At 39.8% G+C, this 72,089-nt stretch overlaps 1 protein-coding gene and 1 non-coding gene across 2 annotated transcripts; one reads left to right on the top strand and one right to left on the bottom strand.

Annotated features, from left to right (window-relative positions):
• Nucleotides 1-14,278: 14,278 nt before the first annotated feature.
• Nucleotides 14,279-58,208, bottom strand: NCEH1 (neutral cholesterol ester hydrolase 1). Its single transcript, XM_069472927.1, has 5 exons — nucleotides 58,056-58,208; nucleotides 27,920-28,148; nucleotides 25,631-25,700; nucleotides 15,919-16,090; nucleotides 14,279-14,896 (listed from the first exon to the last, which is right to left on the bottom strand). The coding sequence occupies exons 1-5, from the start codon at nucleotides 58,191-58,193 to the stop codon at nucleotides 14,279-14,281; spliced, it is 1,227 nt and encodes a 408-aa protein (XP_069329028.1). The 5' UTR covers nucleotides 58,194-58,208.
• Nucleotides 53,108-53,211, top strand: LOC138388853 (U6 spliceosomal RNA). The gene has a single exon (XR_011234331.1). It is a non-coding gene; the product is annotated as a U6 spliceosomal RNA (small nuclear RNA).
• Nucleotides 58,209-72,089: the final 13,881 nt, after the last annotated feature.

The raw sequence follows: 72,089 nt of genomic DNA, 5'->3' as shown, positions 1-72,089 counted from the left end.
GTTTCAATAGGACTTCCCCTACAGCCCAAAGCAATCAATGCAGCTCTTAAAGTTAGAGGTTGGGATCAGAAAACTCTCCTCTTCTGGGGTAGAGTGATGTGATGAAGGATCATGGACTTTGGAGTTAAATTGGTCTGTGTCCAATTCCTCCATCTTAGCCACTTTCTAGCTATGTTGTGATGGTTAATTTTATGTGTCAACCTGACTGGGCCATGCAGTGCCCAGATATTTGGTTAAACATTATTTTATGTGTGCCTGTGAGGATATTTTTGTATGAGATTAACATTTGAATCTGTAGACTGAGTAAAACAGATTGTCCACCCAAATGCAGGGGGAACCCATTCAGTCTGTTGAAGTCCTGAATAAAACAAAAGATGAGGAACGGAAAGTTCACTCTCCCGGCTACTTGACTGCCTTTGAGGTGGGGCATCGGTCTTTTCCTGTCTTCAGACTCAGACTCAGACTGAAACTTACACCATCAGCTCTTTTGGTTTTCAGTCCTTCAGACTCGGACTAAAACTATACCATTGGCTCTCCTGGGTCTCCAGCCTGCCAACTTCAGATCTTGAGACTTCTCAGCCTTCATAATTATGTCAGCCAATTCCTTATAATAAATCTTTTTGTTATACTAATATATATATTTTATGTGTGTGTGTGTGTATATATACACACACTATTGGTTCTGTTTTCTCTGAAGAACTGAGACTAAAACATATGTGATCTTGGGTAAGTTCATTAACCTCTCAATTTGCTGATTCACAGATCACAAAATATTGCAGATTGCTAGAGAAAATATTTGTGATGTGCTTGTCACATATGTAAGTATTCAATATATCAAATCTATTATTGTTAGTGTTTCCATCAGGATTTATATAGCATTGTTCCAAAAAATAATTATTTTGCTCTTAGTATTTTAGGTCACACACAAAAAAAGTTTGTAAATAGAAGATGCATCAGAGTAGCTTAAATGTAATGTTTTAAAGGTACATTCAGTGTTCTTTCAAAATCACTGAAGTGTATCTACAATTCTAAATAAAAGTCTTGAAAAATTATACCAAACTGTGATATGAATACTTTGTATGCTCCATGTTCTATATTATGTGCTTTGATTTTGAGACATCCTGAATCTTCACTAGGTTTCTGGTGTACCAAACTTGGTATGCTAAGCCAAGGGGGAAATAGGGCACATCTCTTCATTGATGGACAACAAAATGTTCCCTCTTGTTTACAATATTCTTTCCTGATTAGGTCATGCCAATTTGGAGACTGAAAAAAGCATAGCGTTGGAACTACTCAGAGGGCATTTTAATTTGGCTACATAGAACTTCATGTGCTGTTTGGGGGCACAAAATTATTATGGTCCCAGTGAAAAGAACAAATGCTGACCATGAAGGCCAATAGAACATCATTTGTCACATTATCCTGGTATCCAGCTCCCTCTCAGCAAAGCTGGAACAAATAATCCAGTCTTGATTATAACTGACCTGGCTATGGACTCAACCCTAGCAGTGAATCCTGGAGGTAGCAGTCACTGAACCCGTGTAGGCAACAGGGCCAGACCTAAGTGAAGTTGGGAAGCAGTGAATGTTGCCTATTGGTGACTTCATCTCTTGTTTTTATCCTATTTTTCTCCTTTCCAGGCCAACTTTTATTATATACATCCATCCTTCCTTTTCTGTGTCCTCTCAAAATACTCTATTTTTGTGACAGTTAAAGCTGATTTATATTTTATTTTACTCTTCCAGGTGTATTGGCTTTTAAACAAAGGTAGCAGTTATAGAGCAATGCTTGACATAGACACGTATATCCTACGACTTGGGTTACAGTCCCATCTCTACTAGTCATTGGTCAGTCCTTAACTTTTCTGAGTTTCAGTTATTTACCTGTAAAATCAGGACAATAAAAATGACTTCCCAAGTTGCAGTGAGGATTAAATAATAACAACTGTAAAAAAATGCTTTGGTAGGACTTCCATTTGCTGGTCTGGTACATAAGGTGCTTAGAAGTCACCACTCCACCCTAGCAACAAGTAAAAAAGCTGAACCAACTTAAAAATCACCAGCTCCTCTTAGATCCGTAAGAGAAGTAAAGTTACAGGGCAAATCATGGCCCCTAAAATTAGAGAGACCAACAGACAAATACAGAGAATCATAACTTACCAGATAGAAGCCCATGAGTAGCAACCTCCATGAGAACCAGAGCCAATACGGAAACCTGAACTATAATTGATGAATTTCTGTGAACCTAAAACTGCTCTAAAAAATTGTCTCGTTTTTAAAAATGCTTTGGTAAACCATTGATTATGATAAGCACGTCTAGTTATTTTCATAATTAGATCAATATCATTAACTTTCCCACTCCCCACCATCTTCGTAAACTCCTTGAGGGCATGGACTGTGCCTTGCTTACTACTGGATCCCCAGAGACTGGTGCTGTGTCAGGCATTTAATAGTGATGCAACAACGCTGATTAAATAAATACATAAACATATGAATGCCAGACCATGGGAGAAGCAAGCATTTTTGAGATACAGTGTTTTGCTGATTGTATCATCTTTGTGTCCCTTGTCTGCCTGGACAGTCCTCATTAGCCAAAGAAGAAACACAGTTATCTTTCCTGATTGATCAGTAAACGGACAGTTTATGTCAAGTCTTCATCTCTATAAATGTTGGAATTATAGCTCATTTGCTGCCCTTCATAAATCAAAATTGGTGCTCATGGGTAGGCAGGAAAGATTATTTGATCCTAAAACTCATGCATAAAAGAAGAGGCTAGTAGTATACTTTTAGTTATTGTGCTTAAGAATTTGAGCTAGGATAATCACTGGACAGAGATGTTGTAATAGAGCTATACCTATTATTTCTGCTAAGTGCTATCCTAAATTAAACATCACTTCTATTATTTTTTAAAGTGTTATTAGTTCAGATACCATAAAGAGCTAAAATTTGCCTGTGTGAAATGGGCACGAACAACATCTACCTTCCCTCATTATGCGTTTGGGCTATAATCCCACAAGACGCAATTCTGAACACCATAATCTTGAAAAATCAAAATCCCCAAAATATAATATAATTCTGGAAAACATAATTTTAAAAACTTCTTTAAAAATATTTATTTACCTTTTTAAAAGGGGATTTATTTGAAAAATATGAAAACACAACAGAACACTTTGTATGCCATTGTACAAAATAAAATAGGCAATAATAACATACATATTTTTGTAAGCATAAACAGGTACACTAAGGATGGTCATATGGGTATAACACTTATGAGCAGGTGAACCGCATGCATAAAGAAGTAGTTTAGGCCGGGCGCGGTGGCTCACGCCTGTAATCCTAGCACTCTGGGAGGCCGAGGTGGGCGGATCCTTTGAGCTCAGGAGTTCGAGACCAGCCTGAGCAAGAGCAAGACCCCATCTCTACTAAAAATAGAAAGAAATTATATGGACAGCTAAAAATATATATAGAAAAAATTAGCCGGGCATGGTGGTGCATGCCTGTAGTCCCAACTACTCGGGAGGCTGAGACAGGAGGATCGCTTGAGCTCAGGAGTTTGAGGTTGCTGTGAGCTAGGCTGACGCCACGGCACTCACTCTAGCCTGGGCAACAAAGTGAGACTCTGTCTCAAAAAAAAAAAAAAAAAAAAAGAAGTAGTTTATATAACTGGGGTCATCTGAAATACCATGATGGACAACCTGTCTTTTGACAACATCAATCAAAACCAGCCATGGGTCACCACCGCATGTGCAGTCGCCCGAAGAGCTGAGATCTCAAGATATTTTTTCTTTCACAAATGCAGATGTACACAAAGGACATCTCAATTACTGAGAAAGTTTCAACATTTTTACACATGCCTGCAGTTCTTACACACAGAGTCAACATTGTGATAATGCACTTTCATGGAGTCAAATTTGCAAAGATCCATAAAATGAGTTAGAATTCTCTAAAAGTCTTTGCACAATTTATATCCAGTATTGGAAATGATGTGAAGATGCAATACATAGCATAGCAAATTATAAAAAATAATGATGGCAATTTAAAATACTGGGGAAAAAATAAAAGGAGAAAAAGTCTAAAAAACTAAAAAAAAAAAAATTCAACAATGAAAAAGAGTATTACAGGGATAGATTATGAGCAATTGCACAGAAGATAGTCCATAAAAGCTGGCCGATTTTCATAATCATTAACTATATTTTGAAGTCTTGCATCACAATGAATAGCTGCTTTTTTTCTTTTAGAGCATGGCTCTCCTTGGAGAATACCTTCACATTCATTTTCTACATGGCACTGCTCTTTTTGAAATTCTTCTATGATTTGATATATATGCGCATGAACATTTCCTATTAAATTTTCTTATCTTCTGTGCCATGCTTCTCTGTCATTTTGGAGGCATGAAAATCCGTTCCACAGGCACTCATATACAGACCACAGATTTGGTGGAAACAACACGGTGATGGAACAGCAACACCGTGGCATAAGTGTCTGCTTATCCTACTGGGCACAAACTTATTTTCAAGCCAGTCAGTAACATCACTGGCTTCTTCAGGCAAATGTGGCTTTAATTCATTAAAAGCTCTTGAAATTTCATCAGCTGGAAGGAATGCCAATGCAGACAACTGACATATTTTTAAACCGAAGTTTTTGCCATTGCTGTATCTTGTGGCTAATTCACTAATCTGAATTTTCTGCCAAATTCATAGGGCTGAATAATATTAACAGTAAAAGTGGGGCTATTCACAACAGATTCTACAAATATTATAATAAAAAGATAGTAAAAATATTATGGGCCAGGCACAGTGGCTCACGCCTGTAATCCTCTGGGAGGCTGAGGTGGGAGGATTGCTTGAGGTCAGGAGTTTGAGACCAGCCTGAGCAAGAGCAAGACCCTGTCTCTACCAAAAATGGAAAAAATTATCTCAGTGTGGTGGCACACGCCTGTAGTCCCAGCTACTTGGGAGGCTGAGGCAGGAGGATTGCTAGAGCCCAGGAGTTTGAGGTTGCTGTGAGCTAAGATGATGCCAGTGCACCGTAGCCTGAGCTACCAGACTCTGTCTGAAAAAAAAATTATTGATGAGCAGCGTAGTGGTTCACACCTTTAATCCAAGCACTTTGGGAGGCCAAGGCTGGAGGATCACTTGAGGCCAGGAGTTTGAGACCAGCCTGGGCAACACAGTGAGACCTCTACCTCCATCCCTACAAAATAATTTAAAAAGTAGCTGGGCATGGTGTTGCAGACCTGTAGTCATAGCAACTTGGGAGGCTGAGATGGAGTCGAGCCCTGGAGTTTAAGGCTGCAGTGAGTTATGACCGCACCACTGCACTGCAGCCTGGGCAACAGAATGAGTCCCTATTTTGGAGGCGGGGGGGTGGAATGGGGGGAAGAAAGAAAGTGAAAAAGAAAAAGAAAGAAAATGGATGTGAACCCCAAGCTCATTCCCAGCCCATCCCCACCCGTGACCAGCCATGTCTCAGATGCGTGGCAGCCCCTCCGTCTCCCCCCCTGCATACCTGCTCTCTCTGTGTCTGCAGAAGTAAAGCCCGGAAAGGAGTCGCAGATCCCACTCCACTAACCCCACTGCTGTTCTGATGCTTCTCTCCCGGGCAGCAAGTACCTATTGAGCACCATTGTATACAGGTTATGGTAGGTAGAATTCTGAGACAGAGGAAGGCTCTGTCTCTTAAAAAAAAAATTATTAAGGACTCCCCCATCCCCTACCCCTGCCAACAGGTCTTGTTAAGTGGACTTCATTAATTGATGTTTACCGTACTGAATAAGAAGTAAAACTGAGGAATTTGAAACAATTACTAATTTATTTAATTACATGTTAAGTTCTCTTTTATGAAGAAAAAAAAAACCCTGAATTTTCCAAAATACAAATGAGTGAGAAGTGTGGCATTGTATTACATTTTAATGAATGTCTTTCACGTCTAGCTTAACGGGAGACAGAGGGAGTCTCATACCTGCTTCTACATTCCATCTGTTGCAGCGTCACGTCTGTAGCTGCTAGAAGATTCCTCTGTACACTCATGAAAGAAAAAGTGACAAAGGCAAATAACATCATAGTATTATGAAAATAGTTTTGATGCAGACATTTTGATTTTGGGGGCCACCAGACCACACTTGGAGAACCGCAGAAGTAGGCAGGGACAAGGTCACAGAGGAAGACCTGGGCTTATAATGTTAAGTGGCCTGAACCTTGCCAGTAGACTGAAGGACTTTAAGCCGAGAAGTATGTGGTCACGTTTGAGTTTTAAGTCATCATTTTTGCAGCTATGGAGTGGATTAATTTGAGAGACGTGAGATTGAGGGAGAGAAGAAAACTTTTTTTTTTTTTTTTTTTTTTGAGACAGAGTCTCACTCTGTTGCCCAGGCTAGAGTGAGTGCCGTGGCATCAGCCTAGCTCACAGCAACCTCAAACTCCTGAGCTCAAGCAATCCTCCTGTCTCAGCCTCCCGAGTAGCTGGGACTACAGGCATGCACCACCATGCCTGGCTAATTTTTTCTATATATATTTTTAGCTGTCCATATAATTTCTTTCTATTTTTAGTAGAGATGGGGTCTCGCTCTTGCTCAGGCTGGTCTCGAACTCCTGAGCTCAAAGGATCCGCCCACCTCGGCCTCCCAGAGTGCTAGGATTACAGGCGTGAGCCACCGCGCCCGGCCAAGAGAAGAAAACTTGTTAGAGTTTATTGCAATTGTCTGGGCAAGAAGTGATGAGGGACTCCACTAGAGCCGTGTGTCCAGGGGTGGAAAGAAGGTAATGGATTTGGGAAATATTCAGGAAGTAAAATTGATTGGACTTGGTGATTGAAAGTTGGAGGACTGGAGGAAATAAAGAAAACTGTCATAATTCTAGCTTGGGTAACTGAAGAGAAGACGGTACAATCAAATGACATGGGGGCAATATAAGGCAATGCCAGTACAGGGGGAGAAGGTAACACAGTTAGCTTGAGGCTTGCTGCCCTGCTGGGTCTAAGGATAGCCCAGGAAACATGGCCGGAGGGAGAGTGAAGTATGAGTCTGAATCTTGAGCAGGGGCAGATTTATCACGAAACTCGAGCTTAGGGCCCTTCATGTGCATGGGCCCCTTTCAAGGAACTGCAAGGGCCCCACCCCCAGTTGCACAAGATTATTTTTTCTTTTAAATACACAAAGGTGGAAACAGTTTTTAACTGCAGTTGGTTAGTATCACTGTCTTTTCATTTCTCCTTTTCCATTATGCTTCCCCATGTTAGATGGTTTGGAGTGGCCACAGGCATTTTCGGGTCTCATAAGGGAACATTGAGCTGGTGATACATTTAGCTTGGGTTTAGTGGGATATATTTATGTGATTTGCAGCTGCTTCAGTTAAGTTATGGCTGGTTCAATACCCCATGCCATTCTCTGCTAAAGTGCAGAGCCAGATATATTGTAATATGAACTTATTCTATGGCCCACAGCAAAAGATCGAAGACAGCAGAGGAAAAACAAGGTTAGAAATGCATGGGGCCAGAAGTAATCTGTGGAAAATTCTCCCAATCATCACACATATAAAAACTGTAAAAAGAGGATTTTCTTCTTATCAATGACTGGTCAAAATGAAAGTTCCCTTCTGGCAAGAATTGTGGTGCATTAAACATGGCTATAAATTCTTTGTCACTTCTTCCATTAAACAGTGTTGTCTATTTCCCCTCCCCTTAAATCTGGGCTGGTCCTGTGATTTGCTTTGACCAATAGAATATGGTGGAAGTGATGTGGGGTAACTTCAAATCTGTATCTTAGGAATGTAAGGCTTTCCACTTTTGCACACTCAGAATTCTCTATCTCGGAATCCAGATGCCACGCTTTGAGAATCCCAATTCAGGAGGAAAAGCCACTTAAGGAAAAAGAAAAGCACTCAACCAACAGCCAGCACAACTGCCAGCCATGTGGTTTGTCACTGTGGATGTTCTAGCCCAGTGGAACTCTGATGCTTGGAGCCTCAATCCACACTGTGTTTAGCAGATGGTCCACTAAGCTAAGCTCAGTCAACCAGAATCCTGAGACAACAAATGGCTATCGTTTTAAATTACAAGTTTCAGGGCTTCATGGGGACAAAAGTGGCTATGGTATTTAAATTAAAAAAAAAAAAAAAAAGGATTTTTTAAATAAAATAAATAAATTACCAGTTTCATAATAATTTGTTACTCAGTGATAGAAAACCAAACAATATTGCGGCAAGTGTAATTTTAAACTCTTCCTTGGTCTATGTGAGATGTAGGGGGTGTGTGTATGTGTGTGTGTGACACACACTTTTGTTTTTTTTTAAAAGATGAGATCTTGTTCTGTCACTCAGGCTGGAGTGCAATGGTGTGATCATAGCTCACTGCAAACTGCAACTCCTAGGCTCGACGGATCACTCTACCTCAGCCTCTTAAGTAGCTGGGACTACAGAGTGCACCATCAGATCTGGCTAATTTTTTAAAATTTTTTGTAGAGATGGGGGGGTCTTGCTGTTTCCCAGGTTGGTCTTGAACTCCTAGCCTCAAGTGATCCTCCTGCCTTGACCTTCTAAAGTGCTGGGAATACAGGTGTGAGCCACCATGCATGGCTTAAATGAGGATTTATAAAGGCTCTGGGCATGCAAAAATATTGTTTGATGAAGTATAAACTGGAAGACTATGCTGAGAAGGTAAACAATAGTCACATGATTTCATGGTATTAATACTAAGGTTAGCTGAACAGAATAATTGAGTTTAAAAAAAATAGCAGTGAAGATACCAAAGTGATTATAAATCAGCACTATCTAGAGGGAAATTTGGCAACGTGTATCACAGGCCATAAAGATGTTCAGCCTCCTTGACTCAACAATTCCACTACTAGGAACTTATCCTAAGAAAACAATCAAAGTTTTGCAAAGAGATTTCTGGATAAAATGTTCATTCTATCAATGTTTATAAAATAAAATTTGGAAATAACCTAAGAATCCAGTAATAGGAAACCATCAGGTTGAAACACATAAAATTGATGACATTTGACTAGTTTAATCTACAAAAATCTTATGTAGTTCAACCTATATATTAAACTTTAAAATTTTCTTTTATAATGGAAATTGCATGAAATAGAATTTTGTGATGTTTATGATACTTGTCAAATCTTTAGACTATAGACAACTCTGGATCACAAGAAAAGGAGAACGGAAATAAAGGACAGAAGAGGACTTATTTCCTGGACAAGACAGATTTGACTAGGCTAGAGAGATGGAGACTAGAGAGGTAGATGCTTTAGCAAGTCCTTGACAGAGACAATAATGAATTGGATTAAGGACACAAATTGAGGTGCTGACTTTGTGCAGAAGGAGGGAAACTTGATTCTATGGGAGCAGTGGAAACAAAGTAAGCAGGGGAGATGTCGCTTAGCTTAGGAAACCATTTACCTTAAAGTAGAATACTAAAAATAACTTTAACCTGTGGCCAAGCAAAATAAATATTTATTATTTCTTGATTTCGTGAATTTGACTGGAATAAAGAACATCCGTTTCTCTATTAAAAAAATAATGAAAACAAGGCCGGGCGCGGTGGCTCACGCCTGTAATCCTAGCACTCTGGGAGGCCGAGGCGGGTGGATCGCTCAAGGTCAGGAGTTCGAGACCAGCCTGAGCAAGAGCGAGACCCCGTCTCTACTAAAAATAGAAAGAAATTATATGGACAACTAAAATATATATATACAAAAAATTAGCCGGGCATGGTGGCGCATGCCTATAGTCCCAGCTACTCGGGAGGCTGAGGCAGTAGGATCGCTTAAGCCCAGGAGTTTGAGGTTGCTGTGAGCTAGGCTAACGCCACGGCACTCACTCTAGCCCGGGCAACAGAGCGAGACTCTGTCTAAAAAAAAAAAAAAAAAAAATAATGAAAACAGAAAGAAGGGAAAACAACATCATAAAAGTGATAGAATTGCTTTGGTTAAAATTTCTCAAACTCTAAAAGTGACTTTTGCAGAATACTTGTGAAATATGTTATACAGGTCACTCTTTTAGGGCAGTTTGCAATGGTTTATTCAACATAGCAAAAATTTAATATATGTTGAGAAAAATTTGGAACAGACTTAAGTTGTGAAAGAAAAAATCCTCATTCATTCAAAAGCACTTTTTCCTTTAAAATTTGGTAGTTAAAAACAGGGCTTAGATTACTTTCAATTGTTTAACATTGCTTGGAAATATTTACTTTTTTGTCATAAGTAACTACTTATATTTGACATAAACTTACTTCTAAAAGAAACATGGAAACTAATACCCTAATTCTTATAAGTTTAATTTTTCTTGGTGAGGATTTATTCAAAAGCATCTTTTGAAAGTCCACTATGTGCTGTTAGTGCTGAGGACGAAGGAATGGACAAGACAAAGTCCTGGCCCTCATGGAGGTTACACTGAAGCATGGGGAAAACAGAAAACAAGCACATCATTAAATAAATGCAATTTCAGACAGAGAAATGAGAAAACAGCAGTAATAAACAGACAGGTGGAGAGGGTCTGGGGCTAGGGTGAAGAGTGGTGCCCAGGAGGGCTGGGTGCTAACGTGGGGAGACTGTCTGGCTGAGAAGACGGACTTCTCTGGGGAGGGGGCATTTAGTCTGAAACGTCAACAGTGAGCCAGCCATGAGAAAATCTTGGGGAGGAGCCATCCAAACAGAAGACACGTGCAAATGATATCACCAGCTTCTTACACTCTCTAATGACACAAGATGCCGTCCTGAGTGACAGGGCTGAGCCATCCATGAATGCCTATTAGAAGTCATCTTTACATTTTCAATCTTTGGGAGCTGGGGAATCGCATACCGATATCAATATCTTCTAGATGTTTAAATATGGCGGTTCATTAGAAAATATGAGATGCTGTTACAAAAAAAAGCACAGGAGATAAAAAGAGAATGAAAATCACAAGAAAAACAATATTAAAACATAGAGTTTACATTTAAAATGCCCCAAAGGAGAATTGTTGGAACTGTTAGCAGATCCTACCAGCCAAATATAGCCACACACCAAGAGGTTTTGCTACAGAAGATGAACCATTTAGAACCAATATAAACAATTCATTCTAGAAAAAAGCATACTAAATGCAAGTGTGAAATTATTAGATTGTTTGTAATCACAGAGAACTTACCTTCAGTGATACTGATACTTCTTTGGCTGAAATGGTTCAGTATTATAATAATCCTTTCCTAATGTGTATTGAAAATCCTAAAATAGGTCCCGGGCCTGCCTGGCTTTTATGAATGTTCTAGCCAGTCTGAGCAGGTTTCCTTGGACAGGGCAGCACTCACTGTATCCACACGAGAAACGAATACCATCAAGGAGGTTCCCGAGCCCTGCTCAGTGATGGAAAGACAGCTCGAGTGTTCCAGGGGGAAGAAGATTTGGGTAGACTTGTGGCTAGGGATCTGGGAAACACAGAAAAATGCACAACACTGTCTCAAATGAAAACCAGAGCATGAGACAAGGAGAAATGAAAGAGACACATTCCCAGATGGAGCCATTTTACTTCCAAACATGATTCAAAACAGATACATATTTTCCTATCTCCACAGTGGATTTTCATTTTATAAAATAGATTTGCTACTAAAATCCTTCATAAAATCTGCCTTCCCCTTTGCAGTGGGAAATAAGCTAAGTCAAATGTTAAAAGGTCATGCATCAAATATTATATCCACCAAGATAATTATACAATAGTTTTAAGTTCTTAACAAATGCATGATAAAACTTTAAGATTTACACTTCACTATATCTTGCAGCACTTTGAGGTTTTTCTTCATATATTAATGTTCATATTTCACAGACAATATTACAAAAAAGATTACCAACTTTTTCATAAAAGAGAAAGACAAAACAAAGCCATAATACTAAAAACAGATCAATCTGCAAAGCATAGACATTTTTTATAAGAATAAAAGCTAAAAGAACAATGAAGCTCAAATATTTTATCAGAAACAGTAGTTGACCCCCTTTTTCCTTCACTCCCTTTTCATCTGAGAGAGACTTTTAGAGGTCTGGAATCATTTGTTATCTGTAATTACTACAGGATTTGGCTCGCAATTCTGAGGAAAAAAACGTCATTTTAAGGAAGCCCGTGCATTACATTTTCTCTTTCTTAGAGGTAGATGACCTCAAAATAAGATCCAAACATTCTTCAAATGGTGTCAAAAAAGAATAGTATTATATGAGGAGGGTAGCTATCATAGAGTAAGAGAACGAAAATCCCAGTTTTTTAGAAAAAAAAATCTTTGTTGATATAAGTGTCTGTGTATAAGGAATTACGGCCTACCAAAAAAACCACCGTAAAAGAAAAGGCCAATATAATTTGCCAATCTGACAAAATATTTGGAATTTATAGCTGGAAGAGACCTCAAGGATCAAGTAATTCAGCTCTCTGACTATAGAGGAAAGGGAGAAGAGGCCCAGAGATGGTGAGTGACTTGTATAAGAACATAAGCAAGTTCACTTGAATGCTTATTTTTGTATACACACGGGCATACACACATACATACACAGTTGCATTTACTTCTGTTTTGTATATGAAATGCTACTGGCTCATACAAATAAATGAAAACTCAGTATGCAAAATTTCATTGCCAGAAGTGGGAAATATCCATTCTTCACAGGAGTGAAAAGGTGCTAATTTCTTTCCACGGTGCACTGTATCATTACTCAGCTGTACTGCTGCTCACTGCAGCGGCTAAAAGTAACTGGGGCAGAGGAAGGGTGGCAGGGAGGAGGGCAGAGGAATGCAAATCAGAATCGGAGCTTCTTGCTATGCCAAAGACGTTCCCACTGGCAGTGAAGACTTTACATGAAGTTAAGCTTGCACTGTTAGAATGTCTAGACCTGGATGGAAGGAGAAAATGAAGGATGCAGGTGCCAGGTGTCAGCGTATGCCCTTTACAGAGAAGAATATGAGCTTGTGTTCCTCTGACCATAAAGAGCAGAGATGAGCAGTACATGTCTTGTCTAAGCTATTGAACTACAAACTTAGATGACTTTACTAGGTGCAGTCATAGTTTCTAATTTTAATTTACATTTGTATATAAACATCAAAATATTTAAGACTAATGTGTAGTAGTATTAATACCTATTTTATCTCTTTCCATAAAATTACATGTAGATATAACTCTAAGCAGTTTTTTAAACCCTAAAATAGTTTTTAAAATACCATTATTTTAAATAGTTATTATGGACAGCTTTCTGAAAAAATCCTAAGACGAGCTACATATATCATTAAATAACTTAAAAAGAATAAACAATACAGTATACCAAAATAGCTCCAGTTTAAAGCCATATAAGTGAAAGAGTTGTTTTCAAGCATAGACTAGACCTTCTAAAGGCATTTTTCACACTTTTAAATGAACAGTAAATGTATTTTCTGACTATGCCAAATATATACACACTGCTCTTGGTAATTTATGTCAGAAGTAGTTTTATGAGAAACAATAGGTTGTTTCGTTTGTCTGTTTTTACTTTTTCTGTAAGGGAAAATTTATTCTAAATCTAAATTAATTTGCTCCCAAAAGATCTACTCAAGGAAATGGCATAAGTAAACACAACAAAAACTTACAAATGTATAGCTATCCAGTGTATGCAACTTTATGTTTTCTAGTAATAGTGGTAGAAAGTAACTTTCAAGTATCATTACTACAGCTGGACTTATGGATAACTATATCTCATAAAATTAACACTCTAGAGCAAAAAAGTCTGTTGGGAAACTCGACCTTGTTAGAAAGCCTTTGCCAAAATTCCCATGGGAAACCAAACCATCTACTCACAGAGGGCACTTGGTCCCTGGCACTGACCTGAAAGTGCACATACCGAACATTGTTCCGAACCTGAAATAAGCTCTAGCAAGTGGAAGAAGAGCCCATATTTTCTTAACTCACTAAAGGTCATTATATCACCCACAGCTGGAAGAATTTCTTCTGAAAGAGCATCTAGATGAAGGCAGGACCAAAGCCATTTGCAGCTCCTAGCCCTGCTTTCTGTAGCTGTAGGGATTAGTAATAGTTGATCAAAATAACATGAACAGACAGACTGGCCCACTATGGAACCAAAGTCAGATGTTTTTGTACTTAAATTAGTCCAATTCATTTTAAAATATTAGATTACCATAAAGTCTGCAGGGAATAGAGATTCCATAACTCACAAATAATGGGGGTGGGGGTTTGGGGGTCGTGGGTGTAGGAGGAAGGATCAGTCAACGAAAAAGTGCATGTTTTTCCAAAGCAGGTATAGGAGGTGAAGAGGGGCTCACTGGAGCCTTCCAGAAGTTTTATTCCCTTACAGGTTTTGATCCAGCCACTTGATGTAACTATTCCTAGTCCGAATTCCCACTGAGAACTTGGTGGGCCAGCTGGTGAAAATTATGCATCCATGAAAGCCATCCTCAAAGTGATCCAGGGTCACCTCCACACCTGCACTCTCTAAACGCTTGGCATACATGATCCCGTCGTCTCTCAGGACGTCATGCTCACACGTCAGAATGTAGGTCTTTGGGAGGTGCCGCAGCACTTCCTGGTCCGCTATGAGTGGGGCAGAGCGGACATCCAGCAACTGAGGGATCTCCTGGACAATCCTGGCATTGCCCGTGGTCTGCACAACAGGACTGTAGTCCTTTGTGATGGATGCAGGCAAGAGGGACGTCCAGTTTAGACGAGCCCTGAGGGCAGTGGCCTCTTTCACATCCAGTGACGTGTGATTGTTAACTATCATTGCCTGCACAAAGTCGTGGTTGCCTTTGAAGTAGTCCAGCCAATACTTTACCATGACATAGCGGGGCAGGATTGGTATGTTCACATTTTGCTGATAAGAGGGTGTGTTAAAATCTAAAGCTTGAAGAACTGGATAAATTAAAGCTTGCAGTTTGAGCTTATTTCTTAGGTTGACATCTTGAATCAACTGGAGAAGGGGAAGCAAACACATTATTTCATTTTGCATAGCTCCTTTACAAAAACCATATCCTATAAAGTATCTTAACGTGTTACTTTGAATCTGTCAAAGGTGTAAGTGTTAAGTTTATACCAGGCATGGTATTAAGCATGATAGTTTAAAAAATAAATAATTCCCATGACCACCACCCCCATCAAGCTGCTGGCTGCTTACTAAGACAGGTATGATGTTTGCAACTCATAGCTTTGAGCAGACCCTTCAAGGGTACATAATCTCTTAGGTTTTTAAATTCCCATTAATATTTCACTGGTATCTATCTTTTCGCACTTAGCACACCTGGGTGTTATGTAAATTTTTACTCTCTCACCAAACATAAAGACTAAATGCTCATCAGTGGGGATACCCTGAGATCCTACTAAATGCTATTCTTAGGTTATTTAATCTACAAGAGGAAGAAAACGTTGTGTTTACTTTGAGTTTACACAGCTGCCAAAAAATTTGGGTGCTATTAGAGATAGACACAATTTTCAAAGAACTTAAATAGGTAAAGCTCAGATTAACTTATGATATAAAAATTTAAATGGCTGATCCATTTAATTTTTACTTTTATATTAAAAAAATTTGGGGAAACACTTTTTAAGTTTTTAATTAGGCTCAAAGTTCTGAGGAAAGAATCTTAGGAATTGGAATATAAGCAAAAATACTCCTTTTTGCAAGTCAAACATGGAAAAGGAGGAGATATGTAATTTCCATGCATATCCTGGAGAACCAAGGGATGTTAGCACTTCTCTAACACTGAATATAATCAGGGCTTTTATAAGGACTCATAGACGACACTTCCTTCAATGACCCATCTTCCTAATTCTAAAGGATCTCTGAGAGCTCTGCAAGGGCAAGCGTATGAATAACTTGGCCATCTAGCGACCAGCTCACCTGACTGTGCCTTTGCCACATGCAGTGGAGAATGTGTGAGTCTGCTCGACCCGACCATGTGCCCTCCCGCCACCAGCACCTCAGGGCAGCAGTGGTACCTGTTGTCCAAGGGCAGCAGCCAAATTTCCACCAGCACTGTCACCAGAAATGCAAATTCTGCCTGGGTCCACCATATACTTCTGTAAGACTTCTGGCTGCAGGAAATGCTTTGTGGCACGTACAACATCGTGAATTTGCTCAGGAAAATAAACCTTTGGAACCAGTCTGTAGCTATAAAGACAAAAGTTGTATTCATGTAAGGGCTCTACCAAGCTTTTATGGGATATTGAAAGTATAAAGGGAAACTGTTCCTTTTAAAGCCAGAAATAAATAAATAAGAAATTAAGATAATTACAAAGCTAAACCATTTATTTTCTTGCAAATCAAATACTTAGTTTAAAATGTAATGATTTTGTATTAGCAATGGTTTTTTTTTTTTGTTACTGTCAGCCACCAAACAAAACAAAACATACCACTACCGACAACTCAAAACAGAACTTCAAAGTAAAAGGCAGGTATTGATTATAAAGATATGAATAGAACTATAATAGATTTTAGAATTTTATTTCTGTAAGTCAGCGTCCCATTCACAGAGCCTCTGGGTTAGAAAGTGAGTCAGCACCGTTAACCACCTTGGTGGTCTCATGTTTAATGTGAGTCCATAGAGTATTCCTCATAATTTACTTGATAAATTTAATAAAATTGTACTCCACTGAAGAGGTCCATGCCAGCCTGACATTAAACCCAGGCAATGCATTCACTCCCCAGAAGATTAGAACTAAAAGGCCAGTTTTAATCAACAAAAAGAAAACTAAGTTTGCCAGGCAGCCTAGTGCACACCCTCTAGGATATTTCTGGGGCCCCTCCTACCACCCCATTTTGCAAGATCAGAGTCTTTTGGGATCCTGCTCTGTACACCTAGTAGAATTCATATTCTCTTAAGGGTCCTAGAGAACCCTGGTTTTGTCAAATGCCGCATGCATGATATTATCTTACATATTTACATGGGCAGTCTTGGTTTGGAATGCCCTCTCAGTCTGCACTCTCCTCTTTTGCTTATTAATTCTCAGTCATTCTTTAAACCTTACCTGGATGCTTTGGTCTCCTCTAAGAAGCCTTCCCGGACTGTATCTCCACTTGCTTCTGGGATTGGGTTGACTACCATCCCTTGATATTTCTATGTGCTGGTGTACGTCACTGTTCTTGTTGCCTCATATTAAAATTATTTCTTTATATATTTCCTCTAATGATCGTGTTCTCTAATATGAGGAACTGTGTTTTATTCATTGTTGTGTTTCTAGTACCTACCAATGTTCTGGGCATGGAATCATCCTTCCAATAAACCTTTTTTATTCACATGCCTTCATTTTGCAAATGAAGAAACTGAGGCATAGAAAAGTTACTTCACTTGTAAAATAAGCAAACACAGACCAAAATGAGGTAGGGTAGAAACTAATTATCTGATTAAAATATAATAACAGCCATTTAAGACTCAGGTCTTTTGATTTCTATCTTATAATTAACATTTTTATTTTTAGAAACTAATTTTTCTAAGCTACTCTATATAATGCCATTTATTTTCCCCCATCTAAAATACAGCTAGCTAATCAAACATCTTGACATTCAGTGCAGATACAATCAAATGGACAAATACCTATGAAATACTTTGATAAGTAGTGAATGTAGATCTGTTTATTCAGGAATTATTATGGTTTGAAAATAAATGCAACAATAAATTCCCTTATGGTTGCCTTATAGCAGATAAAATAAACTTTCTAATTTCTTTATTATTTTTCTATTTGTGATGACCAATTAAGTCATCCAAAATGTTTTTTTCCAGTTGATTTTTCACTGTCTTAAAGCTGCTGCTATATGGGTAGGATTCCATTTATTATGGGCAAAAGAAGCTGGAGTATGCCGTTTTGTCCACTAGATGGCGTCATCTCCCATGATTCTATTTACCTCCCAGTTTTTTGGAGGAGGTCTCAATTTTTTATCTTCAATATTACCAAGCTGAATTTTTAATTTTAACAAAAACAAACATACTTTATGACTCAAGTTGTGAAAACAAAGCCTATTTTCTATACCACATATCATGATAAACTGTTTTTCTTGTTGCCCAGATGGTGGGAACATATTCTGCTAGTATACATATATCAATTACATTGAGTTTTCAGATGCTATTTCAGAAAAGGTCTCAGTGACTTTGGATCAGGGAAATAAGCAATCTAAAAGAATATACTACTGCTCAATCTTGTCAATTAATAACGGGCTCAGATAACAGAGTAAATATGCTTAAAAACAGATTATGATTTAAGAGTCTTCCTGACACCCTTAATAATGCATATCCTAATCCCTCCCCTTATCTATGTTCAAACTGGAAACATTCTTTAATTTCACTCAATAAAAAGGGACACTATTTCTGTAGACTGGAGAGTATACTGAAACTAGATATTTCTTAGGTCACCTGGTGCAAGATGAACCTTCAAAGTAGCTTGAAATTCACCTGAGAAACAAAATTTGATAATATCTTCATAGACACATAAAACCAAGAGTCAGGAGGAAATTCGTGGGTGGCACAGGCAAAGAAAGCATACATAAACGTATCTGCTATCTGCAGCTTGTGTTCAAAGCTGTGTCCCTGCAAAGTGCTGAAAGAGGGTTCTGACATTTTCTTTTAAAGATTGCATATCTTGAATTAAATAAAGCACCTGATAGATAAATACTATTCATATTATGTTATATTTATTATATAGATTTGCCCCACTCACTGCAGGGAGAGATGACTCTGCAATGCCAGCTTTCGCACAACATGTACCTCCTACTAGAAGAACAAAATTTGGTGTAAACTCAGGCATGGGGTTTAATCGATTGAAAAAATGTGTAGTATATAAAGAAGATAATATTCCTGCTAAGCGAGGCACCTCGCCAAGTGTTCTACAGGTGTGTTTCGCTCAAATCTCCACCTATGGATTTAAGGATGAGAATGTGAGGCTCAAAGAGGATGTGCAACTTGTCTACAACAGCTAGTAAGCGAAGATCTGGGCTCTAAACTCACAACTGACTTTGAAACCTATGCCCCTCTCTCTTTTAAATATATTCTCATTCTTTAAAATCCACAGCCATATATACACACACACACATATATATTCTCATTACCTCATCAAAGCAGTAAATTCTCAAAGCTGTAGATTTTTAACATCCCAGAAACTCTCTAATGATTTCAATAGTTTTGCAATATTCTCAAAACAAACCGATTTGCACAGTGCCTGGCCTATGGTACATCTTTAGTTACATACTTTTCTTCTTTCCAAACAAAAGTTTAAAGATTTACCTATGCATTAGCTCAGGGGTTCTCAACTCTATCTACCTTACACACATATATAATTTTGGCAGTTTTTCTTTAAAAAAAAAAAAAAAACAGGTTTGAGCCCCTCTACACAATATTCCAATTCAATTGGTCTGGGGTAGGCCCAGCATCTACATTCAAAGCAAATTTCCCCAAGTAATTCTAAACATGGCCAGGGTTCAGAAGTATTATGGAGTCCATTCACATCCTCACTTTTCTCGGAATACCTTGCCCCTTTTCCCATTCCCAGGGCATTGGTCCCTCTCTCTAGCCCCTGAGCCCTTGCCCCATGGCGTCCTCATCAAATGTTCTCATCCTTTATTTCAAATGTCACTTCTTCCATTAAATCTCTGAGTCTCCGGCCAAAAGTAACTTAACTTCCTTGGAGCCTTCAAAGTCTCTCTGATAATATGTCATAACATAGACATCTCAACTTTCTCTACAAGTGGATGGGAAGTCATAATTATGTACCAAAGTGTTATGAGGTCCCCAACCTGAAATAAGCAGCACCATTTCTGATGATCTACTTACTTCATTGCCGACTTAGTAACAGGGACCGCGGAGACAGAGCAGTGCTCAGAAAGACTGACAAATTGCTCCTTAAGTCAAAGGCAGACACTATATCAAGCTGTGAGTTGAGGGGAAATACGAGTTGTTCCAAGCATGTGGAAGCCGAAGCCCTGAATGACACTACTGTTCTTAGAGGGTTGAAATGGGCATTCTCCCTCAGAATAACCTACCCTGGAGACCATGTGTACAATCTCCTGCTGTGGAAAAGGACACTGAGTTCCCTTCATGTAGTGCCAGCTAGGTGAAAGGTACATGTGATACTCTGGAATGAAATTATATTCCTATTAGATTCAGCAGGAGAGAGAAGAGTCACTCCTTTTTTCAGGTGTTTTTTTTTTTTTTTTACCTTTCCCCATCTCCCAAGAAAAGCTCAATAGATTTATCTTGGGAATATAAAAAGGCTAATACTACCCCATCTTAGAAAACCCATATCTTTAGTAAGGGATATCTAAAACAAATCAATAATTAAATCCATATTGTGCTCTCTATTTGAGGGAGACAACTCCAGAGGAAGAACCTATTTATTCTATTCTATTTAAAAAAAAAGATATAATAAAATTGCACTTGAGTAGAAAGATTGTGAATGGACTATTAATTCTTTTTTCAGGCTTAAAACGTGATTTGTGCATAAAATTTGAGGAAGGGTCTTTCTTTCTGTTTCTACTTTCAAAATTGGCCCCTTGAGATAGCTTTGACCACCAATCACTCAGCAAGGGAAAGCAGAGATTAGTAAAGGCTTGGCTGATGGGACTAGAATAATGTCCCAAAGATCCTACAGATGTCAGATGCTTCGCCAAAATCCTAGGAGTAGAGTGATCGAGCCTAGACTTGAGATCTATTTAAACACTGTGAAGTTCCAATGATCTGCTCACAACTTAAGGCTTAGGAGACACATGTATGTAAACAGCAGGGAGGTCCACAGGCTCTCCTTGTTTATCGAAACTGCCTCCGCCCATTCAGAGGCAAACCTCTCCTTTAACCTCAAGAGTAAACAGAGAGCCGGCATGCTCCCCCAGGTGGCCACGGCAGCCAAGCAGGCTCGGTGGCAGGCACATCCTTTCTCCCTGGGCGTGGTTTCAAAAGCTAAAAATAACACTACTAGATTCAGGTTTGAGTGGGAGGAAGTTTCTCAGCTCACTGCGGTTTGGGGTCATAGGTGTTCTGTAGTTGCAACATAGTCCTTTTCTAAAGCTCCAGTTTCCACCGCCGCCACCCCCAAAATTCTTAAAGACTTAAACCACAAAAGAGAAGATGGTGGTTTTTTTTTTAATGTTAGTAGAAAACAGAGCCAAGGTGCCATCAATTAAATACGTCTAAAAGGAGAGATTCACTAACAATAGTGAAGGGAAAAAAACACTTACTTTTTAAAAAGCAACAATGTTTTCTCTCTGTAGTAGGAAAGTATCTATGTGACTCTACTTAGGTTTGCTAAGGTCAGTCAGCCTGGACTGAGTAAAAGGCAAGTTTTGAGCAAGTCTTTCCTTTTTTGGGAGGGGAACTCCTGAGGAATTTAGTCTGCCCACCTTCCAGGGGTGCCCAATGCGGGTGTGGAGCAAGGATTTCTCCACTCGCTCCTGACCCTAAGGAAGAGCAGGACAAGGAGCAGAGGGAAGGTCAGAGCTAGCTCACTGTCACTAAGTCTTTTTCAGACTATCTTAAGTGTACAAACAGTTATGGAGATATGTGTCCTACCGTGCCTCCTGAAAGCTCTGTGATTTTGTCAGCTTGCACTCTTCTAATTTTAAGGATAAACAAAACAAGCATGAAAGTCCCATCGCTCATAACTCTGTGAGCAGCAAACCAAGATCAGTACTCAGCGTCTCTTCTGTCCACACCCGCAGTGTTCTTTACAGCTCTGTGAAGTTTTAAGTTCTCTACACACGATGCCACCTACCATTTGTTGGAATGGGAATAGGTCTAAAGGCATCCATATAAAATGGAGAGTTTATGAGTGTAGTAAAGATTTAACTAAAAGCAAAACACAATTTGAATCCATTTTCCACACCCCCAAAAGCAAGATAAATCCCTTGTAGAGTAACATTCAACATACTTACTTTATTATTATCTTGTATTTTATCTTTTTTAAAAAGATAATTAAATCTTCCTTATAACTTTTGTCTTAGGGTTCTGGTATTGTGTTTCATTATACATACTAGAGATAAAAAGGTGCTGTGTTATAGCTAAACTGCATTGAAGTTTATGAATATATGATAAAGTTTGTGAATATAAAATAAGACCTTCCCAGGTTATATAAATCTGTGTATCTTAGAAATGATATTATAAGATCAACTTTTTCATTTGTTTACCAATACTCATTGCGAGATTAATACAAAAAAACAGCATAGTGCTGTAGAAGCTACTAAATAGTAGGCATGGTTTTTACCTATTTTTTGTAACTCAAGGCTTTTACCTCCCTCGGTTACTCGGTCTGTCCTTATACCCTTGAGCCAGCACCAGTGACGTGACTCGAGGAGTCTCCACCCCTGGTCTCATATCCTATGAGATGACTCCATCACCAGCGCTGTCCCCAATCCTTGTCCATCATCTTCCCCAATGCCACAACCCACATGAAGAGAAGCCAAGACACCACTGCCCACTCCCGTGAGCCTCAAGGATAAGGAACAGCTGGCTGCAGACAGCCTCTCTGCTAGAAGGTGGAATTCCAGGAGAAGCAAGAGTCCACCATCCTCCTGAAGCCCCTCAGGCTCAGCGCCTTTACTTCTGCTCTCCTCAGTCACCCCCGGACTTTCTATCCCATCTGTCTTCTCTCGCATTTCATTCCCATAATGCTCTCTGCCCCCTCCCTTCCCTCCTACGCCCTCTCAGTACACAACTTTGGACTTCCATGGCCAACTCACTCTGTCTAACTAGGTTCTGCTCATCTTCAGGGGCTTGGTCCAAACATCACTTTCTTTAAGATGCCTTTTCTGTCCCTTTAAACTAGGAAAGGTCTTGCCTATTAGATGCTTCCATTACTACTTCCCTTCTATTTCACATCACTTCTCACACTTAATATGACTTGTTCAAGGTTTGCTTTCTCATCTAGACGGTAAACTCGATAAGGGCAGGAATTAAATCTGTCACCAGAATTTAACATAGTAATTGGTATACAATAGAAATTCAATTAATATTTATGGAATAAAAGAAAGAGGAAAGAGCCAGTGAGAAGAATTATGTTCCCAAGTTTGATCTCTGAACATACTTTCCAAGAGAAACAACAAGATCATGTGATGTTAGCTATGCCTTAACTAGAGCATAGGCTCTCTGTGGGCTGGCCCAGATCCTAACAAGGACTATCATCTCATTATTTCTGCAAAAAAAAAAAGTGCTGAGTTCCAAACACACATTTGTAAGTTGACCTTCTCGTTCTATAGACTAAAGCACTAACCCCCCAGACTTGTCTTGTGCTTTTGAACATCAGAAGTCCTTTGATATCAGTTGTTTAAACTGATTCTCATGACAACTCTCTGAAGTCATTATCCCTACTCAACATATATTTTCTTAGAATGCACACTCTAAGCCTTGTACTAGGTGCTGGACACACAAAGGAAGGAAAGAAGACATGATCCTGTTCCCCGAATTTTTTTTTTTTAAAGAGACAAGGTCTCACTATGTTGCTCAGGCTAGTCTCGAACTTCTAGGCTCACACAATCTTCTCACCTTAGCCTCCCAAATAGCTGGGACTACAGCCACATGCCACCACACCTGGCCCTTTTCCCAGTAGCTCAAAACACACACGAAGGATTCTGAACCCCTTTTGACATGAGTTTAAGTGGCTTGCCCGAGCTCACCATTATGAGTCATGGTCCTTGATGGCTGCTCTGTGATGTCTCCCATCTGGATGCCACACTGTGCAGATTAGGCACAGTGGAAAGAGAAGATGAAAGCAGTCCCTTCTATATTTTAGTTCTTTTTAAAAAAATCTCCTTAAAAACATCTTATCCATTCTTTTGTGGCTTATGATAAGCCTAGACTCAAAAGAACCTGTTTTACTTGAGACAGATGTTGATAGGCAGAGAAGGGATGTAGGAACAGCTCCGGGGCATGTTGCCAATTGCTAATACTGAAGCCCTGGAGGGTAAGTCCTGTGTGGTGAATAAAGAATCCGAGTGAAGTAAGCCCAGCTTCCATCCTTTACTCAGGCCTGCAATAAGCTAGGGCTACATGGGAAACCACCCCTGTGCTCCTGAAGCTTGTCCCTCAATACCCAGCTGGAGGGCCTTGCCCCATGATGGGGCTTCACTGCTTAAGCAGCGCCTGGTTTCCTGTGGCCAGCTGCCACGATCATTTCCTTGAAGGTTCCTGTATTACCAAACTGCACTGAGAGGCCTTGAGTGATCTGGGAGGCCCAGCGGAGAGTCTGGAAAGGCCTGGGAGCTGTCCAGAGCTGTCTGGAGCCAAATCTGCTAAGGCGGCCACAGCACCACTCTGTGTGATCCTAGGGTTTTTGTCTGCAAGGTCAGAACAGCCCTTCCAAGAGAAGGCAGAAGAAAGGATTCTTTTAGATCTCAGACCTGGAGTGGGAGCAAGGAGGAGGTAAGCCATCAACAGGCAAGCAGGTGACAGAGAGGCAGGGGAAAGGGATAACTGAGTGAGCTTGGGGCATGAAAAGTGGTTGATGGCATTGCCCTGTCACTCAGCATCTCAGCTTCCTTCAATATTGGCTTGATAATGGGTCAAAAAGGTATCGGCACCTCGGGAGCTATCTGATCTGGGTTCAATGCCCCTAGCCCATCCATGTGACTAGCTAGCTATTTGGCCTCATGCAAATTATTTAGCTTCTTGGGTCTCAGTTTCCTCGTTTGTGAAAAAGATATCAAAATATTATCTTGGACACTATATTGAGAATTAAATAAGATGCTTCATTCATTCATTTCATAAATATTTACTGAATACCCATGATATGCCAGGGATGTTTCCAGGCACTAATGATTCAGCAATGAATAAAACAGACAAAAATCCTTAAAATTATTGCCTTTATGAAATTCAGGTTGTCTATTTCCACTTACTACAATAAATACATAATAAGTTAATTTTCTTGCTGAGCTTCATGGGAAAAAAACCCACATAATAAGTTAAATATATGGTCTGTAAGACATTGATGATAGCTTTGGAGAGAAATAAAGCAAAGGAAGGTGGGCTACAATTTTACATGGGCTTGTCAAGGAAGGCCTGGCTGAGAGGATGGTATCTAAACAAAGACCTAAAGGAGGACAGACACATATGCAAAAGCTCTTGCACAATGCATGGAACATCATGTTTTTTGTATTGTTACTATCACTATAATTGTTATAAATATTATCCATATACTTCTTAGTTGCCCAGAAAAGTGGCTTACGTGGAACTGGTTGAGATAACTCAAACTATTAATATTACTACTACTACTACTAACTATGCCTTTAAGATTTATTGAACACTTACTTCTATTCCCAGGGTCCAAGTTGTAGAATCTGACTTTAAGAGAATAACGTTTCCAACTATTGGCTGTAAGAGAGATTCTCTTAAGATCCTGATTGCTTTTTAGATTAAAAAAGTTAGTATCAGGCTTTTATGTTCCAGGTAACTGATTGTACATTTTTCTAGTTTTTCAGTTAATTCCTTTTCCAGGAACTTTCAAAACTAAAAATAAAAAAGGTAATTCAAAGCGTTATAAAGCTAGTTCAAGAAAGTTTTTTACATCAGAAATCACTTCTTTCTGATTATGTGGACTGTGACCTTGGGCAAATCACTTCACCACCCTGGACCTTTATTTTAACTTTACTTTATCACTGGCAAAATTAAGTAACTAGACTGTTGTCTAGAATCCTTTCTTAATAAAATAAGATTTTCCATGACTAGCATTAATTACTTACTCAATGGAGACAATGACAGCGTTCAATTCCTCAGCCATTGCTGTACACAGCTCATCATAATACCTGATTTCTGAAAGAGACAAAGAACAATCATTACAAAACAGGTCATTAATCCCGACCAGTCTTAAACTCTTCTAAGTGTGGATTGTTTTTAGACTTGGAGTTAAGTTATTAATAATAAAAACATAATAAAAATCAAAAGTTAACAAGTATCCTTTTTTTTTTTTTTTGTTTTGAGACAAGAGTCTGGCTCTGTTGCCCAGGCTAGAGTGCAGTGGTATCATCATAGCTCACTGTAGCCTCAAACTCCTGGGCTCAAACGATCTTCCTGCCTCAGCCTCCCGAGTAGCTGGGACTACAGGCATGCGCCACCATGCCCATATTTTTTCGATATATATTTTTAGTTGTCCAGATAATTTCTTTCTATTTTTTTAGTAAAGATGGGGTCTCACTCTTGCTCAGGCTGGTCTTGAACTCCTGAGCTCAAACGATCCACCCGCCTCGGCCTCCCAGAGTGCTAGGATTACAGGCGTGAGCCACGGTGCCCAGCCGAGTATCTTAATGGAATTAATGTATGAATGCAAAAATTAAATCTGGTTTCTGATAAAATGCAATTATAAATAAAAGGAAACATATATTAGATTTTGAATATGTCTTTAACTAATTAAACATTTATTTCATAATGGACTATATGAAATGCACAAATTAATTCTGATTTTGTAGCTCTTCAAATGTATATAACTTTCAAAAAAACCATACCAAGTAAGCAGTTTCATAAAATTTTGCTCTTTCAATGTCCTCATTTGCTATAATTCAGGAAAGTCACCAATTTGAAGAATATGATGTTCTCTTTAAACCAACACATAAGAAACTAGAATTTTAGGGAGTCTTTAGCACTTCTTAGAAAGAGGATCCAAAAGTCTGCAGTGACAGAAGCAATTTTAGTATGTAAGAATTTAATCTCTTACTTGTCCTTTCAATAAATTGATATCTACACTGTGGCAACAGAGAGCCAATGTTTCGTTATTTATAGGCTTTCCAAGGTAATCTTAGAACCAAAGGTTTAAGAACTACGTAAGCACCTGCATACCTCCACCAGCCCAAGCTCTTCCTCTGGTAAGAGTGATCAGTCAAAATTATGCAGAAAAGGGCAGGTTGCCTCTTGTAACCCATACCATTCCTGACATCTACGCTTCCTGTCTTCCAGGGCAATCTCACCTGGCAAGTGTCCAATGCTAAAGATTCAGTCTTTTCTAAGTCAGAAACTCTGTCCTATTTGTTTTCGTATCCCTATCCTCCGGCACACAGTAGAGTGACCAACGGTCCAGGCTGGCCCACAACTGTTTGAGCTTTGCACTGAAGTCCTACATCCCAGGAAACTTACATACTCAGTGAACATCTGTTGAAAACGTGAAAAATCACCGAATAAAAGAATAAACAATGGATGTGGAGTTAAATGGGATTACTAGAAAAAGTTATACTTTTGACCTTTGCTGCATTAGAAAAGTCATATAATAATAAAATAAACAAAGAAATTGCCATTACTTTTAAACTTAGGGGATGCCAAAAGCTCGGGGCTAAAGATGAGGAAGTATCCATAGTTCCATGATCATTATAGGCAGAGATAAGGTCCCAACATCCTCTTTGGTTGGTTTTCCCCTGAGCTGTTCTACTTGGCTGCCTGCCATTTTGAATGTGTTCTACTCATGAAAGTTGTCCAACTCTAAAGAAAATATTCTTGAACTTTGCAAGACTGTTTCCTTTTAATAGTTGCATACCTTTTATATCTTAATCTTTGTTTTCATAAGCAGATAAAATGTTGAGTTAACACATATATTTAGAAAATACCTGTTCTGTTTCATAGAAATATGTCTTCAAAGCACAAATGGGCAAAAGAGCTATACATAAAACTCCCTCACCTTGTTTTGGTGTAGAAAGCTATCATCAGCACTTCACAATAAGTTAGTCTATGATTTAGATCACAGAAAATATTTTCATCAGCTTGTTCATTTTCTCAGGAGGAAAAAAACAGCCTCCCTTAATTAACAAACAAACCAACAAGCAAAAACCTTTACTTGGGTAACCATATAATTTACCATCCAAACCAGAGCCCTTTTGAGAGTGAAAAGGGGACACTATTTATAATTATGCTGGGACAACAAAGGTAATTGGGACTGTCCAGGGGAACTGAGTCACATGGTCCCCCTCTCCCTCCCTACTAAGAAAGCCAAACCCAATCACACATCTCCCCCAGGGCCAACCACAATGCCAAAAATCTGAAGGACATACTTGCACTTGCCAAGGCCCAGCCTCCTCCGTGGATATAAACAACACTGCGTTTCAGTGGCTCTTCTGGCTTTGGCGAGCCTTCAAACACTCTGACTTCCACACCATCAAAGTCAGTGTCGGTCACCTTCACTTGGGCAGACGACCATGTGCTTTTTTTGGCAAAAGAAACAATCATAAAATTCAGTGCAAGCAGGTGATGGCTCAGTCCCAGGTACTGTATCAGGTTACTCTGCAGGATAAGAGATGGAATAAGGAAGAAGAGCACGTGTCAACTTTGTCATTACCAGAGCTACACTCACCAACTCGCAGTACCCCAATTCTTACATGCAACGGCCACTGGATTGGCGGGCTCACGGGACACTTCTGCAACAACAACAAATTGTATTTACCTTTTGCTTTTAGACTGACAAAATATTTTCATATATGAGCTCTCCTTTTCATTTTCAGATCAGCTCCGACAGGGGAATGGGACAGTTATTATCAGCCCCATTTTACTGAGAAGGCTTAGAAATTAACTAAATTTGTCCATTTAGTTAGTGGTAGTTATGGGACTCAAAACCTAGGACTTGTGAATGGATGCAATCTCTTTTTTTCCCCTAAATGAGCCCATCACTGTTCCAATAACATACGTGAAGTGATGAGAGGATACTTTATTTAAATGCAAATAAAAGAGAGAAAAGTTTTACATTTATATTATTTTTAAAGTGCTTTGAAACTTATATATTTGTGTCTGTTTGTTTTGAGATTAGGAGACAGGAATGAGTGTGCAAGAAAAAAGGAACAAGGTCACCTGAGGCCCTGGCATTTAGAAGCAGATCAGCTCAGACATAACCAGGAGCTTTTTACACTGGATCTTAGCCAAAAGGCCAAGAAGTGACAATAACCAGGAGGTTTTTAGAAGTGTGCCTGACTTCTCTTTCCCTCTGAACCCTGAGGGAACTGAGCTCTGCACTCAGTGTTCATGGGAAGTCATTTGGTTGCAGAAGGAGAGTAGAGACCTAAGTTGCCTACCCAGCAAAGACTCTGCAGAGTTTGTTCTCCTCTTTCCATTTCTACAAGTTCCTTAGAAAGGGGAACAGCTGGAGAGCGACAGTGCTCTTTTGCAGAATATGAAACAGAACACTTGTGATTAGTGAAACCATTAATGCCATCACATGGTCAAGGTAATAATGTTCTTTGCAAAAATCAAGATTATATGAGGTCTGCGATGCACAATAATACACCTTCTCGGCCTATGCACAGGGCGTACTGGTGTGTCTTCAAGAGGATGCAGGTGTGCTCATCCCCTCGGCCCCTGGGCAGCCAAGCTCCTGAGCCATTTATTCCAGTGTTCTTTTATAAACATCATTATGCGTGCGTGCGTGTACATGTATATATGTACACATACATATACATGCACATAGATACACACCCTGTCATGAAAAGAGTTAGATAGCACTACATTATAAAAACCATTAGCAAGTGTTCATGAAAAACAAGAACAGGAGGCAATTAATCTAACAATGAACAGCTATTTCAGGAATTCCATTAAAATTCGTTTGCTGGCAAGTATAAGCAGCAGAGCAAATGAATATTAATAAAAGAATTCAACTTCTATATGTGCCCTGACATCAACTGCCCGATTTACTGAAAAAGTTAAAACAACTGTTACTGTCCTTGACATTAAACACATGTGCGTGTGTGCAGGCACAGAGGGTTCTAACTATCAATTTAAGCTCTTTGGCAAATCGTCATTTGAGTTTTTGTGGTGAAATGTTAGTCCAACTTGGGGAATATTGAGATCTGCCCGGGCACAGCTGAGAAGCGTGGTGTTTGCCGAGGTCTCTGGAGTAGACACAATAAACCCTTGTCAACACGGTTACCAATCAACAGACAACATGCAGGAGCCCTTCCACTTCTCACAGGATTAACAGTTTGACAGGCATGAAATAATGAAATATGAACAGAGAAATGGCAGACTTGGCTCTGTTCCCTTTCGGACTGTATTTTTTTAATTAAATGAATACTTCATGAAGTATTAAAACAAATTATATATGAGTTTCTTTCACTACAGGAAAACTGTAAAACACACAAATTGTCTTTACAAGATAAGATCTGGGAAGATTGTTCATTTTCCGAGAGAATCCATCTCGGGTTTCCTTTATGTAACTTGTGCTCTGAGCACATGCAGGTTTGACTCAGTTTTGCCCATACCTTTCCAAAAAACACCTCTGCATGTTAGTTTATGTTCACTTGCATTAACAGCATTTCCGAACAACCATCTGTGTTGTTTACAATAGTGACAGGGTGGTGTGGGGGCAGACATGCTGATTAGAAAAGGAACAGTTTGTTTATGAAGGGAAAAAAGACAGGAGTAAGAAAGCGTAGGTGGATGGGTGGGAAGAGATCCCAGAAAGCTGCTAAAAGAAAAACTCTGCTAATGTTTGAAATTATATTGATAAATTAGAGAATAAAAACATTTATCCGACAGCCAATATCGAGACTATTTCAAAATTTGAGAATGAAGAGAACTGAACAATAAACTGTCCTGAACCACTTGTATTGCTACTGTTGTTAATAATAGCTATCACTGCCTGTGTGCCTACTGTGAGTGCTAGGGTAGGTTGCTGGATTCCAGCTACAATTCTATGGGATAGGTACTAGTCTCTTCCCTGTGGAGAGGAGAGGAGAGGAGAGAAGCTTAGAGATTAAGTAACCAGTTTAGGAGCTGGACTCCTAAAACCACAATGGGGCTGCAAGACACACAGAATTGCTCTGGAGACGTTGTGTAGGGCCCAGGAAGGTGCTCTGGGCCCCAACCAGCATGGGATGACATTCACATGTCTGTGATGTCATGTGGCATGATGAAAGTGTGAATATTATCCAACTTTTTTTCTCTGATATCTACTGTCTCCCTTAGCTCTTCTCACTACTCCTTCTCCTACGCCTACTGCCCGGCAAATAAATTCAGCAGCCAAGCCTTTCCACAGTTGTTACTTCATTGAAAGGCTATGAGAAAAATAGCAGAGAAATAGGAGTATCTTCCTGCTTTTGATTTTTAACAGACTATGTCATTTGGAGAATTTTAAAAAATACATTGATTTAGAATTACACGATGAATAAGAAGTCTCCTAAAATAGAAAGTGACTTCCCAGGCTAGGTGGTAGGAGATGGGAAGATAAAGTGCTGGAGATGAAATAAGGATGGATACATGGATAGGTATCTGGGATCCAGTGAGAAAAGAACCCTGGGATGCAGCCTCATGTCCAGACAGAACCTTGGCAGGAGGCCAGACCCTAGGGGAGAGCGGATGCAACATTATGTCAAGGAAGATGGTGCTTAAATGGCTTAAAGTGTTCCCCAGGCTCCAGCTGGTGAAGGAGAAACAGAATGATTCTATGTGGCCAATAAAAGCATAAAAGTAGCAAGTTCTGCATGAATGTCTTGCAGATGGACCTGAGACAAACTCTCTGTCCTCCACAGCCCATTATACAGACTCAACGGTTCCACAGGATTAGAAGTGGGCACTACTGGACCTGAAGTGTCCATTATCTTACCAATAAGAACAAAGGCTATCCCAGGGCAACCTTTAGGGACCAAACACCAAGGACCAGGTGGAACAATGATGTGGGCTGAGAGTGAGTGATATCCAGATGGCTTTCCCAACCCTCAAATGCCTCAGCACTGTGTAAGAGCCTCGAAAATCTAAAAGCAAACAGTGATGAGTTAGAATTCCTAAACTGACTGGGATTAAGTTTCTACCAAAAGAATGAAGGCTTAAAATATAGATCAAGTTGTATTACTTGTATCCTTTAGTTTATGAAATAAGATTCAGATTCACTCAAGTAACATTCTGGAATTAACAAAGTTTCCTGAAACCCTTTTAGAAGTAGCACACAGAAGCAGGCCAAGGGTTAAGGGCCCAGTGGGCTCCAAATTACCTAGCCTTGGCTTGTTGAAGTAATCTAGGGCAGTGCTAGAGGTCTTAAAACTTGCCTCCATAACCATTCCAGGATCTGGGGGAAGAATTCTGTCTACAGAGATGGAAGGGGATGGGGGTATTCATTGTAACTCAGTGGAACCAGACGGTAAAATCTGGTGGAGGCACGGGCTCCCTACCCAGGCCCGATTGGCTGATGATCAAAGGACAAGCGGGCATGAGAGGAAACCAAGCAGAAACTGTACTCTGCTTATTAATATGTAAATTAGTTGTTCTGTTTATGACTGGGATTGTTTTCTGTTGATTAATTGGACATATAAGGCCGGGGGGCATGGTGGCTCACACCTGTAATCCTAGCACTCTGGGAAGCTGAGGGGGAGGATTGCTTGAGGTCAGGAGTTTGAAACCAGCCTGAACAAGAGTGAGACGCCTGTCTCTACTAAAAATAGAAAAACATTTAGCCAGACAACTAAAAATAGAAAAAATTATGTGGGTGTGGTGGCAGGCACCTGTAGTCCCAGCTAGTCGGGAGGCTGAGGCAGGAGGATCACTTGAGCCCAGGAGTTTGAGGTTGCTGTGAGCTGGGCTGACACCACCGCACTCTAGACTGGGCAACCAAGTGAGACTCTGTCTCAAAAAAAAAAAAAAAAAATAGACATATAAATTATAGAATGTGGCCTATGGGCAGAGAAATTTGAGGGGAAGAAAGAAACAATCTTCTGGAACCTAGAGTAATAGAGGGAACCAAGGCTTGTAAATGAATAGCTGCTGTTAGTTAGCTGAGTAATTTAAGTGGTAAGAGAGAGAGAGATCTACCTAATGGGCTCAAAAGATCAGAGAAGAAAGGAATTTCTTCTGTCTGGGGATGAAATCCATTAGGGTGCCTGGCCTGAATTGGGCCTTAATGGAAGACAAAAGCCCATCATGGGTGTGGGTAACAATGAAAAGGGTTGGATCCCAGGCCCAAGTGTTAGGAAGTGTTCTAATTTGAATGCCTATGTGTAGATAAGGTAAGTAAACAAAGCGGAGGCAGGAGGACACGGCAATAAAAAGCTCAGTCTAAAAGAGGCATATTTGGCACAGAAGTCAACAGTAGAGACTCCAGAGCCAGACTGCCTGAGTTAAAATCCCAGCTCCCCCACTTACCAGCACTGGGACCCTGGGCAAATTACTAAACCTCTTTGTACCTCAATTTCCCATCTGTAAAGTGGAAATAATAATACTGACTACCTCAAAAGATTGTTGCAAGCAGAAACTAAAGCACCTGGAATAGTGCCCGTCACATACCAAGCCCTGTGCGAGTTGGCTATCATTATCTTTACACCTCTGATCCAGAAGATCACTGCATGAAGAAATGTGAGCCCAGGGACAGATATTCCAGTGTTTCTAGGGAAGCTGAGACTATCATTTTTCCCATTACGCACATTTGTTGTCAGTACCACATGGATTACCAAGTTCTGAAATTGTTACAGATTCAAAAGATATAAGGCAATTATCTCCAAAAAGCTTATTTGTATGCTTGTATCAAAGGGGGATGGGGAGGCTGAAGAAGAACCGGTAGCACACTACACTCCACACACATAAATAACTTAGTATTTGCTCAAGTTGTAACACGAACCAACTGCATTAAATACTTACAGCATCGATTCCAACTCACTACCTGCTTCGTTCCTCAAACTCAAAGGTTTGGATTCTACCTCAGTGGTTCTCCAACTTTTCCAGCATGGTCACTCATTCTGTCAAACAGCTTTTTAATTCTCCTGTCTATATTCTGCTCTACTCGTGCAGATTATAGAAAAATCTATAATCTAATGGAACATTTACTTATCTGCATGAAAATTTGTAAGAATTTAATTAAAACTTCTGCCATATAGCAGGCAATGGTGTCTCTATTTAATTAATTTAGGCCAATGGTTCTCAAAACTGGTAGCATATCATAATCACCTGGAAGCTTTTAAAAATTACCAATGCCTGGATCCCATCCCACACGTATTGAAAAATAATCTTCGGGAGTGAGACGTAAGGCCTGGGTATTTGTTTAGCTCTTTAGGTAAATCTGATGCATAGCAAGGTTGAGAATTACTAAGTGAATCAAGTCAACTAACTCATTCAACCAACACTTATTAAATGCCATGCCTATTTGGTCATAACTATGCTAAGCTTCGGGGGTACAAAGATGAACAAAGTACAGGGCCTGTTTTTGAGGAATATATAGACATAGAAATATTCCAGGCCAGGCGCAGTGGCTCACGCCTATAATCCTAGCACTCTGGGAGGCCAAAGCGGGCAGATCGTTTGAGCTCAGGAGTTCAAGACCAGCCTGAGCAAGAGTGAGACCCCATCTCTACTATAAATAGAAAGAAATTAGCCAAACAACTAAAAATAGAAAAAATTAGCTGGGCATGGTGGCGCATGCCTGTAGTCCCAGCTACCCGGGAGGCTGAGGCAGGAGGATCACTTGAGCCTAGGAGTTTGAGGTTGCTGTGAGCTAGGCTGATGCCACGGCACTCTAGTCTGGGCAACAGAGTGAGACTCTGTCTCAAAAAAAAAAAAAAAAAAAAGATATCCTAGACACAACAGATGATTGATATGGTGTAGAAACTTCAAAAATAGAGATACAGACCTTAAAGTACAGTAGTATATAACCAATCTTGGGAGAGAAAAAGGCTATCCAAAGAGGCTGCCTGGACACAGTTTCAGCTGAGGCGAACTGAGTTTTAATGAACGGTCAGTAGGTTGGAGAAGGAAAGAAGATTGGGGAAAGGCATATAGGTGTTTCTGGTTGTAGGGCTGGAGTTCCACACTTCAGTCCTTTGCCCACTTTGTCACCCCATAAGGACAGAAAGGGAATGTACAAGGCATCAAAGTCCCCTTTCCTGTTCTCAACTAGAACACAAGGTTAAAGACATGCCTTCACTTGCTGAGGGTTGCATTTCTACTCCAACCCAACTTCAATCAAACGACAGGGCTGTCCCTGAGCAGCATGTCTGGGAGGATTTAGGCCACCTGGTAAATTCCACCAGAGAAGGAAAGTTAATTTGCTCAGGGAAACTAGGAAATGTAAAGTTGAATAAAATAAAAAAGGAATAGTAATAGATGGGATCTATTACTAGAAAGCAGATGAAGGGTTGGCCTTGGGAGGGTCGGTAAAAGATAAGCTTACAGGTGGCAAGGAGGAAAAGTGAGGTTTATCTCTAAAAAGAACTTGATTTCTGTTGATGTCAGTTCTGTCTTTATCCTAAAGAAGACAGTGATTTTTCAAAGACTGCCCTCTCTGACGTCAACTCATTGCAATCTGGCTTCCAGCCTCTTACATTTGACGAAACTGTCCTGATTAGGCTCACCAATGACCCCATGACCCCAATGCCAACATCAATGACATACGTGGCCTCTCTGCAGGCATTTGATAACGACTTGTTCTCTCTTGAAACTTCTCCAATTTCTCATCTCTCTGGTCACACTAACAATTCCTCTCCCTTCCTGTCTTTTTTTTTTTTTTTTTTTTTTTGGTCTTTTATTGATTGGTTCTTCTTCTCCTGCCCACCAGCCTTTTAAATCATGGTGCTCTAGCTGGGAGGGTGGCTCACACCTGTGACCCTAGCACTTTGGGAGGCCGAGGCAGGAGGATCGCTTGAGCCTAGGAGTTCAAGACCAGCCTGAGCAACATAGCGAAACCCCCATCTCTACAAAAAATTTAAAAAATTAGCCAGGCATGGTGGCGCCTCCCTGTAGTCCCAGCTGCTTGGGAGGTTGAGGCAACAGGATCTCTTGAGCCCGGAAGTTTGAGGTTGTAGTGAACTATGATGACATCACTGCACTCTAGCCCGGACGACAGAGTGAGACCCTGTCTCAAAAAAAAAAAAGAAAAAAAAAGTTCTCCGAAGTTCCATTTTTTTATTTTATCAACTTTGCTCTTCCTGCTTTCCATCATCAGCAAGCCAATGTACTATCGTGGCACAGTGCCTGGCAAATAGCAAGTACTTACTAGCGGCTTACTAAATTGAATGGCTATGACCTCTATTCATAAACAGATGACTTCCACATCTCTATCTCCAGTCCCTGACCTATCTTTCTCAAGCTCCAGGTCCACATTTCCAACCATCTCCAGGATCTAGCCTATAAGTTCCTTAAAACTAACATGGTCTACTCTCTTTTCTCCAGCCCCAACACAGCAATTCATTATAGTAAATTCTCAGTTAATTATCTGACCATAAGTCTAGCTTCCATGCTAGAAACCTTGATATTTTCTTCAGTTCTTTCCTTCCCTTGCATTTTTTCCTATCAATCACCATTGTGATTATTAATGTGTAAATTAATTTCACCTACCAATGTTTTCTGAATCTAGTTCTACCCCCAGCTCCCACCCCCACTCTCAATGCTGCCTTGACTCAGTTGCTCATTACTTTTTGCATTTGCCTACAAACTTGAATTCTAGACAACATTCTCTCTCTCTCTAACCTGCTGCAGCCTGCTATCAGAGTTCCTACCATAAAAGGCTGATCACCTTACCTGGCTGCTTAAAAACTCCGTTGACTTCCTGTTTCCTACAGAAAAATACAAATCTGAACTTGGTATTCCAGTCTGGTCGCATTCTACATTCCAACCTCATGTCTCACCACCTCACATGTTGTACTCAAGCTTAGCTTGCAGGACTTCATTCTTTCTTTCTTTCTTTTAACCTGCTATTTTCTTTGTCAACCACCCTTCAGTGGTATGCTGAAGCCAGCTCTTGCTGGGTTACAAAAACCAACTGATAAATCTACAGGAATTTTGCAAGTCAGTTGACATTAGGTCAATAGATTGAAATTGGCCATGGTGGGAGTATTTACATGATGGAAGTCAACAAACGCTACAGATCAGTGTGCAGACTTGCTCAGGCTCCAGATCTTTGGTGGATCCCCATCTGGTTAGGGACCTTTCCTATACTTGTCCTTGCTTTTTTCTTTTACTACTTATTTTTGTAGAATAAACCTGTTGTCCCACACTAAGGTTATGCCTAGACCAAATGAGCTCTATGTGGGGCACAGGTGCATCCTCTATACATAGCAAAGCACTGGAGGAAATTATTAAGTCAACCTGTAAAGCATGAAAATACATATGTAATAGTAAGCTTCTCTCACGAGATTGCTCTATTATAAAATTTCAAATTGTTTACTTCACATATCCAAGAATTTCATTCCAAACTATAAAGCAAATCTGAGGAGAGCCTTACTACCACTCCACTGAATGTTCTAGGGTGAGAGGGTTTTATAACAACACAACCTAGATCAGAGAAAAGAAACAGCTCACAGAGGGATCCAACACCCTAACATAACCCTCTCACCCTAGAACATTCAGTTGTTCTCTCCCTCCCAGCAAACCTCTAGGGCTGCAATCCAATCTCAGGGAGGGAAAAAAGGAAAGCTTGTCACTTTCTAGTTGCAAATTTTTTGTGTGTTTTATTATCACACAGAAAACAAGTAGTTTCCATATTGCAAAAATACTGGCTTAGCTCCCAAATGCTCCTGTATTCTAGAGGATGTGTCAAGGGGAATAGCTCACGTGTGCTGACATTTGCTCTCTGCCAGTCACTGTTATCATGGAGGAATCTCAGATCAAACATGGCCCAGTGAATCACCCAAGGTCACACAAGCAGTAAATGGCAGGCTGCATCTGAACCCAAGCATTCGGCTCCAGAACCCTCAACCATCACTCTCTACTGCCCCTTACGAGTTTATGCTCCAACCTACATAATAAAACTGTAAAGTTTTACATCTGAGATGAACATTTAGCTTCCCATATTTACACACAGGGAAACTAAGGCCCATAAAGGATGCGTGATTCACCCAGGATCAGTGACTATGGCAGTTCTAGCCTTGACCACTCTGGACCAAGGAGCCAACCCCACTATTCCCCTTTCCTCCAGCTCTTCCTCAACAGCATTCTCTGGTAACACCTCTTTCTCTCAGTCCTATTCCTGTCTCACTTTCCTTTGCCTTCCAAATACAGGTGTATGAAAATGAGACTTTTAAAAAACCAAGTTCTCTTTTATTCCTGTCTCTGTTACCTATCCTAGCAGTTGTGAGCTCCTTGGTGAAGGTCTGGGTCTTAGGGATCAAATTTTTTCCCACTGCCTCATGTACAGTTAGTCATAAATAAATACCCTTCATGACGCTACCCAAGCTGCTGAAAGCCTCCCTTGATTGCCAGGACAGTAGCATTTGTTTTCATTTGAGTGCTCCAAGTCGCAGCTGACTAAAGTCAGCACAAAAGAATTAAACTTCCAAACAAAATCCCCAAACTCTCTTTTGCAACGTGGCAATTGAGAACTTGCCCACTCACACACTGGGCCTGACTTCACAAGAGTGTTACACAGGATATTCCAGAAGTTGGGTTAATCTTCTGCTTCGTCTAAAGTGCAGAAAGCAGCAAATTAGACACAGCCTTTGAAAAATCATTTCTTACATGGCACACAAACTCAAAAGATAAGGCAAATGATTTTTATAGACATCTACAGATGTCTGCAGAGCCAGATTCAGATGATGATTATAATACATTAAGTACCCTTTTGTACACATCCACATGGTGATTATGCTAAATTAATGCCTACTATATAAAACACGTAATAATGTGCCTTTTGTACTGGGATTTACAGTTTATGACCTTCTGAACTTTCACTTGTTTGAATCTCATAAGGACTTGTGGGATAGGAGGAGTAGGTATTGCATTCATTTTTTGCCTGTTTGAGGCTCAGAGAAGACAAATGCCTTGCTCAGTATCATAAAGCCCCAAGTGACAAAGCAAGCACAGAGCTCAAAAGTTCAACTGATTCTGACCCATCACTCTGAATCTTATTACTAAGAGCTCAGAAGACAATCACTAAGTCATTGTTTAAAGTCGAAGCCTCTCAGATTCTGCTGCACTGAAGAGTAAAAGGTTTAAACCCAGGGTAGGGAAGTAGGTCATGAAGTATATCCCAAACTCTAACCCACTGGCAGCATATTCTCTCTGCCAGCAGATCTGCTCAGCCGGTAGCAGGACCAGTTTGCGTACAAAAACAGTGCCTGAGAAAATTAGCATCAGTACAAAAGCTAGAACCTTTATAACAACTAGGATTTCTACTGCCAGCAGTTCAAGTTAATGCGGCTAAGTCACTCCTTGGCCTGAGGCATCAGGAGACTGGATGGCTTGCCAGCCTCAGAGGCTCAAGGAAGTCACTGACTGTTGGGACAGACTGTGCATTCCCAAACAGTGGAGGGTTTAAATCTACAGCGGGAGAAGCTTCTTGTTTTAACAGATTCAGCAAATTGAAACAACATCCTCCTCACAACTGTTTAGTCTAGATCTACAGTTACAACGATTTAATTTTCATATTAAGTCTAAATCTGAATATCTGTACAACAGATAGGGTAAGTACATTGTCCTCTAAGGGGAATTTATAGGTAAAATATTCCACCACAAGGAAAAGGATCCATATTTATTTTTTATCCACTCGTTCAGCAAATATTTGAGTGTCGCTCAGACACCAAATCGGTAAGAGACAAGGAGAAATAGAAACATGGGCTCTGTCCTTAAGAAGCTGACAGTGTATAAGGCAGATACATACGGCAATGCTGTAACAGCGTAGTCACCGCTCCTCCCATAGACAGGGAAGGGAAATATTGACAGTGGGGAATATGTAACAAAGGGAATGGCCTGAAAAAAATGGCAAAAAAGTTTTGTCTCTTTAGAATCTTCTCACTCTTTTTGAGAACTAGGAACTGGATCCCTGCCTTGGGCCAGCAGTCAGGACAGGCAGGAGAATGTCCTTTGCTCTTTGTGTTACAGGAGATGGCTCAGCCATCCCTCAGGACCTGGAGGAGGGAGGTCCCATGAGGAGGTCATGGGATTGTCTTCGGTGGAGATGAGGCATCAACAGTAGTTGAACAGCAATTGCCTGAAGCTGAGAAGCCACCCTTTAAAAGCTCTGTATATCTGCTTATTATTAGGACAATGACATTTTTGGACAGTAGTCTCTCTCTTCCCCATTTGTTGGCAAATTAATAAATCTTCTTTCCTATTCCTCAAACCACTTGTCCTCGTTCTTCTGATGCAGCCTCCAGGACAAGTGCTGAGATTTTGGTAACAACGCAATAATGTGATAAGTACTATAAGTAAAAATCCCCGTAGTTGGAATTCACGGTTAAGCAGAGCACCACTACAGACCCGTCTTCACTGGGCTAGCAAAGGCCTCTCTTGACTATAGGTACAGTCACAGAGAAGTAGTGACTTCCACCTGGAGGAGTTTGCAACAGGTATGTTCATAGCATTGGTAACATTTGAGCCAGGTCTCTAAGGACAAATAATTTGCCAGAAGGAAATTGGGGAGAAGAACATTCCAGAATGTGGAATAAAGTAGAGATGTACTACTGGTCTGCAGCCCTGAGAGAAATAGGGTTGTAACTGTATTTCAATGTATTAAAATATTCTTAATTTGATGACTTCGAATTAAGGATTAAGCTACATAAAACTAGATGCACATGCTTTGGAGAATTTGGTTTGTTTTTTTTTTTTCTTTTTTTTTTTTTTGAGACAGGGTCTCACTCTGTTGCTTGGGCTAGAGTTCAGTGGCGTCTTCACAGCTCACTGCAACCTCACAGTCCTGGACTCACAGGACCTTCCTGCCTCAGCCTCCCAAGTAGCTGGGATTATAGGCATGCGCTACCACACCTGGCTAGTTTTATATTTATTTTATTTTATTTTTTATAGAGTCAGTGTCTCACTAGGTTACTCAGGCTGGTCTCAAACGTCTGGCCTCAAGATCCTCCTGCCTCAGCCTTCCAAAATGCTAGGATTATGTGTGAGCCAACACACCCACCTGCTGTGAATTATTTTTGTCCTGTAGCTTTTAGAGTATAGCTGTGAAAATTATCAGAACTCTTCACTGAAACTAGTATGTTCGGGAAAAATGTATACTTGAAGAACCAATCCAAGCGTGCACCCCTACCCTCAACTCAGAAGTAAATGACTGGCATCACTGTGCCTTCATTATTTCACTGTGTATCATAGTAAATATCAAATGGTGAATAATCAAAGTTTACTGCTTGGGGAGAGGCTGGCATACAGTAGTTAAGGATTTTCAGGGGGATATATCTAACATAAAGTCTCTTAGCTTCTTTGTGGGTTTTGTACTGTGTGTGACCTAATGATCTAATGAAGAAATGTAAGCATAAGGTTGTTTACTGCAGTGGTGTTTCTAAACATTATCAAACATTTTTCTCTTCTCATACCATGTATTGGGTATATAAGATGACTAAGCGTATTTTCTTTTTGGCAAAACTTTGCTGAAAGTTGTTTTATTGTTCTTTTAGGACTTAACATGAATAGGATCATCAAATAAAAATGAATGAGGGGAGTCCACTTGCTCAAGGCTTCTTGGGCGTGGCTCCAGGTCAAAAAAATAAAATTAAAAAAGAAAAGAAAAAATTCGAAAAAAAGATATATATAAAATAAAAATGAATGAGGGAGCAAATGTCTTCATAGGCAATAATTCTTTCTTTGAAGCTAGGTATACTCCACATAGGTCATAAGAATAAGGATGTATTTGTTCACTGCTTCACCCCAACAGCAGGGTTCCGGGCATACAGTATATGTTCAACAAACACTTGTGGAATAAATGTCTGTAATCACACTTAGAGATACATATTTAATGCTTGAAACCTATTTACCAACACATGCATTACTGTGTCTCATAATTAAGAGATTACTCAAACTTTAGCAAATACCGAAGAAGAAAATCAAATCCAGAAAATGTCATAAGACTACAAACAAACAAAAATTGGAAACGGCTCACTAAAGTGCAATTATCCAGGCACTGTACTAACAAAATAAAAACATAAATCTGGATGAAAGTTAATCAAGTAAATTAATTCCTTGAGAGAGTTAATGATGACACAATCCAGTTCAGATGTCTCTTGGGTTTAGTTGGGAAATTAAGCCACATTGACCTAAGTGGCCAGTTGAAAGGATGCCATCTAGCCTATGTGCAATTCTGCAGAAAAATCCTCGTAGTTGGAATTCACAGTTTAGCAAAGCACCACCACAGACCCATCCTCACTGGGCTAGCAAAGGCCCCTCGTGACCCAATTCTCTCTAATCTAGCCTCGGCCCTCCCCTCCTCATGCACCTTTGCTCAATAAATCTCTTTCCTAAGGCCTCAATCTTTACTAACTTAAACTGGATGCCTATGGAATCAGATAATTTTAAAACCCAAGGGGCCCATAAACATAGACTCTCTTCTTGGAAAACTGAGGAAACTGATGCCCTGAGAGATGGGCGACAAGCTCCACCGCCCAGTAACAGACATGTTCAGACTAGAACCAGGTCAGCAGACTCTAGTCCCAGGTTCTTTCATTACATCTCTACTGAAAAAAGCTCCAGTTTATAACTCAGAAAACTTCTGCAACTCTTTGCTCTTCCCCTTCATGGCAAAATCGACTAATTCTATGCCTATTTTTTGGATTTAATTTTTCCCTCTCGTTTTTCTGTTTTTATCTGCCTCCAAGACCCAGAGATAGAGTATCCATTTCCCAATAGCATTCATTCTAAAACCTCACTATTTGCAATCTTTTTAGAGATATATCATGACCAGATCTCTGGCCTCTCTAACATCTCTGGCTTTTGTTACCTTTTTACAAACTTAGAATATTAGAATGTTAGAGTTGGAAGGAAAACTACAGAGCATCCTTTCCCAAACAGTTCACAGAACAGCGGATTGAGGAGATAATTTTGCACTGAGGACAGAGTAAAAGGTTCTGTGACCAACTCAGCTTGGGAAAAGCTGCGTATCAATTCTCTAAGAGATTCACAATGCACATCAGCTTTTTAAAGGCACCAAGTTCCAGTAGTATAAGAGAAATTTAACTCTGCTTAATATTTAGTTTCTTCACACCTATTAACTTCCTTTAAAACTGATTTAGGAAGGCCTTGCCTAGCCCAGCCCCCTTGGTTTTATAAGTGAAGACCGAGTCTGGCACTTATGTGACTTACCGACATCCTCCTCTATGTTGGGGCCAGAGACAGGGCTCCAACCCAGCTGAGCCCCAGGCCAGAACCTACTCTCAAAGTATTGCTTCTTCTCTGCTGGATCCAGTTCTTTTTGGTTTTCAGCATACCCAATACCCAACCCTTTGCCTGGTACTACAAATGTTGACATAGCGTATGCCAGTGGGCAACAGGAGCAGGGTGGATGCTTGCACTTATTTCCCTTGATCCTACATCCAATTATATAGAACACAAGGCTATTCCAGTTTTCTTCACTTAACACAACTTCTGTGAAATATTAGTTATTGGGACTTGGGGACATACAAAGCCATCCTAGGGATCTTTCTCAGGGGTTCCAAGGAACTAGAGGAATAAGCCCAGAGCAAAGTGTCCTGAAGGAGAATTGAAGGTAAGGCTCTTCAGACGGGGGCCCTAGTCTTTATGTGGAAGGGATAGGGGAACCTGGACGCCTCCAGAAATTTGTTAGTACATACCAAACTGCCCACCCTTCCTCACCACGCTTCCTTGCATTTTCTCCTAACTTCATAACCCACCTCCCTCCTTTTTCTCTCTTTCCCTATTATCTCTCACACCAAGTTTTCCCAGTTGATTCTAGAGACCCTAACATGCCACAAATGAAGGTCTTGTCTCCATTTTTTCCTGGAGGAGGAAGACCTAGGAAGAAGTAATATGAACGTTTTAAGAAAGAGGAAAACATAATCGCACAAGTAGAGGTGGACTAGTATTTGCACAAACTTCTTGCTGCCTTCTTGTTTGAGCATTTGCAGAACAATTCTGAAGTGAATGGACAAAAACAGTGAGTATTGAAGGGTGGATATCAGATAGCTCTCAGTGATGAGAGCCTGTACTCTTTTAAACAACTCCTTTATTCCAACCAAACACACCTACACCCAGTTCCCAAACATGCTCATTCCTACCAACTCGGTTTTGTTCATGTTTTACATCATTTCCTTCTCTACCACCCCTGTCACCCTTCCCTTAGCCTCCCTGCAATGTTATTCTGATCCATTCTTCAAGGTACAGTCTCAATCTTAATCTTCCCAAGGCCATTCCAGCTCAGTTTTCACCCTTCTGAGTTCACAGTCCTTGTTAACTGTACTGCTCATTTCAAAATTACCCAGTACTTACTGCCCTCTGGCATCTCTAGGCTTACACTCTTACTTCACTTGCTGTGCAATTATGTCTCACTTTCCCAAATAGATCCTGAACCCCTTAAGCAGAGGAACCATTTCGAATATGTGGAACTTGTGCAAATGAGTTATTCGACAAATGTGTTAATTATACAAAACATTAAATGAGTATTTACTGTGGAACATAGGCCATAAACTCATGTCTTCAAGGGCCAGGGCAACTAATGAAAATGAGTAAAACAGATGTAATATACCAGAGAGTAGGGAGGCTTGCGGCAAACTAGAGAAACAAGCCCTAAGGAAGCAGCAGCTGCTCAGCCACAGGTGACTGCATGACATGAAAATTCTGGGCCCAGTGCTGCCGGACAGTGATTTTTCAAAAGAAGTAAGAAGCCCAGATTACCATGTGAAATATCTGTAACTTAAGTACTGGCAATGAATTTAAAAATATTTAATATACAGTGTAAGCCAAAAATAACATACGTGCAGGTCAGTCTCTGGCTCTCAAGCTGGTTGTTTGATAGTCCATTCATTTTTTCATACAAACAATATGTACAATTGACAGTATTCTGTCCCCAAACCTGGGCAATAACAAAACCAAGGCATAAAATTCGAAATATTTTATTTTTTCAGTTTTATTTTACATTTTAAGTTATGCTAGTGCAATAGAAGTAGTTTAATTACAAAGCAATGAAAATGAACATGCAGATTATGGACAATTTAAAGGGAGTTTATTGGATCCTCTCAAGGACTGTATAGACTGATGCACTTGTTTCTTTTTAAAATTTATTTTCCCTTCAAAACACACAGATTTCCTTTGTCTTGATTTAAGCATATGTAGTCTTCTTGTCAGAGGTATTAATAATTATGGTTATTCTTGGGGGAATCACAAATGGAAGATAAGGATTAATTTTTCTGAGATAATCACTAGGTTAGAGCTAGAAGATAAAAGGCAAATAGATTAATGAGAATATTATAGATAAGATATTTATGGATATTCAAAGAGCTATATAAATATATTCAAATATATAAATATGTATGAAAGAAAGCCCAAGCTGTCTAAATGCTGTCTCCCTCACCCCTCACCAAAGAGGCCACTATCTAAACTCACTCAATGCCAGTAAATAGGCTATTTATAACAGGGTGTTATAATGATAGGTGAACAATACTGTGCTAAGGGTCATGGGCAATGCCACCTACTTGGGAGGATCGCTTGAGGCCAGGAGTTCAAGACCAGCCTGGGGAACACAGTGAGACCCCTGTCTTTAAAAAAAGAAGAAAGAAAGAAAAGGAAAAAAAAAAAAAGATGTTCCCTTGTCCTTGTGGCTGATATTCATAGATAGGTTAAACACTTGTGGTAACCCACAGGCACTCTGGACTTGCAGGATCCTGCAACCCAAGCAAGAGTGGAAGCTGATCATCCTTACACAAAATAAAAACCAAAGCAAATTCCAGATCATGTAAAATGTCTTCACCTTTGCAAAAGAGTTGGGAGTTCACGTGTGTAATCCAATGTAGTTACCACTGACTAAAGTATTTTTAACTGTTTTCAGAGACTGGCACACTCCTTGAATATCCTTAGTGGAGACAAATGATCCTTGCCTGAGATTGAATTTGATTTCTGGAAAAGCCAAAATTCCTCTAGATAACAAGTTGTGTGGTGAAGCTGAGGATTTCATTTTGTTCATAAACAAGGTGAGAATATAAAGCAATGAGACTGATATCCACATACACCTTATGAAATGACTTGGAATGAAACTTCTAAGGATATGTTGTAGACCTGTTCTGAGTTTTAGCAATGGTATCACCCTTAAATTAACCTTAGAGCACCTTTCTTGGAGGAACAGGCACCCTGCTAACAAACTCCTGTATTCCCCTTCTCAGAGTTGTGCAGCATATTGGAAAGACCATGAGCCTGAAATAGACCAGGTTACAATTCTTTCTTAGCCACTTACCAGCTATTAATATATGAGGTTGGAGGGAAATAGTTAACTTCACATTTTTTTTTAAATGAGCAATCTTTAAGGTTAAGAATACAAAGTATGCAAGCAGGAATTATGTTTGTTTACTGCTCTTTCCCCAAAACAGCGCTGTACAAAGCATTATGCAATAAATATTCATCTAAGGAATGAACAAGAATTTTAATGTCAACCCTTTTCAAAGAAATTTCAATTAAACAGGGTACTAATTTAAGCTATTAAATTAACAAGTGTTAAAAATCAACTATAATAGTTCATCATGGAAGAGAGTGTAGCACAAAAAAGCATTCTTGCACATTGTTATTAACCATATAAATTGGAAAATAACTTGGAAATAAGTAAGAGGACCTACAAAAATATTTATAGCCTTCAATCTAGAAAGTCCTCTTTTTTGAGAATCTTGAGGAAAATCCTAAAACATAAAGTATACATAATATGTTCACTGTAACTTTATATTGGCAAGTAACTCAACAGTCTAAATTTTGGGTAATATGAGCATAGTTGAATCTAAAAATGGCACAAGATCTTTCATGCACCCATTACAAAGAGAGATGAGAATTCTATGCAATAATGTGGCAAATCCTTCAGGTAAAATTCTAAGTAAAATAAAACTTTACCAAAATCTAAGTAAAATTTCTGGTAAAATTCTAAGTGGATAAAATTATAATCTAACAAAAGCAAGACAATTTACACAGAAAAAAAAAATGGTGGTCGTGTTAAGGTGAGATTGTAGGCTATTTTTTCTATTTTCCAAAATTTCCATAGCATGATTATTTACCTTTTATAGTTAAAAAAATTTCAGTCCTAATTTACTAAAGGAATCATGCTTCTGTGGGGAAAATTTTATTTTATTTTTGAGAAAGAGTCTCACTGTGTTGCCTGGGCTACAGTTCTGTGATGTCAGCCTAGCTCACAGCAACCTCAAACTCCTGGGCTCAAGCAATCCTCCTGCCTCAGCCTTCAGAGTAGCTGGGACTACAGGCATGCGCCACCATGCCCGGCTAATTTTTCTATATATATTTTTAGCTGTCCATATAATTTTCTTTCTATTTTTAGTAGAGACGAGGTCTCGCTCTTGCTCAGGCTGGTCTCGAACTCCTGAGCTGAAACAATCTGCCCTCCTCGGCCTGAACATATTGTTGTTTATGTTTCCTGTCACTGTTACTTCTAAGTTCATGCCTTCTGAAACAGCAGACAGCTTATCCCTCATCATGTTCCTGCTTAGGCTCTTCATGGAAGGGAAACAGGAATTCAGCTCAAAAGCAAGCCCATTTTGCTGGTTGATTCTACCAATGCTGTCTTATTTGAGAAACGGGATGTAAAGGGACTACCTACTGTCAGGGTGTCATCACAAATACTCTACTGTGGAAGCTGTCCAGGGACTTTTGATCACTCATCTATTCACTCAGCAGTGTTTGCTTTGTGCCAGGTACTTTTAAGAGCTGAGCACACAGTGGGAAAACCCACAGACATGCCCCCTCACATCCAGAGCTTCCAGCCAGGCAGAAGAGATGGAATTACTTAGGAGTAATTAAACAAATAGACAATTAACAATGATGGGGATAAAAGAACTGGAAGAGAAGGGACAGAAAGAACAGGGTGGAGTGAGAGAAGAAAACAGGGTGAGAGGGAAACTAGACTGGGTAGTTAAAACCAAAGGTCAAATTCACTAACCACAGACTCACCCTTTTTGACAAACATCCGAGAAGTTTTTGTCTCAAGTAAGGCACTATAGCTACCAACACTGCAGGGCTTGTTTCAAACTTTAAACAAAGAATGATTTTTTGAAGCAATATGTTAGGGACACAGAAAGACAGACTGACTTAAAGAAGTTTTTGTTGAAGACAAGAAGCTACTAAAACCAAACAGTAGAAAAACCCATTGTTTTCGATCAAATTGTACATTTAGCCACCAAAACTTAAATGCTACTCTACAAATTTTTAACAGAATATTTGTAATAAGTGGTTTGGAGTTCATTTCACCAAGTTGTATTTACTCATGAAAAAATCATTTATTGGTTGTGTACTTTCATAATTCTACTGTTAGCTTATTAAAAGTGACTACAATGAAAACAGTGAAATAGATCTGAACGACTCAAGACAGGCTAGTCCCACCCATGGTTCAGTTACGTAAAGATCTTCAGACTTTTATTTTATACTTTCAGAAACTCAACAGAAGTCGCTTCCTCTATGTGCCATGCTCTCCCCGCAAGACTTTTGCACCAGCTGTTTTCTCTTCCTGGAATGCCCTTTCTGTCAGATTGACCAGTGTTGCCTCTCACCCATTCAGACACCCCAGCACTTCCTCTGGGTTCCTCTGCCCCAGTTCCTCAGACACACAGGGCCTTCCTCCCCTTGGCTCCCGTAGCTCCTACAACTTCGCCACAAGCTAAAGCACTCAGCAGGTTGTGTTGAGATGGTCTACTTTTTGGTTTTTCAGAGCGTGAGAACCTCAAGGTCTCTGCAGTATCTGGGTAATCAATAAACATCTGCTGAAAATATGCTGGCACTTTGAACAATGCATTGTTTTCCTCCATGAACAAAAACAGGAAGAGCTGTAACTGAGTATAACACTATACATTTAAGTATAACTTCAGTGTTTATTAACAGATCCTGAAAGTAAACTTGGCTCTCTCACAGGCACAGGAAGCAATTTTTATTGCAAGCAACTGTAAGGATCACAGGTGTATAGAGCTTTTAAAATGCTACTCATAATTGCTCACCTCACTCTGAAGCCTGAAAATGGTGGGGGGGCGGGATACGGAGGGGGTAGTTAGAACGGGGACTAGCATAAAGACATTTAACCACTGACAACACCTAAATCAAAGTCCAACTTTTTAAATCAGTTAAAATTCCATGATTTTCCTCCAAAAATATGCCAGAGACAGAAAACATGTTAATGTTTTTAGAGTAATTGGACCATCATTACCAAACAAATTCCTTCTGTAGACATAACCATTAACAATGTTTTTCTTTTCATCCAAGACAAAGCTTCAGTTAAAGAACAGTTCAGAATTATGCAATTTTAATTGGCTATATGAAGAAATAAGACTGACACAAGTTATTGATTTTGGTCAACATCACCTTCCATGGCCGCTAAGACCCAGATCTGGTACATGGAGTACCCTGGAAAACACTGACCCAGCATCCTTGACAAAAGTATATACATGTATTTAAATGTTACACTACTAACAATAGAACTAATAGGATTCAGTCTAAAATGGAATACGTTTAATATTCATCTGACGTGAACCTTGTTTTAAAGCACCCAGAAAAAGCTACTTAGCCTATGAAGAGTACAGATTTTAAGATGTTTCCATATAGATGAACCAACCAACATAAATTTATAGTGAATTATTTGAGAAAAGAGTTACTACTTTTTCTTTTTTTGTTTTTGTTGTTTTTGTGATGGGGTCTTACTCTGTCATCCAGGCTGGAGTGCAGTGGCATGATCATAGCTCATTGCAGACTTGAACTCTTGGGCTCAAGTGATCCTCCCACCCTGGCCTTCCAAAGTGCTGGGATTACAGGCATGAGCCACCACACACAGCATTTTTTTCTTTATATATGTATATATTTCTATATTTACTCTTTAATACATCAGCAGTATCCATCGGTAACCACCTCAGGTTACCTATAAAGTACATTTTGACTATTTCTTGTTAGAAATGACAGCTCAATATCAACATTGTCAATGTCAAAACATCAGTTTTGGAAGACATCCTTGAAATCATTTCAACAAACAGGTTACAGGTTGAGACACGGGATGTAAAAGCCGCAGTTGCCTGGGCCCCCTGCAGGGCCCACTGGCCGGTTTCAGTCCTCATGATCCTCAGCCTCTCAACAGAGTTCAACACAGCTGGCTACGCCCTCTTGGCAGTGCTCCTTCTGGGCTTCTGCGACACTATCTTCCCAGTTTTCTTCTTTGTCCCCTGACTGCTCTGTCACCTTTGTGGCTCCATTTCTTCTCATTCAACACTGTCTCCTCAGGGGATTTCAAGTATTTTCAGGGTTTCCATTCTCACTGAACTGCCAACAAATTTCTCCATGTTTCCTATAATACATTAACTATTTAGCCCATATTTTCAGCACTGAATTGTAGCTCCAGGAGGACCAGATACTATTTGTCTTGTGATATAAAGACAATAAATAATATGGCTACTTAAATGTACGTAACTTGGGGACTATCTGTGTTTAATAGCAATGATAATAAATGTGTATTTCAACAGTTACCAACTGGAGAGAGGTGAGCCTCCCAATAGGTACACTATAAATGGATTACAGGTGGGCCACCAGATGTTGATGTTTACTTGTTTTGTAGAAGTAAAAACCTAAAGCAACTTTTTATAACTATTCAAAATTCATCAGAGTTGGCATTCTATTGGCAAATCATTTGTACAACTCTATAAATTTTGTCCAGGCATGGTGGCTGATGCTTGCAATCCCAGCAGTTTGGGAGGCTGAGGTGGGAGGATCACTTGAGTCCAGGAGTTGGAGATCAGCCTGTACAACAAAGCAAAACCCCATATCTCTACAAAAACTTCTTTTAAAAAAGATAGCTGGACGTGGTGGTGAGCGCCTGTAGTTCCAGCTATTCGGGAGGCTGAGGCAAGAGGATTGCTTGAGGCCAGAAGTTTGACGCTGCAGTGAGCAACTGCACTTCAGCCTGGGTAATAGAGTGAGAGGTGGCAGGGAGGGAAACACTTGTGAATTCTGTCATTCAAGCCCATACAGATTCCTCCAGTATACTATACAAACATAATCATTTCTATGATTTCTATGATATGAAAAAGATTGAGAAGCACTAATGTAGATTAATTTAACTATGAGAGCCCCCCATAAGTCAGGATACAAAGAGTACACTAATGACAAAAGTTACTATGAGCATCTCTACAGCACGGCCCAGCAGTGAGGACATGAAACTAGGAGCATGGGAATTTGGATCTGGTTCCTGTGTCGCTGTTGTCACTAATCATGTGATCTTGATGTCACTGACCCTTTCTGAACCTCAAGTTTCCTCAGCTGACAAATGGAAACAACAAAGCCAACCAGTTATTTATTGTAAAAAATAAATGAGGTGATATAAACGAAACCCTTCAATAAAACCTGCAGTGCTATATAAATGTAAGGTATAACAAAAAGTTATGGTTTTTTTTTTTTTTTTTTTTTTTTGAGACAGAGTCTCACTCTGTTGCCCAGGCTAGAGTGAGTGCCGTGGCGTCAGCCTAGCTCACAGCAACCTCAAACTCCTGAGCTCAAGCGATCCTCCTGTCTCAGCCTCCCGAGTAGCTGGGACTACAGGCATGCGCCACCATGCCCGGCTAATTTTTTCTATATATATTTTTAGCTGTCCATATAATTTCTTTCTATTTTTAGTAGAAATGGGGTCTCGGTCTTGCTCAGGCTGGTCTTGAACTCCTGAGCTCAAACGATCCGCCCACCTCGGCCTCCCAGAGTGCTAGGATTACAGGCGTGAGCCACCTCGCCTGGCCCAAAAAGTTATGTTTTTTAAGGTCTCATTTCTCACAGAGCTGGCCTCTTCTTCCACCTGCCTCTGGTATCCCACAGGTACCCTTGGTAGGATCCCCTAATCCTACTCTCATGCCATACACATTCATTTCTACTACTTCCACCACCACCCATCTGCCAACCACTCCCAAATCCATTATCTCCAGCCCAGCTCTCTCCCTCCTGAGCTCTGGACCCGTATGTATATGCAGCCATTTATAAATAGTTATCCTTGGACTATTCCCACTGACACTTCAAGACCAAGAACTACCTTTACCCTCAGATTGGCTCTTTCTCCTAAATTAAAGTCATTGTCATCATTCACCTAATGATTCCAGAGTCTGTCCCAGGGGTCATCTTTGACTCTTTCCTCCTCCTCACTCCATACTATCCCTTCCGACAGCAACTGTGGTCAGCTTCCTTCTAAATCAGTCCCACTTCATTAGTTCATGCTCTCACCTGGATTAGTGCTTCATAAGTGGGTCTCTTGATTCACTTTTGCTTCTTAGATTCCAGTGTCTACATTGCCATGGAGAAGGACTGTTCTAAAACACAGATTTGTCCACATGACTTCCCTATTAAAAAATCATTCAGTAATGTCTCACCAAAGTACACACAAAGTAATAAAACAAATCTGTCAGTGGCTCCTTTCTTGCCCATAGATCCCTCTATTACCTGACCTGTGCTTCCCTCTGGCTCACTCCCTGACCTTTGAACTTTAAGCTCCAGCCAGTCTAAACCACTTTTAGTTCCTTAGCTGCACCATCCTCTCCAACTGGAAACTTCACCTACTGCTGCTTCTGCCTGAAACTCCCCTTTCATTCCTCTTTTCTCTTCCCCCCACCACTTGCTTCACTTGGCTGGCTCCTCTGGAATGTCAATCTAGCACAGTGATTAAGCTCTTGAACTCAGGAGTAAAACACGCAGGACTTGAATCTAGGCTTCACCTCTTATAAACTGTGTCATCTTGAACAAGTTACTTTTCTTTGCATTTCAGTTTCCTCCTTTGTCACAAAAAGAAATTAGGAATACCTGGCTAGTAGTAGTATAATATAGGCTAAATTAATTGCAAGCAAAGCACATAGCCCAGTATCTGCCATAGAGTAAATGTTCACTATATGCTTAACTAATATTATTTTTACTTTAAAAATTCAAACTTGATAAACTCAGATTAAATATCCATGTGAAAGGGAAACACTCCCCAATGCCCAGGTGTACTTCAGAGGTCATTTCCGAGGCTATTGCAGCACCCCATAAATACCTCTGTTGTAGCTCTTCCTCCATCAAGTGCACACTGTCACTGACAGCTGGGTTAGCTCCCCTCACTTCACTGTAAACTCTTCAAGATCAGGGATCTGTCTGATTCATTTCTGTTTTGCCAGTTCCTAGTATTGGTGTTCAGTTACTATTTGTTGAATGGGTGATGACTTTCAGATGGTAGGATTTTAAATTTATTTTGGAAACACTGAAAGAGTGTTAAAATTTCATCTTATGACATACCTTAAGTAGGCAGGGCATATAGGCAGGTTTTTCACTTAAAAATTCAATTTCTTCATTTTTAATAAGCATAAAATAAAGGAGAAAATAAGTGAAAGTTCCCCCAGTTTCATTTGACAGCAAAAGTAAATATGGTGCTCACTTCAGCAGCACATACACTAAAATTGGAACGATTTAGAGATTAGCTTGGCCCCTGTGCAAGGATAACATGCAAATTTGTGAAGCATTTCATGTTTTGGAAAAAAGTAAATATATGCTATTTTAAAAGAAGCAATTGTGCAGAAATAGAACGTTTAAGAATGATAAGCTATGCTTTCACATTTCATAGAAATGTCTCAACTCAAGCTGCATGTTAGAAGTAGGATGTTCCATTAAAATAAAGTAATAATGACGGTATTTCTATGTTCAGGGCTCTATTTGTAGAAGTGCTAGAAAAAAATAAAAGGGAACTATAAATTAGGCATTGTCTTAAACACCTGGTAGCTGAATCAATCTGACAATGTTTTACAGGTTCTGTCTGCAGAGACCAACTCAGATTGTTTACCTTTGAGAAGTAATACTGATTAAATACTGCCCTGATGCTATTCTTAAAGCCTTTCTGCTACCAAGCATTTAAAGAAAATCCTATCAAATCAGCTAATAATCATTGTGGTTGGTGAAATTTCCAGTTTACATGAAGAAAAGCACATCACAACTCTGAAAGGCAGTAGACATAACTTATTTACTAATATTTTAAAGTTTTTGCCTAACATTAGTAAACATTCCAACTTAAAACTGTTATGAAAGAGGTTAGCACATTGGAGTTCTGCAGGATTTCCAGCTAAGCTGTCATTTAAACCACACCCACACAGCCCAAAAGCACATCATGCACAGAGAATTCAGGCGAGGTGACATTAAATCTCAACAAGTTTGGGGACATTTTACAGGATGAAAAGCCTTGCTCAACTGGTCCAAAAGCACTGTCATCCATAAGAAACAGGAGGAACATTCAGCAGCAATACCAATTTCAGCAATGTTTCTTTTAAATTATGTCACTGAAAAGATTCACAGTATAATAACTAGTAAGTCAGGAGATGATCAAGGTAACACAAGCCAGGCTCTCACTCTGAACTTCCTTGAAAAACCATTGTTACCTTTAATCATCACCTTTATACCCCTCCAAACTGTACATAGCCTCTCTCTCCTATTATCTTTTGTAACTGTACCTTTTCTATGATACCTAGCAGCTCCTAGCTTTTTAATACCTATATATTAACATGATTTCTCCATTCTACTAGTCTGTAATTTCTTTTAGGTATTTTTAATGCCTCCCCAAAGACTCACACAGGTTTTCAATCTGCGGTAAGTCTAAGGGACTTAGTGAAGCATGGCACTGTGATAGCTATATCAGGGGATTCAGAATGTCTCTTTAAAATAAACCTAATTTTCCCCATAGGACAATTACTAAAATATCCATGACACTGATATACATATACACATCAATTCCACTTTAGAAGTAGGAAAACTACCCCTGGGCAAAAAAAAAGTTGGTTTCTTTTAATAATTTCTTATTACTACAGGTTCATTGTAGAAAAACTAGAATGTACAAATATGAAAATTGAAGATATAACCTTGTGGTCCAGAAATAAAAACATATTTTAAATTATATCTTTCTGTCTTTTCTATATATGCAGATATATATTTTGATACATAAATAATATATATGCTATTTTATAGGCTTTTCCCACTTCACATACAGTACAAATCTTTTGCAAGTCATTAAACATTATTTTACAACCTAAATTTTTTAGATGTATAGTATTCCCAAATATGAATTTACCATAATTTAATCCCTTATTGTTCTTAAATTTTTATTCTTTAAAATGATGCTATAAAAACAAAAAAAATAAAAGGTTGCTGAATTTTCCTTTACATTATAAACGGCAGTGCTTCTAGACTAGTTGAGCAAGGTTTTTAATCCTGTAAAATATTTCTATCTTTACAGCTATAGCTTTGCCTATATCCATCATTACTTATAATAAATTCCATGCAGAGCGATTGCTGGTTCAAAGAATAAACATGTTTCCAAGGCTTCTGATGGATATTGCCAAACTTTCCTCAAAAAAGCATACATTTTCTCTGGCAGCGTACAATTCTCAGTATCTGCATCTGTACTGGGACTACCATTTTTTAAAATCTTTGCTTGCACAGCATTTTGAAATCAGTCTTCAAGAACTTCCCCGAACATTCTCGTTTTGTCCCTCTAGTCTCCTGCTGCCTGGTCTTCATCTAAACTGCTCCTCTGCCCTTCCCAGACCTACTTTTGTTTGTGTTTTTCCACTGTTCACATCTTACGGTGGCTTTGCTATAACACTGAAATTTGCCTAGCTAGTATTTTATCCCCTTAAAGCCTAAGTATCAACTGACTAATCTGATAAACTAATCCATGCTAATGTAAAGGGGCCCATTTGCTGCAACATTATACAATATAATTTGAGCAGTTTAGGAAAATATATTATTTACAACAGTAATGCATTTTATTTATCTTATAAAGCAGTGGTTCTCAAATTTTGCCCCAATTAAAATCACCTGGAGAACTTTTTAAACACTGCTAAAAACATTCATCTCCCAGAAATTGTGAAAAAATTTGGTATCAAGATTTTTTTTTAAATCGTTCTTTAGGTAATTCTAATGTAGCATCTGTGTTTGAGATGAGTTAGAGATACTAAGTAGGTATTCTTAGGTAATGTTGGAGGACCCAAAGTAAGAAAAGCAGTGACCATAATCTCAATCTGACACATTGGACAAGATAAAGGAGATAAAGAGGGGTAGTAAAGAGTGAAGCATAGGCCAGTGACAACTGAATAAAGGAGGATTCACATTTCTTGATGCTAGGCAGACTATGTTCTGTTAGGAAATAGGCTATTTAATCTCTTAAATAGTTTTAATTGCTTCCATAATTGAGCCAATCAAGTCAAACTGAAATTATTTGAGTAACAAGGTTAATGCCATGCAATTTAGTAGTAGCTCTCCAAGTTTCAATGATATAAATTACTTCTAGTTTATTACACTTATTGTTTCAACAAAGTTGAGCAATCCTACAAATTTTCCCCATAATCCATCATGGACCCTTGGGGAAAACTCCTAGCAGAAAAACTACAAGTACCAGGCATTTAAATACACTATTAAACATCACAGCAACTTTTCAAGGTAGTTATTTGCCCTGTTTTACAGAGAAAACTCAGGAATATTTGAGGTGACACTGGTAAATTGCTTTTTTGGGTAGAATAGGCTTCCATCTGGTCTGAAAGATCTTTCTGATATTTTACAATTCAGAACAGAAGTGACAAGAGCCACTTCTCTTCAAATCTATTCCTGAGTCACAGTGGCAGGTGAGGACACTTGTTATCTCATCTATAGCTGTGACCTGAGGTTACACACATTACCATTTCCAAACACCACCTGAGGGCGCCCTTTGTAGAGAACCCAGCACAGTCTCGCCTTTGATGGGGTGGCAGCCTAGTTGGGGAGAAAGGTGTTTCTCCGAATCTGGCTTTCCCCAGATTACTTATGATTAGGGAAGACTTCCCTGGTGATGTGAAAACTGAGACTAATCTGTGCAGCCAACACAGCAGTTTCTTTTTTCCTATTTTCCTTATGTTTAAGTTACTGTAGAAGACCATTTAACTCACCCAGGTAAACACCATTGTTCTACAGAATCTTTGATGGGTGTTGCTTTCAAATAGCATAATTTCATGGGGGAAGACATGGATTGCAAAACTTCCTACATGACTGACTTTCTTGGCATCAACGCTAGAGAAGGGGATGATCATTCTTCCACCGTGTCAACATTATAGGAAACAGGAGGAAAGGAAGGGAATCTATTGCCTCATAGGCCCTTCCTAAGAGACAAGAGGCTTGGAGGTGTAGAATGTGACTGAATCCAGGAAATGATGTGCTGAAATACCCCAGTTAGGGGACTTTTGATAGGACAAAGCCCCACAATGTAATCCTACACGTAATTAGAGTCGACAGGGAAAAGGAATACAAACTCTAGGAAAATCATGATTTTTCTTCCCTCTTTGTCTAGTTGTCATTCCTGAAAGGAGTTTACAAAAATATCCTGAGATTAAAGCCCAAGGTGAGGAGAGGGAGGACACTTGGTTTTGGAGGAGGGTTAGTTTAGATAGAGCAGGCTGCTCAGAAATACTGTCTAATCACAGAGCTCAGTCTTGGCTGTAGACTGTAGTTTAGATTTTAGATTCTCTGACACTAAAAATAATGCCCCTTACCATGGAATAAGTCAAAGACAGTTACATTTTCCTGTCTATGGAGAGAAATGTTACCCTTCTAGGTTAAGGCAGGTATCCTGGCTCCGGCAAACGTTATATCCTTGACAGCCAAGAACATAACATAAATGCTGCAGGTAGGCAGAAAACATGCATCATGCAAACAAGGGCTGCCACTGCCTCCGCCACCTCCTTTTCAGCCGGCCCAGCCTCCCTTTCTTGGGCTGAGCTGCGAAGTGCCACGGATGAAATGGGAGATGCGTGCGGCTCCTCAAGTGCTCGGGGGAGCCTTGCCGGCAGTCTCCGCGGATAGGGCGCCCCACAGCCAGGGTACGTTGGGAGACTGCCCGTGCCTGCTTCTGCTTTTAAGGTGGCTGCATTCCCCGGCGTCAGAGCCTGCTTTTCCCGAGCTTTCCTAAAACATTTAACTCACTGTCTGCCGGCCGCTACGGGAGAACGACAGTGGGGGAGGAGTGATTTATCAAATACTGAAGGATTTGTTTTTTCACGTTGCAAACCAAGAAAGGAGGGGATATGTAGGACAGATGAAGGTTTGAGCAGTTGTCAAATTCTATTCAAGAACTTCGCCTCTTCCGTCACAAACGCAGACAAGAGAGACAGATCTAGTCCGCTGCCAGCAACCAGGCGGCGCAGCGATACCCTGAAAATGCCCGACTGGGCCACCTTAAAAACCGATAGCCCCAATGCATTAGAAAACCATGCATTCTGGTGGAACACAGTCGGGAAACCTTGCTTCCCCTTCAAATATCACTTAAGAGGAGGAAGAGAGAAGCAGCACGGGGCTACGCCTCACCACTTGCTGTGCACCCCGGAAAACCGCGTTCAGCAGCATCAGCTTCCAGGGATCGGACACGGAGCTGGGCAGCGGGATGTAGACGTAATAGGCGGCCAGCGCCACCAGGGCGGTGAGCAGCACGTAGGACGACTTCATCCTCCCCCGGCTCGGCTCGGCTGGCCCGCGGGCTGTCGAGAAGGAAAGGACGACGCCACCCAAAGACCTCCTGCAAGTTACCGCCAGCGGCAGCTGCTCATTTACGTATTTCTTATAAGCCCAGGAGCCAATGGGAGGCGGCGTCGGGAGGAAGTTGGAGGATTGACGTGCCCCTCTCCGGTGTCCTTGCAAAGTGTTGCAAACGCTCCAAGCCTGGGGAAGCTCCGGCGCTGCGCTGGGCTTCGCACAGCGGGCTCTGGAGGACACCGGTTAGTATTGCACGCCTGTGACGACGGGCTTCCTCCGGAAGGCTTCTCGAGCAGAAACCCAGAATAGTTTCAGTGTGATGAGTCTCTGGGCCAAAGCACGTGAGCCATTCTGACCCAAAATGGAGATACTATTGAGAAAGATAATAAAAACTCTCTGCTCTCCAGAGCCAGACTTGCAATGGTATGTGAGTTCCAGCCGATATATGGTGAAAGAAGATGTTATTATTTTGCTCAAGAAATGACATGCCAGAAATACATCTAACATCCAAGTCTTGATTTCCAAATCCCATTCTCCAATAAGAGGAACCACGACTCTTTGCCACTACTCCTTGGAGAAAAGGCTGTTTCCCGGGCTGGGGCGGGAAAAGTGTAAGACAAGGCTTTTGCGTCAGAGATGAGGATGTGCTCAAAAAATAATGGGGACTGGTGAAAGGGACACAGGTGGCAGCTTGAAGGGTCTCCCAGTGGCTAGAGCTGGGATAATTTTACTGTTAGTGTAAATCACAATAATTGATTATAAATCATTGAATGAAATAACTCAGGAATCTGTACTAATAGGAATAAATAAATGAAGAAAGAAGAAAGGCTTTCATTACAATAGAATGCCAACTAATAATCATAGAAAACCATATGAAGGCTAAGACTAGTGGGTAAAAATCTGACAAAGAATTTTAGTGCCTCGTCAGAAGATCTTACCACAAATTATTAATTATGAAGGGAAAAATAATAACTTTTTCATGGAGAAACCTGGTGTACACCACCTGAAAGATTTCTTTCAGTGAGTCAACAGTAGCAGAAAATGCATTCAAATTCAGTTTTCCTCTTAAAGAATGGGGGAGAGAGGAGTACGGAATGGGAGAGAGAAAACTAGCAGAATTACAATCAGAAATCCAGAAGGAAAACATTTAGAACTGTTTCAAGGAGGTGGTAGGAGAGTATCCAAACTTATTGATCAAGGCCTTAGAACACCTGGCACATAATGTAGTAATTTAAATTTGATCTAATCCACAGAAATGAAATATCCATAAATTTGAGTCTGATGATTTGATTAGGAGACAGTTGATTTCCTCTTCAAAGTTGGAGGAAAACATTGACATGAAGGGCACACTTTAATGGTGCTTTAAGCATAAGCTTGAGATCATTGTTTTCTCATTTTATAAAAGTTATTGGTTAAACATATAACTCTAAACAGATAGGGATTCGTGTGTTTGTATGTGAGTGTATGTGCATAAAATTAGAAGCTAATCTTTATGAGTCATTAGAAATCATCCTGGAGATATAAACCAAGCTGACTATTGGATTTGGTTACATTACTTGCTTTCAGAAAACTTGCAAAATAATTCAAAGTTTTACCTTGGAGACATTAATATTTTTCTCCTGAATTTTGATGATGTATTCATAAAAACATAGATCTTAGAGTTAATGACAAAACTAAACCAAACCTAAAACCCAAACCCCACACCTGACCCAGTCTTCTGTCTTCAGCCAGTAGTAACAAGCTCAGTGTTATAGATGAGCCTCTTGAGGACTAGAGCAGCAAAACAGCTTGTTCTTCTTATTCCTCCAGTTTGTAAGCAATGGAACCAATATTTACTTCTCCTGCCTCCCAGTGAAGAGCAGCTTCCCTTAAGCAGTACACTAAGAGACACTAAGAAAGAAGAAACTGCAATAATTCTCAGAGCCTCCTCTGTAGATCTGAGAGTTTTTAAAAATGAGACCGATTTGATTAACCAAGCATGGTGGCATGGGTGCCTGCAGTCTCAGCTATTCAGGAGACTGAGGCAGGAGGATCGCTTGAGCCCGGCAGTTTGAAGTTGCGATGAACTTTGATCATGCCACTGCACTTCAGCCTGGATGACAGAGCAAGACCTTGTTTGTTTGTTTGTTTAAAGAGAGACCAATTTGAGATAAATATAAACACCTTCATCGCTTGTTTCCCATACTTCACTCATTCAGCAAATATACTTGGCCCACACTGGGAAATAAAGGAGTTGTGAGTGGCAAGGCAGTAAGATCTCTGCTCTTTTTGCAGGGGGTGAGAGGGTGGTGTAAGGAAGGTACAGAAAGAAGGGCCAAACATTAAACTATCAAATCATAATAGTCAACATCCATTCAGTGCTTACTATGAGCCAAACTCTGTGGTAAGCGCTTTGAATGTATTAATTTATTTAGTTGTCATAAGAATTCCATGAAGTAGATACTGTTGTTACTCTGAAAACAGAAGCATTGAAGGATGAAGTGCTTTGCCCCAAGTCACTAGCTAATGAGAAGTATGACTGGGATTTGAGCCCACAGAGTCTGGGCCTAGTGCTCACATGCTCTACTGCTCAACTCTACTGCTAAGTGATTAGGGTTGTGAAGAAAATAGAACAGAGTGGTGTGACCTGCTGTGGCTGGGAGCTGCTTTAAATTGTGGGGAAAGGGGAGATACCATTTGAGCTGAGACCTGAATGACAGGAAAGGACAGTGATGCCGGGATCTAGAGGTAGAAGGAACAAGCACAGATGCTAAAGACAAGAAACAGAAAGAGTCCTAGTGAGGCAGGAATAGTGTGTAAGGGGCAGTAGTACAGGCCTGGTCAGAGAGGTAGTGTGGGTGCAGAAGGGCAGATCATTTAGGACCATGTAGACCATGGTAAGGAGTTTGAATATTCTGGTGCAATGGGAAGCAATTGAAGGCTTCGCAGCAGGGAAGTGGTTTGATCTGATCTGCATTTGGCAAAGAGCACTCCCACTGCTCTGTGGAGAGTAGAAGACCTATGAGTGGCTTTTGCAGATGAAATATGATGGTACCCTGGAGTGGCAGTTTAGTTTAGCAGTAGCATGAAGGGAAGGGGACAGATTTAGGATGTATTTTAGAGATAGAGGAGCTAAGATGCCCTTTTAGATTGTGAAAGATGATAAAAAGAGTCAATAAAATGCTTTACTTCTAAGGAAATAAGGTGTAGTTTGAGTCAAGCAATTGACATTTTAATAGAATTTTATAGATTTTTTTATAGAATTGCTTAAATTAATGTTTATTAAAATCTTCTAAATACATGACATAGCAATATCATGGCTCAGCAAAATATTTTTATTGTTTGAAATAATTTCCCCAAATGGCTTATTCTACACCGTGTGAAGTGGGCTTCTTGATCCAAGACAAGCAGAACTTTAATCATTTATCGAGTCTTGCTGTCTGTAAGGCAGTGTGGTAGGTGCTGTTGTGATGATATTATGATCCCTTTCCTTACCAAAAGTGTCCACTCTAGTTAGTAAATCAGATAAATGGATTATTTCAAATATGTACAAAGTTCAAAGATGTAATGCAGAGGAAGTCAGGATTAATTCTGTTCTAGAAAAATGAGGTGTAAGAAGATCCACAAAAAAGGTGATGAGTGAGCAGGTTTTGCAGACTGAAGAGGAGTGTGCAGGCAGACAATAGGTAAGATCTTCCCAAGCAGAGAGAAGAGCACGTACAAAAGTCTCCAAGTGTGATGTGAAGCAGAGAACTACAAGTAGTTTGATGTTTCGGGTGCATCATCAGATGCAGGGAGGTGGAGGGTGTGGAGACTTTAACCTGAAGAGTTAGGCAGAGGTCACATGACACAGGTCCTTGTATGTTATGTCAGGCAGTTTGAAAATTATCTTGTAGGCAGTGGGGAGGCATTAGTGTTCGCATGAGATTACTTTGGTAGCAATGTAGAGGGCATATTGGTAGGGAGAGAAGAGGGGAAGGGCAGGATATTGCTTCTAAGGTGTCCAAGAAAGGGATGATTTTTATTAGCTTGAACTTGTGTCAGGTGATGACAATGCAGATGAAGAGTCAAAAGATACCTAAGAGGCAGAATGTAAAGGACTTGGAGAGGGAGGGTAAAAGAATAGTCAGGATGAATTCCCAGGTCACTTGTTGAAGCAGTGGGGAGAATGGTGTTGCCTTTTCAGAGAAAAAGAATGGTGGAAGAGTAAAAGGTTTGAGGGAATATCTAGGTTTGAGGTATCTGTGAAACATATAAGTAGAGAGTTTGTAGGCTCTAGGGCATGCAAGTCAGGAGCTCATAGGAGAGGTACAAGCTGGAAATGTAAAAGTGAGAGTCTTCATCCTACACCTGAAGCTATGACAGTGAATGAGGCAGAAGGTGAGTGTGTGTATTCGGTGGTAGAGGGAGTGGGGGCAGGGAGAAACAGGCCTGAGGGCCTGGGTGTTCACTGTTTAGGAGAAGGAGGAGAATAAGTTGACAAAAGAAGCCAAGAAGTGGCCAGAGAGGGAGCTGTCTGAACTAGACAGACAGAGTAGTCCCAGATAATGAAAGGCAAAGAAATCATTGAGAAGTTATTAGAGGAATTTTCTAGCTGGATTCTTGAAAGGGCAAGGGAGACCATGAAGCCAATAATGACTTCAGAGTTTCTGGTTTGGGTAATGTCATTAACTGACATAAGAAATACTGGAGGTAAATCAACTGGGCATTGTGGCATGTGCCTGTAGTCCCAGCTACTTGGGAGGCTGAGGCAGGAGGATCGCTTGAGCCAAAGAGTTTGAGGTTGCAGTAGCTATTATGACACCACTGCACTCTAGCCTGGGTGACAGAGCAAGACCCTATCTCAAAAAACAAAAAAGAAAAGAAAAAAAAAGAAAAAGAAAAAAGAGATATTGAAGGTAAAGCAGGTTTGGGGATAAAAGAATGAGTTCAGTCCTGTGATGTGCTCAGGGTAAATGAAAATGTCCAGCAGGCCATTGGATTTAGAGGTTTGAAGCTTACAGGAGATGTCATGGCTGTACTGGGGAACAGCCAGGATGTGTAACCTAAGCATCATAATATATTAAACCACTTATACAAAATATATAATAGAAAGCATATGATACAAGTATGTCACCAGGGACACATAATATATCAAACCACTGATACAAAGCATCAAGCCATTAACACAAAGTATATAAAAGGACTGATACAAAGTATATAAAAGTCCTTAATGGGTTTTAGTTTACTTAGAATCATATTCAGCAACATTCTCAGCAATGTGGTCTAAATGCAATGTTAATATATGATTAAAGTCTAAATCATTACACAATATGTTGAAAGAAAATTGGTTTGCATTTGTGTGCCTAATTTGCATAATGCCCTCTACTGATTATGATGGGGTTTTTTGTTTTTTACTGATTATGGTTTGAAGCTTATCCTTGATCTTGCCAATCATGACAGTATTATACTCAAGACAGAAAATCTAGGCTTGTGTTCAAAGAACAAAAGCAATTTTTTCTTTTTCTTGCAACCATCCTGTTATATCATCACCCCAGAGATATATAAGTTCATAAAAACTCCAGCATGGACCAACCCATGGCAATTCCAGGAAAACCACAACGCTGCTTCCTGATCCGGAGCATCAGATTGCCTCCTCTTCCCATCATAAATACAACTCAGGGACCACTCCTGGTGCCTCTTTTCCCCGTTTCCTGGATTTTGCCCCCAGTAATTATATCAGTTTCCTAGAACTGCTGTAACAAAGTACCACAAACTGGGTGGCTTAAAACAACAGAAATTTATTCTCTCACAGATCTGGAGGCTAAAGGTCTAAAATCAAGGTGTTGGCAGGGCTATGCTGTCTCTGAAAGCACTAGGGGAGAATTCTTCCTTGCTTCATCCTAGCTTCACTAGTTGTTGGCAATCCTTGGCATTTCCTGGCTTACAAATGCCCCCATCTCTGCCTCTGTCTTTGCATGGCTATCTTTCCTGTGTGGGGGTCTTTGTGTCTGTTCTCCTCTTCTTACAGGGACATCACTCACATTAGATTAAGGGCCCACCCTACCCCAGTATGATCTCATCTTAACTAATTACGTGTGCAATGACCCTATTTCTAAATAAGGTCATATTCTAAGGTTCTGGGAAGAATATGAATTTGAGGGGAAGGGTGGTAGTGGTGGTGGCACTATTATCCAGTACAGTAACCAAGAGTTAAGTGAGTAAGGGAAGCACTTTGGCTGGGCTTCCCACCCCTGGCCCCGCTGAGGCTCGGAAAATGATACTCGGGCCTGGCATAGTGGTTCATACCTGTAATCCCAGCACTTTGGGAGGCCAAGGTGGAAGTATCGCTTGAGGCCAGAAGTTTAAGACCAGCCTGGGAAACATAGTGAGAGACTATCTCTACAAAAAAAAAAAAAAAAAAAAAAAATTTGCTAATTAGCCTGGTGTGGCAGCACGTGCTGGTAGTACTACTTGGGAGGCTGAGGCAGGAGGATCACTTGAGCCCAGGAGTTTGAGGCTGCAGTGAGCTATGATGATACCACTGCACTCTAGCCTGGGCAACAAAGTGAGACCCTGTCTCTAAAAAAATTTAAAAAATAAAAATTAAAAATAGAAAATGATATTCCAAAATATGGCACTTTGACATGCTGAACTAAAGAAGCAGCAGTTTCAAGGTCTCTTGAACCCTCTATCTCTCCCAAAGCACAAGATGAGGCTGTTCTGTGAAGTTCTCTTATCTACCTAGAAGCTCGACCGACTGAAGAGGAACACAATTGCCCTCAATCCCTTCCCTAAAATTTCATTAACCAGAGAAGATTAAAACTCATATCACAGAAGAAGAGACTTAAAATTCAATACTACACCTGGAGCCCAGATGGGCTCTGTTCTCTGGGCCCATTCAATTCCCAAATTGAATTATTTACTAACCATTGTCTGAGCATTGGATCCATTTATGTGTCCTAAAATCATTTACTATCCCTCTAAAATTCCCTACAGCCCCCACTTCCCTCTCCCCAATGAAGACGGTGTTTCAGCTTCAATCATCTGGCCCCTCTTTGGGTTTTCATATATTTTGTATGGCTCTCACACTTATGCACATTAGTAAATTTGTTATGCTTGTCTCTTGGTAACCATTTTTTTTTATGGGGATGTTGATTATAACCTTTATGGTGGGGAGAAAAGACATAATCTTTTTTCTACCCGTATACCCCATAGTGGCTATGCATGTGGTCCCTAGGTCTACTTAGATAGATTGAGGGCGTTCTGTTCAAGTAATGTCCCCTTTGCTCATCCTTCCAAGCTCAGGTTTTCGTCTTTTGATTGACACTTAACCTAATCACTAATTCAGGCTACTGGGAAAAGGGGCAGGGTGTATTTTTCTGCACTTTGTAATTGACAAGTGGCCTCTTGGAAGTAATTCTTTGTTTTTTTTTGTTTTTTGTTTTTTTTTTTAACCCAAAATAATGACTGTACTATCTCGATTTCAGGCTGATAGCAGGAGAAGAGTTTGTGAGAAGGGTAATGGTCTTTATTATATTATGATGGTGGCTGTCTGCTTTGCAGTAAAATAAGCTTGACACTGCCCAAAGCGTCTATGGTATACACAAACACATAAACACAGCTTCTAAAATACATAGGAATATTTAAAATGGGAGGGTTTAAGGCTAGGGGAAAACATGTGAAATCAGGCCAGGTGTAGGAGCTCTTGCCTCCTATACTTTGGGAGGCTGATGTGAGAGGACTGGGAGACATGTGTAATCATTTTTTTTTTTTTCTTTTAAACTGGGCATCTGGTCAGCTTTAGCTCAAGGATTCTGAAAATGGAAAGGTGCTCTGCGATAAGATTCAAGTTGGATTCTTGGATCAAAGGTATTTATTGTTTAAAATGAGGCACATTTCATTTCCTAAAAACTTCTGTGCCCTGCAAGAAACTGTTATCCACTCTAGCAGAAAACCTAACTGTTGATCTACTCAAAACCAAACTGTGATCTACTCAACCAGAAAAGATGTGGCCTTTATAACTGGGCATAGTTGTTGGCCCTAGGGTGTATTTTATGGTTAGTGATTAATTGGCATTGGGGTTACAGCCAATCACCTGTGAATTTGAATATTGTATTCAAATAAATTTTGTACTTGTTTCCAAGCCAAACAAACCCCTGCCTAATCTGCCTCTGCTGACCTCTGTAACTCACCCCGTGCCTTCTGCTGTCTTCTATGCTGCAGCTGTACTGGCTTTCATGTCAAACACACTAAGGCCTTTCTGCCTTAGGGTCTTGCTTTATACATGTGGTTTCAACCTGTTTCTTCTGCCTGGCACTTTCTCTTCCCTACTCTTCATCCTGGTTGGCCCATTTTTATTTTATTTAGGTATCTGCTTAAATGTTACTTCTTTATAGTGACAATATTTTATAAAGTTCAGCATGCAATGTGTTTGGGCCTTGAAGCTTATCATAGAAGCACCTTCTGTAACTGCTAGTTCACCAACTACAGTTAAGAGTCTTGTCTTTCTCACAAAGCCAACTTAAATTACTTCACTCTGGGTAAAGATAGGGATTATATAGATGGAAAGAAAGTTATGTTATTGGTATTTGTATCCTGAAGGAATAGTTTTAAAGTAATTTTCAATATTTCCAAAAATACTAAAATGATTTTCTTATTTCAATGAAATAAAACCTTGTTTCAGAAAGATTATTGAATATTTGCCTGTTTAAAAGCTAGTCTTTTAGTAGAGTCTTGGTTAAGTATCTTTTTCCATTTCCCTTTCTCCTCCCAGATTTCCACACTGGTGCAAACAACTATAGGTAACATTTTTAAGGTTTATAGTCCTATAATCCCTGGGGAAATGATTTTATAGTTCTTAATATAAAGTGGCTCCTTTTTTTTATGTGCACATTCAAGAACCGGATTTATTTTTATGGTCTATGTATGAAATTATTCAAGGAATTGATAATACTCAAACTTACATAATATTACAATGTGTTATAGTTACCTCATTATAACCTTTGAACATAACTGTATTAGTCAGGGTTCTCTAGAGAGCGAGAGAACGGATAAGAGGAATAGATATAGATATATGAGAGATGATTTATTAGGGGAATTGGCTCACATAAGTATGGATGAGAAGCCCCATGATAGGCCGTCTGCAGGCTGGAGACCCAGCAAGTCCAGCAGCATGTCTCAGTCCAAGTCCAAAGGCTTGAGAACCAGGGAAGCTGATGGTGTAACTTTCAGTTTAAGGCCAAAGGCTTGAGAAGCTGGGGGTAGGATGCTGGGGCAAATCCTGGGGTCCAAAAACTGGAGAACCTAGAGTTCTGATATCCAAGGGCAAAAGAAAGATGTTTTGTCCCAACTCCAGAAGACAGAGAAAATTTACCTTTCCTCTGCCTTTTTGTTCTATCCTGGCCCTCCGCCAATTGGGAGGTGCCTGCTCACATTAGGTGAAGGCGGATCTTCCTTACCCAGTCCACCGACTCAAATGCCAGTCTCTTCTGGAAACATACTCACAGACACACCCAGACGTAATGCTTTACTAGCTACCTCAGTATCCCTTAATATATTCAAGTTGACAACTAAAATTAACCATCGCAATGACTGCCATTTATTTTCTAAAATCTGTAGACATTTACCAATGACCTACCAAGATTGAACTGTATCACAAGTGGGAATGGTACAATATTCCTGTACAGAAGTTCTCAGTCTAGTAGGAAAAAAATAAATAGTATATAATAAAATTAACCAAGTGCTATAGTAAAGGTGTAGAAAGAATATTCTTCAAAGGTGAGTAGAAGCACATCAGACAGGCAAGAGGAGAAAGGCACATGTAAGCACACGGTGGAATCCAAGGTCTGAGTGTGAGAACATGCCACCTTCAGGAAGCAACTTCTACTGATTTTTCAAATGACATAAAATAATAAAACTTACTAGAAGAAATTTCAAGTCTGTTCTTAACTTCACTACTGGTGGGACCAGAATCAATGATTTAGAATTAGAATTCATTTCACTGATTTAGCTGGGTTTTTGTAAATCAATGATAGGATAATCACTGTATGTTTCTCAGGAATAAATCATATTTATAAAATATGCTTTGTAATAATTAATTATTAAAAATATCTAGGGGCCTAAACTCTTAGGCCAACCACATAGGATGACATTTAAGTTTCAGTGACTAGGTACGTTAAACATAAATCAAGTGGCCGGACTTGCCAGGAGTGGAAAAGGAAAGCAAAGCTGAAGCGCGGGCGGGGAGCATGTCGGAGACTGAGCTTGGCAGCAAGTGGGACCGGTGCCTGAGGATCCGGTCATGAAAATGGGTACCGGTTTGAGATGAGGACTTGTTTTCTCACTTACTTTCTTTAAAACAAGAACGTAGCCATTAGGCTTTGGTTCTGTCATGGGATTGGGAATGGCCTAAAACTGTCAGCGTGATTTCCAGCCTCCATATCTCCTACATGGAAAATATGTCAAAGAGCAGGAACAGGGACTTACACCTGACAACATACCAGTGGGAGGAAAAGAGAAACCATGTTTATTCCTCAGGAATACTGAAATGCCCTGGAGTAAGCTGACTTTCTTCTGTTACAATGTTATCAGTAACGTTTTAAACTCCAGCACACTGTTTATGTATTTGAAACCAAGTCTGTTTCTTGTTTTGTATTTTCTCTCTGGAAATTGTAAGGAAGTGGTCTTAAAAGAAATAAATTAAAAATAGGAAGCTCCCCCCCAAAATAAATAAATAAAGTGAGTTATTTATTGTTAGGTTTTTCTAACTGCCTCTTGGTTTTTAAATGCTTGTCTTGGAAAAAGAGAACATTGACTAGTACTATTGACCATTTAGTTTTCTTAGGTTCCTAGTATTTGCCAGAATGTTATTCTTTAAAAAATTTGAACCCAAAGTTAATGTTATAACTTACTCCACTGCCTTCTCTAAGCCTTATATCTAGATCTCAACTCAGTTTTAGGCACATAGCAGATGTTCAATAAATACATATATAGCTGATAAAGTTTAATATTTAGAGCCCAAAGGCTCCTCAATAACTAAATATAATCAGGTAAATAATTATACATAATATAATACCTACAAAAAAAGCATACTAAATTCAAATATTTTTGTGTATGTATAAATTTGGAAAGTAATCCAAAACTTTTTGGGTATGCTCTCTGAAAGAGTGATCACTTGGAAATACCTAAATCCATTTTAACTTTACTCCTTAAATGTATCAGGAACTAAAAGGCAAGGCAAAAAATATTTAAACTGTGTAGGATTTTACTTTTTTATATGAATATGTATCACCAAGAGGGGAATATTTTACAGTTTATTTAGCAAAATGTAATTTCAAGCCTCCTGGGAAGTGATTCAGCTATTTCGACATTATATCATGACAGCGCTGTTTTAGGAATTTTTTCCCCTAGAGTTTGTAACTTGAGTATGATAATTTACTTCACATACTAAAAACTGGTATGGCAAACCTTTGATGAATTTATTTAAATATTTAAAATTTCTGTTATTTTAAAGTTGCATCAATATAAAAACTCATAATAGCTGGATGCAATGGCATGCACCTGTATTTTCAGCTACTTGGGCAGCTGAAGTAGGAGGATCACTTGAGCCCAGGAGTTTGAGGCTGTAGTGCTCAATGATTGTGCCTCTAAATAGCCACTGCACTCTAGTCTGGGCAACATAGCAAGATCTTGTCTCTAAAAATAAAATGAAATTTAAAAATCAGTTTATTTTCATGTAACAGGAAATACAGCTAGTAAACAGACAGAAGGAAAAATGGGTAAATGTTTAACCCTACCAAGACCCAAGAGTCAAGGAACATATAATAAAACTTCACAGTCCTATTTTTCCTCCAAAAATTATAATTATAGAATAAATCATATAGATAGGAAGGTAGGTAAGTAGACAGAATCTGGTTTCTTTTTGTAAATGATATTATAATACAAATCTTTATGTAGTAAACATATTCCTTAATAAACATTAGTTATTTAAATTTTTAAAAACCCTGGAAACCACCTAAATTGTTCCTTATAGAAAAAGTTATTTTAAAATAAATACATAAATATATTTTCTCTACATATTAAAATAATATAAATATTATATCTAAATATAAATAAATAGAATAGTCAGCTCTTAAAATAATATTTTTTTTCTTCATTCTCTTAGGATCTTTTCTTTGTCCATGACTTTTGGGAGCTTGATTATTAAATGCCTTGAGGTAGCCTTGTTTGGGTTAAATCTGCTTGGTGTTTTCTGATCTTCTTGTACCTGAATATTGATATCTTTCTCTAGGTTTGGAAAGTTCTCTGTTATTATTTTTTTAAATAAACTTTCTACCCCAATCTCTCTCTCTACCTCCTCTTTAAGTTCAGTAACTCTTAGATTTGCTCTTTTGAGGCTATTTTCTAGATCTTGTAAATGTGCATCATTCTTCTTTTTTCTTTTTTCTTTTCCGACTGTATTTTCAAATAACCTGTCTTCAAGCTCACTTATTTTTTTCTTTTGCCCAGTCAATTCTGTTGTTGGAGACTCTGATGCATGTCTTAGTTTGTCAATTGAATTCTTAAACTATAGAATTTCTGCTTGATTTTTTAAAATTATTTCAATCTCTTTGTTAAATTTTTCTGATAGGCTTTTGAATTCCTTCTCTGTGTTGTCTTGAAGTTCATTGAGCTTCTTCAGGACAGCTATTTGAATTCTTTGTCTGAAAAGTCACCTATCTCCATTACTCCAGGATTGGTCACTGGTAGCTTATTTAGTCTATTTGGCAAGGTCATGTCTTCCTGGATGTTCTTGATGGTTGTGGGTGTTAATTGATGTCTGGGAATTAAAGAGTTAGGCATTTATTTTAATCTTTACAGTTTGGGCTTGTTTGAACCTGTCTTTTTTTTTTTTTTTTTTTTTTTTGACAGAGTCTCGCTTTGTTGCCCAGGCTAGACTGAGTGCCATGGCGTCAGCCTAGCTCACAGCAACCTCAAACTCCTGGGCTTAAGTGATCCTACTGCCTCAGCCTCCTGAGTAGCTGGGACTACAGGCATGCGCCACCATGCCCAGCTAATTTTTTCTATATATATTTTTAGTTGTCCAGATAATTTCTTTCTATTTTTAGTAGAGACGGGGTCTCACTCTTGCTCAGGCTGGTCTCCAGCTCCTGACCTTGAGCGATCCACCCGCCTCGGCCTCCCAGAGTGCTAGGACTGCATCTGGCCTGAACCTATCCTTTTTGAGAAGGCTTTCCAGATACTCAACGGGAATTGATTGTTGTGATCTAAGTCTTTGGTCACTGCAGCCATATCAGCACTGGGTGTGCCCCAAGCCCAGTAATGCTGTGATTCTTGCAGACTCCTGGTGGTACCACCTTGGTAAGCTTGGGTAAGATACAAGAGAATTCCCTGGATTACCAGGCAAAGTCTCTCACTCTTTTCTCTCACTCTCTTTGCTGGGCTGCTGGAGTTGGGAGAGGAGTGATGTGGCCATTTTCTCATGACCAGCAGCACCAGGTCACACCTGAAGCCAGCCCAGTCTCACCCAAAGCCAGTGGTGACTGTTGCCTGGCTATCTCTGATGTTAACTCAAAGCCCAAGGGCTCTTTAGTCATCAAATGGTGAATCCTGCCAGGATTGGGTCTTTCCATTCAGGGCAGCATGTTTCCTTCTGGCCCAGGGTGGGTCCAGAAAATAAGGCCTGGACTCAGGGGCCTTAGGAGTCTCCTTAATACTTTATTTTACCATGGCTAAGCTGGTACCAAAGTTGCAAAACAAAATCCTCTGAGCTCTTCCCTTTCCTCAAGAGGAAGAAGACTCTCCCTGAGGCCCACTGCCTGTAGTTGGGGGAGGGGACACAGGAACTGGCTTGGCTGCAGCTGCTGGTGTCTCAATGGATCATGTGCACCCCAAATCCATTGGATTCGA

The sequence above is a fragment of the Eulemur rufifrons genome, chromosome 7, assembly GCF_041146395.1.
Source record: "Eulemur rufifrons isolate Redbay chromosome 7, OSU_ERuf_1, whole genome shotgun sequence".
In the NCBI taxonomy this organism is placed as follows: Eukaryota; Metazoa; Chordata; class Mammalia; order Primates; family Lemuridae; genus Eulemur; species Eulemur rufifrons.
The sequence above is the reverse complement of the archived record's forward strand: the minus strand, read 5'-3'. Positions and strand labels throughout refer to the sequence as shown.

Bases quoted from the DNA above. Each gene is read 5' to 3' on its own strand.
- NCEH1 (XM_069472927.1), bottom strand. From the start codon at position 58,193: ATGAAGTCGTCCTACGTGCTGCTCACCGCCCTGGTGGCGCTGGCCGCC. The intron at 28,149-58,055 runs GTGAGGCGTAGC...CTTATCCTGCAG, and splicing joins TCCGGGGTGCACAGCAAGTG to AGTAACCTGATACAGTACCT. The intron at 25,701-27,919 runs GTATGTCCTTCA...TGTCTCTTTCAG, and splicing joins CTGGGCCTTGGCAAGTGCAA to AAATCAGGTATTATGATGAG.